Below are 72,089 nucleotides of genomic sequence, written 5' to 3' on the forward strand. Positions count from 1 at the left end.
CAGCTGGAATGGATCCACTCCTATGTACACAGACAAACATACGAAGCGATACAATAGAAACTGAGCCATCGGTCAGCTGCCTAAGCTCAGTTGAGAAGAATTCTATTCAGATTTCAGCAGGACACACGGAAGGTTTGCTCCATGTGCAGCTGTATACTACAAGCTAAAAAAACCTTTCCAGAGCCTACACCACAACTGTTCTCTGACAGAGGAAGAAATCAAGGATATCCAGAGGGAAAATGGACAGATCCTATGAAGTGCTTACTTGCGCCTCAGTTTGGACCTCTGATAGTGACAAAATGACAGGTAAGCTTGCAACAAACTTGAACTTTCTAGGGCAGTGCTAGTTGTCACAGCTGAGACCCACTTATGTGAATGAGGCAGACTCGTGACAACATATCAGAAACTTCGAAAGGATAAACACACTCAGAAATGCCAGTCCCAAAAGTTGCACAAGTTACTAACAGATGTGGAACTGTGAACATTTTGGTCTTGGTATGCATAATATAAATATAGCCATTTATTTATTTTAGCTTTCGTGTTCTTCCTGCCCTTCTGTTCTCAAAGATAGCTTAGATCAAGTCACTTAAGTCCATGTTGAAACAAAATGTACCTCTGTGAATAATACCTATGAAAACTCAGAGTGACATGGTAATAAAACCATGAAGGTTTGGGTTCCTTCAGGGAAATCCAGTTGTACTCACTTTGTTGTCAGAATAATGAGGTCTTTATTTTGTGGTCATGGAGTTAATGCATTTGATGCAGGTAGATGATTTCCAAGTCATAGTGACAAGTCAGAGGGACCTCTTTGGAAGGAGAGAAGAATTAAAACTTTCTAAAAAAGCTGCTGGTTTTTACCTAACCCATGACACACCATTATGGATTAAGTGTCTGTAAAACGTTGATGCTCTGCAGTCCCATACAATGCTGGAGAGAAAACAAACCATTCCCCAGCATAGCCTTAAGCCTGTTGTTCTTAATAATTACCCTGGATAGTGTATACAATTTTCTGTAGCATAGATTCAGACAGCAGTTGAGTGCATACGTCCTTTGAATTGTTGATCCTATAGGGGTTAATAGGTATGTAATTAGTGATGTCATGTTTAGTTTTTATGTATTTGGTGATTTTGGCTTCCGTTTTCATTATCTCTGATGAATATGGGCAGATCCAAATGCTATTTGTAATGAAATATCAGAAGTATTTTGGCCCATGTAGGGGTCAGAGAAAGCTTTCACTGCCCTTATCATTTCAATTTTTGTCTGTACTGAGAATATTACAATATTACATCACCATGCCAGATATGTTGTGTTGGCTGATTCCAGATGGCAAGTTGCTGGAAATGACTTGTTTCTCTGGAAGAGAATGTATTAACAGTTTTGGACAAAGCAGTGATGAACTGGATAAGCACAAATGTACTTAGGGTTGAAGTTTCAGATCAGGTGAAAGATTTTCAGGAAATTCACTGAAGGTTCCTTGTGCTTCAGGGATCCATAGAGGGATAACTTAAGCAAAAAGTGGCAGTCACACTGAGAAACAGATGCCATCTTTTGGAGCAGGGCAAGCAAAGCACAAAATGATGCAGGAAAGAATCTAATGGGCGATGGACAGTTGTTTTCAAGATTTTTGAGTGTGCAATATTTCTAAAGTCATGCTTAGTCACGAGCGATCTCTTCCCATTACTGAACAAAGTGAGCATTAGTGATGCCGTGTTCTTCCATCCAAGGAAGGAGACATGATAATCACCCATCTCAAACAACAAACATGAGATGCATTACGAAATAGGTGAGCTCAAGTCAGATTGCTGAATATGCAGCAACTTACAGTGTAAAGTGAAGTGCTTGTGTATCCCTCTAAATGAGCTGAGGGAAGGTAGGTCCCTATGGCAAAGTTGGGGGCCTTTTATCATGTCCCCACTCTGACCCCCCACTTCCTCCTCTCCTGGGCATTTACTGTGAGATGTGAGCAAATGACGACTTTCCACTGGAGTTAGGAGAGAGATACATCTTATTACAGGCACTATGAGAATCATGGTAGGAACTGCAGAAGGAAGGGAGAAGGGGGTAAGATGTGTGGAGCCCACTGAGGAGAGATTAACAGAATGAAGAGACTGCAGAAACTAAGATTATACTGAAAAACAACTGTGTGAGATTGATCTCATCTCACTTCAGGTATCTAATCATCTGATCTGATTAGATTTTTACTTTAGCATAAAATGAATCATAGTCTAAAAACATTCCTTTCTCTCCACTGACTGTAGTCAGTGTCTAGTGCAGATGAAGTTGTCTGAACTGCAGCTATCTGTGTCTGGTGAGCTGGATCTGGCCCCATATGAGTGAGGGTAAATTTGCCTGTGCAAATCCCAGTTTGAGCATTTGGGTATTGCTTCCTCTTTCAGAACAACCTGCCTGTGTAGCCATTTCTACACTCCCAGCAGACTAATTATTACAAAAATTCTCTGTCATTGCTTTGCAACGGTCCATAGCTTAACTAATTTAAAAATGCAAATGAATGCCAAATTGCAGTTGAATCTGAACCAGTTGAATCCTTCTCTCTCTCCCCCCCCCCCCCTTTTTTTTTCTTTCTTTTCCTCTGAGGGGGAAAGAAAGACACATTAAATACTGATGGAGAAAATCAATCTTTTAGATTTGAGGTAATTTTGAATTAGGTCCCAGTGCCAGGGATAGTGACATCATCAGAGTTGCTCAATTGATCCACGGTTTTAGGAGAAACAGCTTGGACTTGATCCTCCCTTTGTCCTTACAGAGAGAAGTAAATGCTGCAGTCTTCAGCTCTTTTCACTGGCAAACTTTGGTACTCAAATGATCTCAAATGTCAGGCAGATGCATTCAGGAAGAACATAAGCAAATGCATGAGCTAAAACACATCCCCTTGTACTGCCATTGTCCTTAGGCATTAAGCTGGAGCTCTGTTTTGCAGTCATGTGTGTGGTGTGTCCAGGCGGTTCTGAAGAATCAGCTGAAGGGGTGTTGCCTCTTTAGCATCTGTAATTAGCTGGTTAACAGTAGTTAAGCTGTTGGTACATTCAGACTCTATAGCACCAGTCAAGATTGCCTCATCATCTCATGGTCCCCATCTGTCTTTACCTGCTGACATTAACTTTTCTCTGAGACTCATTCCTTTGAGGAAGAGGCTATGCTATAGCTATGTATTTGAGTGGGCATGAACAGTTTCTAGCACCACGATTTGTGGTCTTTAGCTGCAGGATCACATAGACAGAAGTAATAACCATGGACAGCATATGGCATGGAAGTCTGGTAATCTGAACTGCTTACTACCCCCTTGACTGTAGATCCCCTTGGTGTGTAGCTGAGTTAAGTACCCAGAGAAGAATACCTGAAACAGGTCTCTGTGCTGCAGGGTTAAGGATAATAGACCTTCTTAGGGATTCATTCTCAGCTCATACGTTGATAATAACCTTCATGATAAATGACATTTTGCTGAGGGAAGCATAGTGGATTACGTGAATCACCCTAGAGGGCAGCTGTTGGCAGCTGTATATGCAGGACTACATTGGTGTTCACAAAGCATTTTTCCTATTTTGCAAATTGATGCTGAGATGAAATTTCATGAGTTTTTGTTGACACTTGCATACAGCAAACAGATTTCTGAATGGGTTTTGCATAGATGATCGAAATTCTAACTCTAATCCCCACTGTGTTCATCAGTCTTGTACAATCCCGTGATGTTTGCTGGTCTGATGTGTGATGATGTAAACATGAGTCTTTGGAGCTGTAAACCCCCTTGTTGCAAATACTCACCCATCTCTCCTCCTAAATCCCAGACCAGCACAGCGTGTGCGGGAAGGACTGGGTTTCAATTAGGATTCAAACATCATAATGATAGAGTCCTCCTAATCCTTTCACAAAGGTATGCGTAGTTAATCAAACTGTACTGCCTCAGGCTCTGGATAGCTTTGCTTGCCATCTGCTTAGTGCCAGATCTCTTGGGACACATTCACAGGTTAAGGATGTACAGTGTGCTTCCAGCCCTTGATCTTGGCTGCGAGGCAGATGTAGCTGTTGCATTGCCTACTGTGACCTCTTCTGGGAGGAAGTGGAGTCCCTGCCCTTCTGTGCAGAAAAACATTAAGCATATTGATCTGCGTGCAAACATTTTTGTGAGAAAGCACAGACTGTTTTCTACGTGAACCAACTGCATTCAAAGAGGGAGGAACGGGGAAATAGGAGCAAGAAAGAATTTTTCTTGCCTGCATTTGCCCTGAGGGGATTTCTTTTTCTACCCTGGGTTGCCTTGGGGATAGTAGCTAGATGTTGGCTATGTCAGCCCAAGGTTTTCTGGCTGTCTGTTTCCTCTGAGCACGGCAGTCCATGCTCACAAAAACAGTTGTCTAGTGGAGTTATGTTTTAGCGGTGCTCTGTTATCCTGTGCTCCTGAGGGAGAGAAGTCATTGAAAAACCTGGGTCTCTAGCAGCAAGCTGACAGATTTTGTAAACTAAGCAAGAAGTTTTTGAGGTTTTTCTGTGTATGCCTTTTAAAGCCCTCAGGAGCATCTAGGGACTGTAGCGACTGGAGATAACCATCACACAGTGAAGGCATGGCCTTAAGAATTTTCCCAGATAATCCTCTGGCTTCATGTCCAGATGGAAGGTGACAGAGGAGCTATTTTACAGGCTGCAGATATCATAATGGCCTAGTGCTAGTCGCACTAGAGATTTGCATTATCAGTGATGCTTTTGCAGGAGCCTTTATAGGCACATACGGGCAGTCTTAATTTTGGATGTGTATACAAGGCCAAATCCTGATCCTGGTGATACCTGTGTAAAACTGAAATTTATTATTATATTCATTTCAAAGAAACCTCTAGGCTTACTTTGGGCACAGAATTTGACCAAAAATCCTCTTCTAGATGAAAGGAGAAAATATAACCTTTGCAGCGGAAAGGTATGAGAAGGAAAACCTTGTACCTTACCACAGTCCCTACTGTATGGTGCAGAGTGCTCCAGGTCTGTACTTGTCCTCTCTGCTTATGTTTGCATTTGTGAGAGACAGTCTCCATGAGTCACAACATCTCACAACATGCACAGCTCCGCCTCTTCAGTCTAGGTCGATATCTGTGCTGATAGTGCATGAGTGTGCCTGCATGTGTGGATCATGACAACCCGTCAGCACACACTGAATCCATCCCTTGAGCATAAAAGCTTATGCCCCTTATGCCTCAGAGTATGCTGGGGGAGAAAGACTGAAACTGAGCCTCCTGTGTGTGCATGTGTCTGAATCCTATATATAACTATGCGCATAAACACACACATATATATGTATGTGTTTTTGTGCTTCCATGTTATTTGAGCATGCGTTTTCTGTGACTCTGTGCCAGTGAGCACAAAAGTAGTTTTGAAGATTAATGCAATTTAATTTTAGCTGTAAGGAACATTGCAGTCCCAAGAGGTTTGCCATCAATGTTGGAGGACATTAAATATTTGGGTTTTTTTTTTTTTAGTTGCAAGATAATAATGTTCTGGTGTAAATGTTTTATAATTATCTCATGAATTATTCACAGTTAACTTGATAACCCGACTTTTGATGGGTTATGGTCTCTAGAGTGCAAGGAGGGAGGGAAAATTTAAAAATGAATAAATGTGAAGACAGGACCCAGCTGCAACAATGAGAAAGCAGAGGCCTGTGATTCATTCTCTGTCTGCACTGAAGGGTGGTTTCATGCTTTTATTTATATTTTTGTGGTGATAAGCCACAGAATGTAAATGGCTGAGGTTATTTTCTATTTATATAGAAGAAAAAGAAAACTGGGAAAGGAATCAAATTCCCTTCACTGTTTTTTTAATCTGAAAGTGGTGCTTGAATTATATCACCTATTGTTCTAGAGCTCAGAGGTTCTATTTATTGTTGCTACCATTTCCATCTGGTGAAGCGTGTTGTGGTTTAACCCCAGATGACAACTAAGCCCCACGCAGCCACTTGCTCATTCTCCTGTAGTGGGATGGGAGAGAGAATTGGAAGGGTGAAAGTATGAAAACTTGTGGGTTGAGACAAAGATAGTTTAATAGGTAAAGTAAAAGCTGTGTGCACAAGCAAAGCAGAGCAAAACAAGGAATTCATTCACCACTTCCCATTGCAGGCAGGTATTGAGCCATCTCCAGGAAAGCAGGGATCCATCATGCATGATGGTTACTTGGGAAGACAAATGTCATCACTCTGACAGCCCCCCCTTCCTTCTTCTCCAGTGTTATGCTGAACACACTGTCATATGATATGGAATATACCTTGGGTTGGTTGGGGTCAGCTGTCATGGCTGTGTCCTCTCCCAGTTCACTGGTGGGATGAGGAGCAGAAAAGGCTTTGGCTCTGTGTAAGCACTGCTCAGCAGTAATGGAAACAACTCTGCATTGTTGGCACTGTTTTTGGTACAATCCGAAATATCCCCATGCTAGTTACTGTGAAGAAAATTATCCCAGCCAAAACCATGATAAGCATTACTGAATACCAGTGTGGATCTTTCTTTACATATATTTATGGATCTTTTCTCTCTCATTTCATTCTTCATCTTCTTTTTTCTTTCAGTCTTATTCTCATTGCACTTCTTGATTAATTTTTCTTCTTTTTTTCAGTCCTTCCTTTTCTGTTCCTCTGGGCTTGTCTTTTTCTCCCCATTTCTTTCTGATTCTTTCACTCCTTCCCATCTTCCAATGTCTTCTTCTGTCTAGGACTCCCTCTTTGTTTTCTGTATTGCTAACAGGATCTTAATGATATCTGCTGAAGTTTGTGAGTCTTAACCCAATTCAGCTGAAGAAAGAATCAAACCCAAAGAAGATTTCCTGTAATTTAAGAAAACATGTGTCAGCTTCTGGAAGAAGGGTGTTAAAACTCACACCTGGCCATCCAGTCAGAATGTCTATCAGGTCTTGATGACCAAAACGCTCTGGAAAGAAATGGAATAACTTCATTGCCATACCCTGGGCACAAAGTACCCAGCAAGGGACTGGAGAAGTCTTCCAGCTTGCCTGATATCCAGGAATGCAAATGGAAAAGAGAACATGGCAAACAGCACTTAATCCCAATATGAGCAAAGGCTGCCACATACCCAAAGAAACAACTAGCTAAAACTGGACTGAGACCTCCGGGTTGCTGTACAGAAGCAGTCTCCTCTATTAAGATAAAAGGTTAGTGTAGACTCCAAGGTCTTTGTATGGGCAGTGGGAAGTGAGCAGTAGAATGTTTGGGATCACCTGAGCTAGCTGGCATCCAGCTGCTTAGTTGTATTGGAGTTCATTGCGCTGGGGTTTTCATCAATCGGGAATGCATGCGCTTTTTCAAAGAAACTCTGGGGGTCTGCAGAGTCTGATGGATATGCTTATAAATTTCAAAGGGGCAGTTTGGAAAGCGGTTTGGGGGTTGCTGGCAAGACATGAGCTGTGGTAGAAAAATTGACTCCACAGGCAGAACTTTTTAGAGAACGAATTTGAGAATGGAAGACTTATTCCACCAACCCGCTTCATTCATTTATTTAAATTTATGCTATAAAATGAGCAACAGAGGAAAGCCGAAACTTGCACTGATGATTTTCCTTCTTTTTTCCCCTGCCGCCTTTTATTTATTAAACTGCTCTGGATACACCTTTCAAAGGCCTTTTTTTTGGCTCACTGTTTATTATATCTTCATCAGCCTTGAAATGGGAGCTGCAGGCAGCTTGAAAAATGGATCGAAAAGCTGCTTCTGCCGGATTCAAACTAACAACCCCCCTTCAACATCCATAAGCCCTTTTGTTTTAGCATTTCTAAAGTATTCCTTGGTATTTCAGCAAAGGTATGTCTTCATCCAGCTATGCCCAGAGCAGAAGTTCGTCACTGGGTCATGAGCAGGACTCAGCCTGCAGCACTGGAGGGCAAGGGCAGCTGCGGTATGATAGAGGGAGAGACAGACAGTCCTGGGTAGGAAGGCTGAGCAAATCTTGACTCTGAAATGTGCTGGGTAGATCAGTGAAGTAAATGAGCCAAGACATATGAAGCTGGGTCCTGCTCACAGACACCAGCAGCTGTCCTGCTTCCTCACAGCTATTTTTTTACCTGGATAGTTTCTAAATTCTCCCTTTCCTTCCAACCCTGTGTTAAATATGGGCAGCTAAATATATCCCTGCTTCAAACCTTTTGTCTTCAACACACTTACTAAGCTCCACAGTTGGTCCAGCCTGGCAGCAAACCAGGGCTTTAGCTACTGTGATTTATTGATGGAGGTAAATGGTTCAGGCCCATCTGTGAAGTTACAAAATATTAATAAGAAAATGAATACTCCATAAGAAAGTGGTAATGGACAATCAGTTGCAAAGCTCCCAGGCAGCCAGGTGAAGACATGTCACATTTCCTGCTGTAGTAAATAGCACAGCTATTGCAACAAGGAGGGGAGGGTTGGTGTGTGTGTGTGTGTGTGTGTGTGTGTGTGTGTGTGTAATAATAAAAGCCACTCTAAAACAAACAAGAAATGAAAACATATGATGTGTGAGAGGAAGGACGAAAGCTCTAGTGGTGGATCCTGAGGATAAAATGAGAGAGTCTTGTGTTCCTTTCCTCCCTAACCTTGTTTCACCTCTACATGCAAAGCTGATTAATATGCAAACCAAAAGATGTGAATCTCCCCTTGTTCTAAGCTCCTTGGTATGTAATTTGCCACTGTGGATCATACTGAGAACAGTGCATCCTACTCTCCTGGCACGGTTTCCAATATGCAGTGAGATGGCAGCACCCAAGGGCTGCTGCAAGGATGCCTGATGGGCTGTGCCAAAGACAACCGTTGCCTCTGTTCCTACCCATTGCTTGCCTGGTTTCTGACTGTGCTGTTGGTGGGCTGCCAAGGTCCCCAGCTGGTTAGATTCCATCACCCAAGGAATGATTCCAGTGCCACGGACATGCTGTGGGTTTGTTTCCAAATTGTGAAGAGCCAATATTACTGAGTGATGCAGTGTCCCTACCCTGTCTCTTTTATTTCATCTGCTCCAGTCCCTCTTAAGAACTGTCTGACTTCGGAAACAACTTTTCTCTTCTTTGAAGCAGGAGGCAAGTATGAATAGAGAAGGACAGAGAGATGGAGGCTGCCTTTCTCTTGCTGGAAAGATGTGGTGTGCACAAGGCCATGCATACAGGAATACAGATGGGAATAAGAGGTACGAGATCAGAAGGTACCTTGACCCTTGTGATTCTCTGGTTGTTTAGAATGTATAATTTCAGTTTGTTTAACACCAAAGGGTAACTGATCATTCACAGGAAAGAAGCCAGGGTGGGGATCAATATTTCTATTGCTGTGCAAGCAAAAGAACAGAAAAGGAATGTCTCTTTAACTACTACAGCCAAGCAGAAGAAATGCATGCTTAAGGCTTCTTGTAGAAGGGGCAAACAGGTTTGTTCAATGCTGGATGTTATTTCAGTCTTGAGCTTTGGTGAATGTGTATGGACCACAGACTGATACATGGAATAACAACCTGAGGAGGTCCCAGCTGAGCACTTCAATCTCCATTTTCTGTCAGCCAGTACAGATGCATTATTCGTGTATAGACATAAGAGTTACCAAGAGCTGACTTCACTTGGTAGAGCCAGAGCTGAGCTTGCACTGACACCTGTGGGATCCTAGAAGCATACAATTGTTGGGTGTTTTGTTTTTTTTGGAGGGGGGACAAAATCTGGTTTATCAAAATGTTTAGCTAAAGGGTTTTGTTTCTCATCAAATCCTTCTTGAGCCCTTCTTGGAGGGTGTCACAGAAGGGGTACGAGGAAGTGATTCTTTAAATAGGTTTCCTTGGAGAAAGTCTTAATTATAGGCACTGGCGAGGAATATGGATCTGAATTAGGTATATCTGGACTTGTGTTGGTTGTGCTTCAATATCCTGATCTTCACAGGGTGCTATCTGTATATAATTATTATACCACTTCCCTCTGAAACAAAACCAAAAGACTGATAATTGCCCAGAAATAAGAGTATTTGTTAGGTCACCTTGGATGAGCAGGCCAAGCCTGACTCACCAGCTATGTGGTGCCACTGCACATGTTGGTTTGGAGCTGACGAGCATCCTGGATTTCTGTGAGCCTGAACTGTGCTGGTTGAACAGCACATGCATCTCTTGCTGAGCTTATCCAGCAACAAACCACTGGATATTTTTAAGAAGGGAAAAAAGAAATGAAAACATGAAGACTCTATAAATCATAAATCAACATCAAGGGAGCTGGAACATGTTCTTCCTTGGGGTATCCTGTGCACCACGCATGCAGGCTTAGAGTCCACGGCTGCTGGAAATCACAGTTTTGCACTCCCCAGGCAGGTTTTTGTGGCTCAAGCCTGACCTCCAGTGGGCGATGACTGCTGTTGTTGGCCTGTAAATGTGGGGAAAGCGTGCACAAATGCTTTTTAGAGGGCTTGTGTTCAGATTTCAGAGCAGATATTTGCTCCTTGACTTCTTCAGGCCCTCCTGGCCTAACACCAGACCTTAGGAACAGACTCCTGCAGTGCTGATAAATACAACGTGGTTTCATTTGAGATAGGTAATTCTGAAAATGTCTTCACAAAGCAGGGAGGAAATATCCTACCTATGGTGTCTCCCCCTACAGATCAGAGTGATGAGCGAGAAAGGGAAGACCCTGAAGATACTGGGGCAGAGTGAATTACATTCTGAATGAGGCTCTATCCATGAGAAAGTCTAGGGCTAAGGGCAAGGACCTGGCTGCGGTTCATGTGGTACTGTTTTGTCACAGGCATATAGTTTGTATCACTCCCACTAACTGCGTGGGTCAGCCACCAGAGACCCCAGAAGATGTCCTCTAGGTGCACTGCTACCAGTTTCAAGTTAATCAACTCCAACCCTACATGCAAGTTAACCTGTGGTTCCACTTTCCAGGGCAGCAAACACCTAGGAAGAAGATCTGAATAAAGAGGAGCCATCTGCATAAAGAATCACCCAGGCTTTCCTTCCTTTCCAGAAATCACAGATGTCTTTTTCCAGTGATAGGAATGAAGCTCTTTGATTTCTCTTATAACTAGCACAATACCCTCCCTGACTTTTATATGGTGGATGTTTAGTTCACCCTCCATTGTGTGCCATAGACGGCTTTGTAGTATTTCATACGCCCTCAACACAGCTCTGTTGGTGTCTGACCTCTAACTCTTCCCTCATTATGTGAATACAGATCTCTGCTCATTGTTCTCAGAGCATCATCCTGCTTCTACCAGTGAGGACTCACTGACACCATGCAAAACTTGATGGACTTAGGAAGAGGTGGCCTGGCTGGGTAATAGCTGCTTGACCTCCTGCAGAAGGAAGAAGGTATTCCCTCTGCCAGTGGAGTGCTTTTGTGAATGGTAAGCCACAACAATGCAGCCTTACCTACTGGAAGGTGAGAAACCCATCAATTGCTAGAGATAGCTCCTGCTCCTGATTTCCAAAGGAAATCTGTTATCATAGGCTAAGGAGAGGATGAGGTATAACGGGGTGCCATGGACCTAGTCCAGTTGTGTGGTTATGATTCAGAAGGGATTTCCATTATCATCAGTCTATGAATTTTGAACAAAAGTTGCATTAACCAAGAGGGATCTTTATCCTGCCAAACGTGTAAATAATAGGAGGTCATCCTGGACTGAGTACATCCAATGTTCAGATGTGATATGACTTAGGTTTACCTTAGATTTGCACCCAGGGCAGATTCCAATAGGCATAGACTTTGAACCTAGGCACTTTGTACCTATCTGAATATGGCAAGAGGAGGTGGAAAGATGACAGCGTCCTTGGCATCTGCATAAGGGAAGAATTCACCTTGCAATTTATACAGATGTCTTTTGTAGAGCTCAGTGGTTGTGATGAACTTTGACAGGCTGCAAAATGGATAGGTGAAATGGCTCACTTAGAAGCAGCTCAGAGCAAAGGCAGGAGCTATGAGCAACTGGGAGAGGTCTCTGGAAGGAACAAGACAGACACAGCTGAGCTGCCTTTCCCAAAGCCTACTTAGCATAGGACAAGGTCCTCATTTACTATTGACTGGAGGGATGTTTTAGAAGTGCCCCTTCTGGTTTAGAGAGATATGAAATCTGCCTATAATTAAGTTAATTTAGAGTTGAACACAGACAACGATAATGGGCTAGAAATAAAAAGAGTAAGAAAAGGGGGAAGGTGCGGCTAAGAAACAGATCTATTGCATTAAATCCCCCCTCACTTTGAAATAAAACATTTTTAGGAGCTGGGTGGCTGAGTGATGGGGCAGACAGAGCACAGACATGGAAATGATTGCTGTATCAAGAGCTCAAAATAACAGAGGAGATAAGAGGAGGGGTATGACTTGCAGAACTGAGAAAGGGAAAAGGGAGGAGGAAAATAATTTCTTTTGCATGTGACAGCCATGGCCAGTACAGTTTAGTGTCAGAACAGTGGTTTGGGATCAGCAGAGTGGTGTCCAGTGCCTGACTTGCCCCCTGGTTTGAGGGAACTCCTCCAATACCCTGAGCCTCCACTGGGAAATGTTCTGAGACATGTGAAAAAGGACTGGCTACCATCATGTTTTGCTTGTCAAAGATCAGCAAATTGCCCTTCTCGAAGCACAAGGCTTTTACCTTCTCCAGTACTTGACCACAGTGAGAGCTCCCACTGGAGTCAAGCATCAGGATGAAAACTGAAGACTTTCTCCTTGGCTTTTAGAAATGATACAAAACATAGAGTGTTCAAGCCAAAAGGAGGATGGATAAGAGGTCTGCAGAAGGGACCAGAATACTTAGCAGTCAGCAAAGCATAAGTAAATGGACAAGTTATGATCAATGAGTTTGTTTGAATTTGACAGAGCTTTCCTGCAAACATGGGGGAGGGAAAGGGGGGTGAAACATTCGCCGCCAGTGTGAGCTGTAATAAAGGACCTGCTGTTTTCAGATTCTCACTCTCTGTGAAAATTGAAAAGGTTAGCCAGGTAATTGAAATCGGGACTGGAATACAAATATGGTGTGAAAGTCCTACAGCTGGCAGATGAAGTTGCAGGGAACAGACTCAATCCTCAGTGGAATTTCTTAGCAGCAAAAAGACAGGGTGGATGAGGGGGAGAGATGATTCTTCAATATACCTGTTCCTCATGAGAGGGGAGATAAGGGAAGAAATGAGTCCTAAAGCAATCAGATTGAGTCTAACAATCATTTGAGTGCTCCTTGCTGTTAATGCAAGAGACACTGTGAAAAAGTGGAGTGTGCTGAGGTTGAATCATGTATGGCAGTCATTGCTGCCTCTTGGAGTAACATAGTAAGTTTACTGGGAATTGCTAGGCTGCCATGTCAGACCCAACTTAGGGCTACGTCTTGTTACAGGCAGAGAGGGCAAGCTCCAAATGCTTTAGCCCCTCATCTTGAAGCTGAGGTACATAAGCAAACTAAATGCAATTGGACCAATGTCAATTGTCTGTTCATCTTTGTTGCATGAAGAAGCACAAGCTGATTCGCATTGTTTTAAGCTAAGAGCAGGGAGAAAGATGGTTAATGCAAAGCAGCTGAGGAATGGTTCCTTGTTACCCCACTGAGTGCTGTATGTATCTAAGTCCCAGTGGAAGGTCCTGTTGTTGCTACTATAATGTAAATTTATATGTGTTGCTGTTCCCGTGGTCGGATTTTCCTGCACCACCAGGTAACTTGAACTGGGAGGAAACTGGCTCAGGGCTTGGGGGAAGCTGATGTTTGTGGTATTAGCCCGGTTTGTTCACATTCAAAAAACCCTATGCAGGTAATATTTCCCTAGCACCACGCCAACTAACAGGAACTCCAGCCTGTACATGGTTAAATAAGCAACAACTGTATCTCCAAGTTCCTGCATTACTCTTTTATTTCATTACTCTTTTCCTCATGGAAAAGCTGGGCAGTTCTGTTTCCCAAAACCGTGACTCTTGCAGTCTTTTCTGCAGCTGCTCAGTGCAGCCCAACCTACCTGCACTGCAGTCAACAGCAGCATGAAATACTTCCCTTTGGAGCCTTTCCATTGAGTTTAGGCAGCGATTTAGCACACTGTGGCAGGGCTGATATCTTTCCTGCTCCCACAAGCTCCTGTAGAAGCTAGGGAAAGAAAACTGCAAATTAGAAACAAATGCTTTGAACCTTTTAAGTGGTAGAGCCTTGTTTGAGTTTCTCTGCCTTGTGAGATCATGGTCCAGGTGTTCAAGAGGTACCAGCCCCAGATCGGTGAATAAAATGATAGGTGAACCCCCGAGGATGCTGTTCTAGTGTTTTGCAGTGAGTTGGTTGTTAGCCATTTGTTTTGCTCATTTGGAGCATGATTTTCCTGGTGAGTCATTTCTAAGGGAGTCTGTTGGGCTCTAAAGAAACAAAACAAATTGAAAGGGACTGACAAACATATCTGCTCTGCAACAAAGAGCATACAGCATTTCAAGGTGACCTGTACCTGGCTGCCTAGCTTTGTTTTTCAACTGTAGAAGATATACATAAAAAATACCTGTAAAACACCTAAGGCAGGTGACTGAAATACGTCAGATAAATTGATTTTAGCACTGATTTGCTATTCCTTCTTTGACCATAAAAGGGATCCATATTTCCTCTGATGGAGGTCTTAATGTTGTAGACATCTGAGTCTATGGGTCTTTCGGAAAACCTACTTCTAGCCAAAAAAGCAAACAGAAGCCTGTTCCTCTGGGAAGGAATTGTGCTTCATTTCACATCATAGCATAAGCTGAGGATGCATGAGTAGAAAGTTATTTGAGCTTTTGCAATAAAGGCTTCAGTTTTTCATTTGTGAATTAACTATCTTAGCGGGAAGCAAATTATTCCAACAGCTCCCATACTCCTAAAATTAATCCTCCTTTAAAAATTAGGTGGATTTAAGATAATTTGCCTTAAAAACAACAGCTGCGACTTTTCAGGTTTTCAGAAAGCCTAGACAGCAACAGGAATTCTTCCATTTCTGGTGGCAGGTGAACTTAGCTCTCTCCTCTGTGTCTGGGGTATGACCAAAGCAGTGTATTTGACTAGGCAAAATTTTGAAATGGAAGAAACATGGAAGAGAACCAGCAATCCCTGACTCCCCAGGTGAGGATCTTACATTACGGTCCGTGCTTATTTGACATATGGCAAATCCTTTTTCTCAAGTCAGGGAAACCAGTTCTGAATCATGCTCAAGGTGGTCCCTGTCTTTTGGAACATGAGCCCTTATGGCTTGCGATCTACCCCAACAACCTCAAAAGTATTTATTTTCCCAGGCAGAGAAATATACAAGGCCCAAATTGAGCAACTTGCTGCAGTTTGTTTTCAAAATCTTTTGTCCTTCAACTCCCTCCGAAGGACACTTGCCATCATTGGATCAGGTTGGACCAAATTCTAAACCCATCTTTTAATCCTTACAGGAGTTCCTGGTTGTTTGATTTCTTGTCTTTTCCCATTATTCCTTTTCCGTCTATTATAGAAAGAAAAAGTCATGCTTATTATTCTGTTTCATTAGCATATTTTTCCTTACTATAATATGCATTTGATATGGAAATGCTACAGCTCAACAATTTGTTACAGATCACTAGTTTGTGGAACAAGAAACCTCTGGAGACAATCCTAGCAAGTGCCATAATGGACAGCAGAGAAAATGAGGCAAACGGTTGTAGAAAAATGGAGATGGAGAACAGATCTGGCTGTTACACAGCCTGGGAAGCATCAGTCTTTGTTCTGGGGTCTTCCCCTGTCTGACAACCACGCAGCCCAGTTTTTAACTGCAGTCATGTAGAGCACTTGGATGCAACAAACCCCACTGGGTTTAGTGCTGTATTTTCATGCATATATACCAGCAAATAATACAAAATATAGAAATAATATGTTTTTTGTTTTGTTTTTCTTTTCAGTACTGTGATTTGTAGTAAGTCCTCAGTGTCCTTAAATTGATGCTGGCTGAACACCCAGGGGATCTCCATCTTCTGCTACTCATGTGAAATCATGGGGAGAAATACAAGAAGCACAAAGTTTACTGGAGGATGGACCAGGCATACAAAGAGAGACTCTAGTATATTTATTTTCATGTTACATAGATACATAAAACCAGCTCTACAGCTGAAGCGTACGTTACTTTAACTGATAAGCCATGGTTTAAATACTTCAAAACACAGTAGTGTCTAAAAACTCTTCATATAAACTGAATGGAATTGTCCACTTGCTGTCATGATGTTTTTTTTCCACTACTGGACCTGGCATTAGATCTGAGTATCATTCATTGGCACTGCATGCAATTCTGTCCTTTAAGTGCTTCCTTGTAACACATTTCAAACTGTCCAGTTTTGTTCACAGCGCTGGAGCATTGCCCCCACTCTCCACACTTTCTGCTCACACACCTGCAGAGGGAAACAGAAGCAGAGAAATCAATAGACAGTTCTGTCAAGAAAGTCATGCTTGATTTCAAATAAATATATTTTCATCACATGGGACTACTTGAGGGAAAAGGAGTTGTTCTCTGGGATTTTTGCAACAGGAGTTTTTCTCAGACAGTTGCCAACATTTTTCAGCACTCAGCTATGAAAGCTGCTAAATATAAAAATAAAGAAAGGTCATCAGCTTTCATGACATCTCTGTTCATCTTCCTAGTATTTTTATGTTTGGATCCAGCTTCCAAAATTCATCGAGGTAAATATTAGAATGATAAACAACTGATGCATTGACCTTTTAGGAAGAAGAGCCTCCAGTGGGCACCAACTACTTTTTAGGGACAAAGTGTGTTGACTGCTTTCCAGAGATTTCCTCTCAAAAGCGAGGTGGCACTGAGCTGCACTGTCACAGGGAACTTAACTTAGAGCATCCAACCTCAAGCCAGCCCACATTTTTTCACTGCATTTATTTTGATTTTTAGCAGAATTTCAAATAATTTTGACGTCTCCCCCAGTAACATCTTCACAGAAGGTTTGACTTGGCACAAGACTAAATGCTTTCAGCTTTGCTTTTGATGTTTGGTTATGGGTGTCGCTTCTTTTGACTTATGACAAACTAAATGTGATAAAAAATGGTTTTAGGAGAAAAAAAAAAACCAAAAGTGAGTTCCTGGTCATTTGCTTCTCACAATTTCTGTTCTAAAGTTTCCCCATCCATGCACACTTACCCCCTTCACCCTTCCCCCCTTCTCACAAAACCTTCTGTCTTCCCTAGGAATAAAAATTTGGTCATTTTGTTTAAGGTGACACCAAATCTTTATCTTACAGCTTCTCATCCCAACCTTGACTGCAGGTCTGTGGGCTCATCTGCAAGGCAAGAGATGCATTTAACAACAGCCAAGGTTGCAGTTCTCCTGGGAAGAAGACAGCAGCATCACTCATGGATGGCTTTCTGTGCACCAGCACAAGATGCTGTCTGATCCTAAATACAGAAGATGCATTCAAAGAGCCACAAAGTCTTGCAAAGGAATGTCTCCATCATACGGTGGATGTGTGAGTATGTCAAATATACTGTCTCCCCACTGCTTTAGCTGGGTCTTTAGGATAGCAGAGAAGAAGATGCACTTCCAGTGTATAGAGCTAGGATAAGGAGTATAACCCCCTGAGCTCAGCTAGGGAGTTGCACAAATGATACACAGGGTGAGGGAGGAAGTCCCACTCAGTCTCTGCCAAGGTTGTCCCTGGGCAGCTCACAGGCAGCACCAGTGGCATGGCAATTCCAGTGGGAAAACACACTTTAACGTTTGGTGGAGGGAAATAGCATAATACAAAATTGTTTAGAATAGTAAATGTCACTGGTAAAACTGGAGTGTCCACTTGGGGGTGGCAAAGTATTTCAGCTGTGTCTTCAGGGAGCAGGAGCTGCCTTTTCTCTCCAGGGCCTTGTGTGTCTCTGTTACCCTCTCTATAGCCTGTTTCTCAAGATTGCAGCTGGTAAAATGGGTTTGTTAGAAAACACGGGCTAAAATTCCCTTTGTGTTGCAGCAAAAAGTGATTTGCCAGCTGCTATGGCAAGTCTTGCATCGCTCAGGAGTCCTGCAGTGAGAGGCAATAGATTTTGGGGCAAACAAGGTAAGAACCCATTGAGGCAGGAGTACGACTCCTTTCTTCTGTGATGGGAAATGTCATCTGGATCCCCAGTGACTAGACTGCAATAAGCCTTTATGCATACAGTGTATAATTTTTCAGGAACTAATGTTCTTATTCATTATGAAAACTCTGTGTACTCTGTGTAAGTCCCAGCCCCTTGATGACATACATTGGATGATTTGTTGTGGCAGTGCGTGCCAAGCCTCAGCCCAGTCTGGTGGCTAAATCTCTATCCCTGTGTCATGATTCACAAGGGAGGTGTTTCACTGAAACAACAAAAAGGTTTTGAAACTCAGGACACAGAGGTTTGTAAAATTCTTTGCCGTGTACCTGATTCATGCTGGCCCCCCTTTAGAGAACTCTGTAGGGTCCTGACCTGGTCTGCAGTCAGCAGAGCTCAGGAACTCATTAGCTTGGATGAAGTGTACTGTCTTCAGGATCTGTTTGCATGACTGGGATGGGGGAGAGTTTCTCAGACCTTGTGTTATGTTTTACAGCAAAACCTCAATTCAGTAGATGCAATATCACTGCAAAACTCCCCTTTTTTTAATGACCTTTGCTCAGCTTCTCTGAGCCTGAAGGTCTGTCCTGTTTCCATGTATTGTGAATGCTGTCCTGGCCTTTTCTTGGTGGCTGCTATCCTCACATAGATCTGACTTCTGCAATCCATCTGGTATGGGCAGGTGTGAAGTCTGCTGAAGCACTACCATAGGGCTTCACTGGTAGAGACAACATGTAAGTATCTGAAGTTCAAGCAATAAGTTCTTGCAAACTTCAGGACATGGGGGGATAGCAGGGACCTACCACAGTCCATCTGTACATGGTCAGAGTCGGTTTAGGCAGGTGGGCAAGAATAAAACTCTCTGATGTACAGGAGAAGCCTGAAAAAGGCTGCAGACTTTTCACATTCCCTGGACAGATATCCCTCACCAGCTGACTTTTGGGCAAAGGAGCCACAGCAGGAACATCCTCAGCCCCCCGTAGTGGCTATTTCCCAGGTAACGTAGGTGGATTTGGGGCACACATTTGCCATGTGAGCACTGTGTAGATATTGTCAGGCACAGTATGAGGAGATATGGCAGTGACTCTCAGACTTGGAAAAATAACCCACTAGAGGGTAGATTTTTTGACAAAGTGATTCAAGGCTTTAATCATGCCCCCTGCCCCCAAATCTTCACTTAGCTCAGAAAGTGGAAGTTTTCTTTACATTTATTTTACAGTTATTGGCTCCCTGGTTCTTCTAGCCCAGAAATAGCTACTGCTGGTGCTGTTAGCTGATGTTTCTCAGCCCAGCTCAGAGCTGCTCTTGTTCATGCCTACTTGGTTGTTGCCAAGAGATTCTTGCAAAAGCCCCACTCTCAAGAAGGTGGCAGGAGAGAGAGATGAGACTGGCTTGCCTAAAGCTAGAGTCGGGTAGACAAGGCTTGTGCAGCAAGTTGCCCATTTCAAACTAAATAAAACCTGTTTAGGCTAGTGCATAAAAAGCCATTCAGTAAAACATGGATAGGCTGTGTCTACCTCTTGGACTGGCAACATTGTGAGTGTATCTCATTTTTCTAAACCAGCTTTTTGCTGGCATAGCTTGCAGACAGTAAACTGAGATTTCCAGCCCTTCTATTAGCTTGAGGGTAATACAATGCTTCACCTGCTAATTACAGTCTCCTAGTTCATTCATTCAACAAGACACCTCTGTGATCTGCTCTTGCTAAAAGCAGTTGTTTTGGAGGGTGCCTTTTATTTTTCTTTCTTAGAGTAATTTTCTTTAACTTCTCACCTGGATCACAACAGTCACAGTCCAGTGGAGAGCTGAGAACTGCTGACAGATGTCCTGTGTGTGCCAGGGAGACTTGTGTCTTCAGCAGAATCCATGAGATTGTGGTCCTCAACCATGAAGATGTTCTGCTGGGCAGAAGTCTTGCTGGTGGAACGTTTAGGGGCCCAGTGCTTGCAGCAAGGAGAAATCACACTGAGGAAAGCCATCCTGAAGCGCTGGGACAACAGATTGTAAATGATGGGGTTCACAGCAGAGCTCAGATAGAAGAAAACACCTGGGAAATGAAGGCGGGGGGGGGAGAGAGAAAGACCTCATTTGTGTGTGAAATTATCTCAGAAGAGGAAAAGCTTTTAATTGCCTGTACTGCTCCACCAAGCCTGAATGCAAAAGTGGAGGCATTGATGGCAAAGGGATGTCTCACCAAGGCTAATGCAGGCACTGCACACAAAGGGAAAGGGAAATTGGAGAGAGTATTAGCTGGAGCTCACTATCTCCAGCTGTTCAGAAACCAGCTCTTGAGCTGTACTGCCCGGTCTCCAGCACAGCCCTTATGCCCACAGCACATTTGCACAGCTGGTCCCCCCCCATCAAAGCTGTTGGAGGATAACTTCCAGCTGAGAGGAGCTCATTTCTTACAGCACACCAGGACAATTGCAAACACTGGATTTGTCTGAGCTGCCTAATGGCCACATTTGAGTGTTTTCCTATGGCAGACTGAAAATAAGATTTCTTTTTGAAAAAGCCTTCATTTTATGGTTGGCAGGGGCATAAGCATTTGATTTTATCACCCAGTTCTGAGCAGCGTGTACATCTTTTGTCTTGCCATTTGGTAAGGTTTCCCATTTGCCTCAGAGACCCTCTAGAGGATGTTGCCTGCTGCTGTGTATTCATTAAAAGCAGCTGAATGACAGCAGACTTCATTTCTTTGTGAAGAATACAGACAACTGTATTGGAAAACTTGCCCAGACCTTGAAAGCTGCAGAAACTTGCACACAGTTTTTATTTCAGGCATAATTCTTATCACTGTCCCAAACCCCCAGAAGCTTTTCCCTGCATATCTCATGTCACCTGTGGCATAAATGACTACATATTTCAAGTAAACCGTTCACACAGAGGGTTTTTTTTTGCCAGCCCCTGTGCAAGTGGAAGAAGAAAGCTTTACCTGACACCACATGAATTAAGTTGAATATATTAGCCAGAGGCTCAGTCCATTCTACAACAAAGCTGAAGAAAAGTCGGTCTATGTGGAATGGAGCCCAGCAGAGAGCAAAAACCATCACAAGGACAACTAGAAAGAAAACAGGGGTGAAGAAAAACAAGTCAGTTTTGGAAGGATGTGGTTCACCAGCCTGCACAGAGCAGAGAGAATGTTCAGAATGCTGGAAGAAGATCATGTATACAATTTTTATTCTTAATTTGAAATCTTTTGCTATCCTTTCTGTCTTACTATTACCAGCTAAAAGAACAAAGTTTCCACTGATTTCTGCGTTGGATAACTCAGTATATGGACACACAGTGACATTCAAACAGAGCTGGCAACAGCCATGTAGTGCTGCAAACAGAGCCTAATGAAGAAAATGCTAGTGAGACATCAGGATTCATACATGGTACCCGAGACTAACCAACTCCATTGTGCCTTGAATTTAATTTCCTCTGCACACTATTTGTATCTCACATAGCATGATAAGGCCATAGGAACCATGTGCTGATAATGTCTGTCTGGGTGCATTGCTCAAAATGAAAGGAAGAGTTTGTCTCCATACACACCTTGGCCTGTGCTGGCTCTAGTAAGTACTTTTGCAAGTCCACTCCAGACTTGGGTCTTATGAATAACTGTGATTCCAGTCCTGGGGCACAGAAAATCAGGCTGACTTCGAAGTAAAATTTCTTAGTTCAGACAGTGACTTAGGCTGCCTAAAGAATAATGTTGTTGCAGGAAATATTGAAGGTGATTTATGTTTCCTGCATAAACACCCTCTCAGTAGAAAGGTGATCACTGCTTTAAAGGCAGCCCCTAAATCAGTAATTGACGTGAGTGTTTTCAGGGTGGTTGGAGCACAGATTTCTTCTGAATGCTGTACAATGCGCAAGTCTGCTGAGGTCCTACTTTTTCTTGGGAAGGTCTAAGTGGTTAAGGCAGCAGTAGGTGATGTATGTGGCTTGGCAGGACCTTCCTTGCTCAGGAACAGAGCTTGTGGTGTGACGCAAAACAGATGTATGACCTTCTTTAAAAATGAAAAAGATAGACCATTTGCATCCTGAAAAAGAGGGATTTTGCCAGAGGGCTGCAAGAGCCAGTCTTGGAGCGAGGGATATAGGCATCCGCCGCATAGGTTTGCTCAACCTTTTCTTGTGCTGGGGAGGAAAATTGCCTTCCTAGTCTTTTGCTAGCCATGGTGTTTCACTTTCATGCTCTCTAAGTCTAGATAGAACAGTAATAAGACTTTTTTTCTTTGTTAAATCACAGCTACTCATCTCGTAACTCTTGAATCCAGTGAATTTGCTTGCTACACTTCAAGACCTGGTAACCCTCTTGTCCATGGTAAATAAAACACAGAAGGGCTCATTACTTACACAACATCTTGGTAACTGATTTCCTGGATGGTCTCTGGACGTTCACAGCCATTTCTTCCACTTCCAAAGATTCGTCTCCTTTCAACTGGCAAAAGTAGGGAAATCAAAGGAAAGCTTAGACAGGAGACGACATCCCCACCAGGTATAACCTGTTTGATACTTTGATAGCTGTAGTTTGAGAATACAAAATATGGGGCAATTCAGGCCTCACTGAAAACAAAAACAAATCTACATTTAAATTTCAGTTTTAATTTAGGGAAACATTGAAGCTTTAGGTTGATAACAGTCTGCAGATTTTATGCATCTGAGGCTGCATAGTTACAGCAAATTTGTATTTCAGTTCCCCACTTGTCCTCTCAATGAATCAATATTTGGTCTGCAGTTTGTGTTCAGCTTCAACAATATTTTGCTAGGCATTATTTTCTCTTTTACCAAAATATTGTTTATTTTGCTTAAAACGGTTCCCCACAATTAAGCACAAATCAATGATCCAAAAAATACTCAGAAAGGCCTTAGTGAAACACAGCTGTAATCACTGGGAAAATTCCTGTAGCATTCAAAGGAGTTTGTTTCATGCCCTGAGTGTTTGGACTAATAGATATTCAATGCCACTAATGAACAAAGCCTATATATGCTCTCTTGCAGACAGCCGGTGTGTGTGATCTGCATGGATTCAGCCACCTACTGCTCGGTTACAACAAGGTGGGTTTTCTTGGCCAGTAGTTTTTCCTGTACTTCTAAAAAATGGACATAAAGAATAATAATCCAATCCTCCCTGAAATGTTTCCCCAACACACTTGCAGCAAGAGTACTGGTGCTTTGGCAATGAAAAGTCAAGTCTAGATAATCAGGACAATTGCTTTGATTACAAACAAAATCGCCTGTGGAGAGTGCATAATTGGACCCAGATTCCTGAAGTGGGAGCTTCTGATTAGCCAACAGATTTGGAGTGGTGTTTTTTTCAACTGAGAGAAATTGGAAACAAAACTTTCAATTACATGGAAAAGAATATCAGGAATGAGGGAAAACATAGAAATCAATCTGGATTTGTAAAAAGCCTGTGAAAACATAGAATCATAGACTATCTCAAGTAGTAAGGAGCCTGTAAGGATCACCAAGACCCAACTCCTTCTCCTTGCAAGAGCGTAGCTATACCTAACTTTACATAACTGCAAAAGATTTCAGTTGCTTTTAACATGATAGTTGTGCCATTTTCTTTTGCCTTTTACACTGTGACTTTGCTTCTCAGTTTTGATTCACAGTACTTCTCTATAAGGATGATCAAATAAGACCTTCTTTCACTGTCCTACATATTCATAAAACTCATAAAAGGGAAACACATGTAAATCAAATTATACTCAATTATAGTGCAATTCAGCCTCTCATGTTTTACATCATTTCCTTTGTAACTTTTATTCATAGTTGCTTAAGGAAGAGGCTCAGTTGATTTGAAACACATTTAGTGAGAAATGTCTGCTCATATTGATTAAAATCCCTAGCTTTCATTTAGTGGCTTCCAGTCTCAACAGTATTCTATTCCAGGCATATTCCAAAGCCTCATAGGCAGCTTGAACACAGCTGTGAAATACAGAACTCCTAGGGGAGCATCCCTTGTCTGGTACTTGTCTCCTCTGGGATGGGGATTAGGAATATCTGCTGCCACAGACAGAAGCTATTGCAATTTTCGAGACTTTTTTTCTATCAGTTTGGGGACTTCTCTTTTTCTTTTTGTAGCAGCTCTATTTTCAACATTTTTTTCCTCACTTCAGGTCTTATTTTAAGTAATTTTCAGTGAAACTGTGTAAAGATCCCACAAGAACCACTGGGCAGTGGGGATAATTTAGCCTATTCATTGCTTTAAAGATTGGCTGTGTGCTATGGCTTTCTGGCAGTAAATCCTTGTGGCTTTCTTGAGTAAGAAAAAAATGCTTCTGTATAGTTTCAGCCAGTGCAACAAAATGATATGTACACCAGCAGAGTTTTGCTTGAATTTCTTGCACAGCATTCAGTAAGTTTGTTTGTCTCTACTAGAATACTGTATCCCTTTCTTGCTATATGATCAGATACTGCTTTTTAAAGTTACATTCAATGCGATGTGATAGGATTTATATTCTCAAAATACATGTAATATAAGAGAAGAAAAAACTCACCAAGTAGCTATGATCAGCAGTGCATTTTAGTGTGTTGCTACATAGTTTTATAATACTATGATACTGATTGTTTTATTTGTGTATTTAGATAATGAATACTTGGTAAAACTAGTCTGACTTTTTGAAGAGAGAGTGAATATGAACTCTAAGGTAGCCTTAATCGATGGTGAAACTATAGTTATATAAAGAGATGATTGCTGAATTTACTAGTTGCAGCAATAAGGTAGCATTTCCATTTACAGCAGCTTTGTGAGTTATAACAACTGAATATTATCACCCTCTCCTGGGAAGGAGAAAAATAAAGTAATGCAATAGTCACAAGAAGAGAGAAAAGAAATAATACACAAGAATCAATCATTAGCCTGCTCCTTTCTATGCTTTTCAGATTTTCCTTTTGGTCTGTTTCCTTCTAGTCCCTATTGCAAAGGTGCAAATCTCTGGGAGGCTGGAATCAGTGTACTTACTTGAATGTTTAAATAACAGTCAAATGTGAGTAGCAGTGATGGTAAGTATTTTTTAAAAAGATTGGGGTAAATTATTCCCCAACATAGCTGTATTAATTTCAGAGCAGGATTACATCAAAAAAGGAGCTGGATCCACTGTTTTCAGAGGTTTTGAAATACTTTACAGGAGGAAAACAGGTGGACAAGAAAAAGGTGCAATCACTTAAAAGACACGTACAGACACAGACACTCGAGACTGAGCTAAGGAAACACTGAGCACAGTCAGAGTAGAACTTACTCTTAGACACATCAGATAGTACAGCACACTTATTACCCCCATAGGCAGCACATAGAAGAGAAAAGAAGTAATCTGGACAATACAGTTATAGATCCACATGGGCATAACTACAGTGCAGGTAGCAGAGCCAGGGATCAGGGTGCCGTTAGGGAAATACTGCAGCAGGATGCCATGGGTGCCTGTGTTGGGGAGGGCAAAGAGGACAGAGAGAACCCAAAGCACCACGATGGTCCTCAGGGCACGCTTGCGAGTGCTTTCCAGCTTGGCACGGAAAGGATGGAGGATGGCAATATATCTCTCCACGCTGACGGTGGTCACACTGAGGATGGAGGCAAAACACACTGTCTCAAAGAGTGCAGTCTTCAAATAGCAGCCAATGGGCCCAAACAAGAAGGGGTAGTTGCTCCACATCTCGTAGACTTCCAGTGGCATCCCAAAAAGCAGCACAAGCAGATCTGAGATGGCAAGGCTGAAGAGGTAGTAATTGGTTGGGGTCTTCATGTTCCGGTGCTTGAGGATTACCAAGCAAACTAAGAAGTTACCTACCACCCCAACAACAAAGATCAGGGTGTACACCAAAGCCATAGGTAAGAACAGATGGCTCCGTCTGGGCCCACATAGGAAGGCTAAGTAATCCTCTGTGCTGTTTAAGTACCTCCTAAAATGTTCTTCATGTAGAGCAAGGTGATTAAACCAGGAGATATTACTGGTCCAGGCCATTACTTGATCTGATGAAACGTCTCACGGCTGAGATCTGTTCTTCAAGTTTCTCTGTGCTAGTTTGTTCACTTTTTGCAGAGAGGAAAGAGCTGGGGGGGAAGAGTTGTCTTGCCAGACCTAGATGCGCAAAGCCACTGAGAGATGAGAGTGAATGTGTTTGCCTGGCTTCAGTTAAGGTTTTGCTGTTGTAACAGCTGTTCCCCTGCAAGGAGTCCCTTAGCCAGAAAGCCCCTCCTTTCACACATATTCATTGGCTCACTAAGTGCGTTAGATTACAGAGTAAGAAGAGAGGTTCCAGCTACTTGTCTCACTCCTGTAGCAGATGCATTTACAGAATAGGAAATGTAAGGTTTAGAGAGCTGGGAATCTGAAATAATAGGATGTGAGACTAGCTGCAAGTTGTTTGTAGTTCTCAGAGGGCTGGAAACCAGACAAAATAACCCCCAAAACTCCAAAAAGCTTTTACAAAATTATATCGATGCTATATCTAGTTATGAGAAAATCAAAAGAAAAGCACCCCAAAATCTAGCATGATTGTATTTTTCAGATCTCTGCTGATTTTCTGGTTTTTACAGCAGCAAGTACTTGGAAGCAGAGTTTTAATAGAGGAAAGCCAACCTTTTTTTGTAGTTATTCGTGTGGAATTAGGCTGCTACAATATTTCACCTTTTTTTTAAACACTGTATTTTTTTTTTCTCTTGAAGTCTGATTTAGGATTGCATTTGCTTTTATTGATATAAACATATTTTCCCATTTTCCTGGTATGATGGAATCTGATCCCATATTCTTAGTTACCCTTGTTTTGGGATTATTTCTGAGCACTGTATTATTTCAAAGACATATTTATTGCCTCCAGGACTAGAATGACATGCATTTTTATAAAATCTTTATTTTTTTCTGGAATTACAACCATTCTGCAAACGTAACTTCTGAGCCAAGAAAATGTATCCTGCAAGGATGATAGCTGCGTCAAAATACATCATTTAGCTCCTTATGAATGCTTGATTCCTTACTGAATTTCTCTAAACCAAAAAGCTTCCATGTGCATGCATATAATTTTCTGAACATTTTTCATGTCCATGCATATAATTTGACTGTTTGGAATCGAAGAGGTGCAAAAGCTGAGGGCTAGTTTATAGGATTTTTATCAGCTTGATGTGCCAGTTGTCTACCCAATATCTCTCACTGTCACTTTTGAGTACTTTCCCAGTCCCCTCCTTGAAGCCATTTAAGCTTCTTACATCCCTAACAGCAGATTGAAAGGTTTTATTGGATTGGTAAGCAGCAAGCAAGCTCATTTGACCTATTTCTCCCTTCATTAACAATTCATTTTAAAGAATTTCCTTGCATTTGAACAATGTTGAATTTGATTTTGAGCTATTATCTGGGTAAGAGGTAGGAACAGAGGAAACACTAGTAGAGTACCTTGCTGCCACTCAGATTTACTGTTTCAGAGCACAGTAGGAGACAAGTATTTGAGAAACTGTGCAGGACTAAATACTTTCTGTACCTCTGCTTAACTTGCAGTGTTTTTCTCTCTGTAATTTCTCAATATTTCAGTTCTTTCCATTTTTCCTTTTTCTTCCCTGAGTAAGTTCTGCCTTAGTCTGTTTAAGGGACAGCTGCAGTTCTGTCTATACTGCATCATAACTGAAGTGAGTAAACACTTCTAAAGTACCTACCAAATTGGTTTTCACTTTTCTTCTTACACATTAACCTCTGTAAATAAATTTTAAAGGAAACTTGAGGTTTATTCTGCTTTAAATCAATCTTTAAGAAAAGGAAACCAAAATGGATTTATGTACTAAAAAGGCAACAGGGCATCCACACACACCATGATCTCTATGAGAGGAAAGCAATGGGTTGTGTAGAAACACATCAGGTTACTTGAAAGCATGGATGTGCTAGACAACCTATGTCTACTTCCACTTGTTCTTCCTTCCCAGTCCTTTTAGATCCTTTTGGCCTTGTGTGCCAAAAACATGTAAGAATAGATGTCCAGAAGAAAAACAGGTCTGTTTGTCTAACAGGCCACCCCTAGAAGCATGTTGGTATGAGACGATTAAGTGGCAAATGGAGAGCACAAGGACAGTGGAAATTATATTTCACTTCATTTCTTGAAGTTTTATTTGGTGTTCTTTATGATATCTGTCCCAGTAAGGGTAGCAGAGTGTATCTAATCAGAACTAGGTCTTGCTCTGCATGACTGGAAATATTTTATTTTTACAACTGAGACAGAAAATAAAAACAGATTTTCCTTTAGAAAGTTAGCATTAAAGTATTTGCTACTTTTTATTAAAAGGACACTTCATTGGTGCTAGCTGTTATATGCTTGAGGGAAGATGATATGCTGCATGCTAGCCTTAGAATTGTGCAGTTTTATGTAATAGTAATGTAATTAATGTAATGTAATATTTCCATTAATGTAGTCTAATATTTGGTCACATTAATCCAGACAAGTTTTTTTGGCATGGTAAGTGCCCCTACTACTTAGAGTGTGCTGTTATCTCCTTAGACACTGACAATGCCCTTACACTGGTGGCCTCTATTTTACCACATTTACATTGTAGAATCTTTCCCTTAGCTGATGTAATGTGTTACAGCCCATTCCTGTGTTCCATTAAGGGCAGCAAAGTGCACATTCAAGAGGTGGATTCAAGCGCCTCCATATTTGCCAAAGCTCTTGCAAGGGCACCTATTAGCAACTATATATTAGGTCAGTACATGGTGAATAATTTTACATTTTAGGGAAAATTGGACACACTCATCAAAAGAGAACAGTGAAGGTAATCTAGAGTATAGCAAATGGATAAATGTACCACTGATCATGTTCACAGAGGCATGTACTTTGAAGAACTATGGGCTATTATGATGGTGTACTTTGAATACTTGCTTATCTTAGAATATAGCATTTTATTCATGCAGAACAAGCCTTTTTTGATATTTATCTATGTGGTGAGACGAGTTTTCTCATCCAGCTTCTTATGCTCTGGTTGTAGAACTGGAAGTAATATAGCTGTGATAATGCCATGGTGTGCCATGTTGATTAATTCTGTTAATTAGCTGAGACACAATATTTCACTGATGTGTCCACTTGGCACCCAGTACTTGAGCTGACATCTCTTGAGTAACCCTACATGGGATGTGGCTCAGGGCCTGCAAAGAAGTGCTGTAATGCTTACTGTACACACCCTTAGAAAGTCATCCTATTTTGGACTGGTTTGAAGAGGTATCTGGTTTACTTTGCAAGCAGGTCTACTATTTTTCATCTTCAGCAATTACAACTTGGCCTTTCATTTCTAACTTCCTTTTGCAGTCATCAGATGCTGTTGTTTCAGTGGTTTCACCCTTTCCTCAATCTGTAGATACTGAAGGTAGGTGCAAAAGCCTTTTAGAAACTTTATGTGAGGGGACTGCTATCCACCCTGTCAGAACTTGCTTTACCTACTTCTTTCCTGGAGGCTTTAAGATCTGCCCATGGAGCCACACTACTTTCACAATTGCAAGTTCAAACACTGTTTTAAATCTTTGAGAACTTGGCAGTACCAAGTATTTCAGTTCTATTGGGATGCACAGAAAGGGATGCAAATAAAGCACAGAGCTGTTAAGCAGAAATACTAAGCCATGCTATGCTGAAGATGTTATCACAATTGCTAGAACTATATAGCCCTGCTCCCCTTATAAATAACTGACCTACAATTATAGATCATGCATTTGACTTTCTCTTTTCTCCTTTGAAAAGTTTTTTGTTTGCTACAGCAGCTGAAAAGTAAGTCCTTGTTTTTCTAAGTATACTCAGTACAACATTCAATATACCATCAAATGCATAGCTATATTTTGTGTGGTTTCTCTCCCCCCAGGCTGGAGGTGTGAGCTGCACTATAATAAATGTTAGATCTGAAGTAGCCTTTCCATGCCTCATTGTAAGTAATTTTGCAATTATCTAGGCTCTTCACACACAGCTTTTCGACGGCTGTGCATACCTGAAGTCCCCAGGATCTCAATCAACACAGCCAATAAGTGGATTTCATGGCTACGGTACAAAACACCGAAGAGGGCACCTCTGCCTGGAGCAGCTGGCAGCCTATGCAGCCTGTACAGACATGGACCAGTTCAAGAGTGGCTAACTTTAGTCATTAAAATCAACAAATGAGTCCACACAGATTTTCAGGCTCCTACTTTAGTCAATAATGGCAAGAGGAACCTCCAGAAAGGGATTTGCCCTAATCCATAGCACAAAGTAAGAGACAGAAAATGGAGGAGCTTGTTTTTTCCTATTGTCTGCAGAGGAAAAGTGGATAATAAAGTATAACAAGCTTGTTAAACAGCTGAGATGAATTTAGACCTCAATTTTGTGCATTCTTATCCATCTTCCTGCAACTATGACTGGTCTTTAGAGGAGGCCCTGTACAGGCTTTGTCTCCGAGAAGCTGCTGGGACAGCTGAAAACACCCAGGTAGCGAGACAGCAGGTGAAAAGTGAGGACAGCCCAGTGCTAAAATTCACTCCCTATTTCTCTCTCAGTTAGCCAGGTGGATGCACCTATTAACATGTCTTTCAGCAATGGGTTGCTTTGTTAGTGTTGATTCTGGAAATTAGTGGGAATTATGTTCTTTCTCTTCAGTAAGTGTTTTTTGTTGTGTGTGTGTGTGTGTGTGTGCTCATGCTTTGAATAGGAAGTGAGTGGGTGGCAGGTAAAAAAGCAGTTCAAGCTTGATGTGCTGGAGAACAGCAAAAAGGGCTCAAAAAGAACAGTGATATGGAAAAACTTGTCATACTGAATGCATCCATCATGACAAAGTGACTTGGATTTACACAGAGGAAGATGAAAAGATTGTTGTGGCAGAAAATGTATTGAAGTCACAAGCACAGTACAGAATGAGTCAGACTGTCTGAGTCAGGAGGGATCTGGTAGTGCAGGACTCAGATGTACTCAGGAAGAATCAAATTATTCAGCATCTCTCTATGGCTTTTTGCATCTTGTTACAGTATTGATACTTCTCTCCTTGTGGTGCATGTGTTTCTTGGGAGAGCTCAACTCACTTGATTATCTGACACAATAGACACTTAACTTGTTTCCCTGACATGACTTACCAGTATTACTTTTCAGTGCACATCCATTTGGCTTCAGTTCTACACCCTGGGATTTGGGCAAAGATTTTTCTCCATTGGAAAAAATACATCCATATCAAAATGGCTGCATAGTGCCTGGGTATGTATTAGAAATCTATGTGTTCTGATGAGATGGAAGGATTCACAACAACAAGTCCTAACATATTTACAGACAGACAGAGATACACTTTATTATTGGAGGTGGTAGAAAGTTAGCAATTTCTTATAGAACTGAATCCATCAATGAAAATGATAACTGTTACACTTGGAACTTATATGTGACATATATAAAGTCATATATATATATAGCATATATGAAGGAAATGTTAAGAGAATCCTCTTTTCTGAACATTTTTTTTCTTTAAGGGTTGATGTGGAGATAACCTTACTATAAGAATAAAGTTTATTTCAAAAGTTTTCATCCTACTGAAAAAGTAGATACACTCCATTTTTCCCAGAAATTCAGTGTTGTGTTAGTTTGTACTCTTTACATAATAATAATACTATTTAAGAAACTGGATATTACACAGCATTTTTTCCTCTTCTTATTTTAGAGAAGGCTTGTTTAAACTATCTAGGCTTGTTTAAATTTTCTTGGCTCCAGTAAAAGTATCATTTGGCTGCTCATAAGGGTGACTCTTTGGCAAAAACACTTGTTAAGAATTTCCACTTGCTTCTGCCTTTGCTGCTGTTCAGATCGCTTTGTAAGTTGGATTACAGCAATCACCTGCCTTTGTGTCACATTGAGCATCAACATTATTTGACCTGGAATTTAAAAACCCCGTCTTTATGAAGAAGGATGTGCATGAATTGGAACATTAATATTCTGGCAGGTTATGTTCTCTTCTTGCTCTTTTTCCTATTAGACTATCCCCAGGAGTCATATCTTGGTTTAGTTAAATGCAGCAAGAAACTGTTCTTTTGAACGTCTCCTGCTGCAAGGTTAAAGTGAGAAAGAAAACTTTCATCACTGTTGTGTCTAGAAAGATACATCCCAGAGGGATAATTTTGTAGAGTTTTCAAATAACCTAATAGGCCTTACACATGCAAAGCAAACTGAATCAACTTATTAAAAAACTTGTTTCAAATTGGGATGTACATCTCAAAAACATTCTTGTGCTTTGCAGCCCACTCAGCAGTGAGATGATCCCAGGCAGTACTGCAAAATAAGGTAAGATAACCCATCCATGCCCTCTATAGCTGAGGAGCAGAGCAAGGAACAGTCTGCATACAGTGAGAACAGCTCTCCTCTGCAGGATTGATGTGTGGATTAGGTGGCCTGAGTACCCCTATGACCTGGGGATTTTGGATTCAGTGGCTTTACTAGATGAGTTCTTCACCACCAGGATTTAGATCCATCTACCAGTTTAGGAGCCCTATTCCCCTCACTGAAGCTGAAGATGGAGTGTGAGGCTCAGGAGCTTCCCACTCAGACCGCTACAAATAGGCAATAGAATGAATGTTGTGCCCTCTTTATTTCAGATGCACAAAAATGTTATTTGGACATTTCCTTATACCATGGCCACTGAGACCACAGCTGCTGCAATGCATTTCTCCCTATTTTTCCCCAGTGCTAATTTTACAGTGGCTGTACAAATGTGGCTTAGTCAACCTCTCTTTTCTGGGAGACCAGTTTAGCATCCAGACTGATATGTATTTTGCTTAGCCAAGACACCTTCATTATCTGCTCATTTGCAAGCTCTGATCCACAATTAGATCTGAGCTGACCCAGAACTCTATTGATTTGCTCTGCTCATACTAAATGTTAAACATATCTCATCTCAATGAATATCTGAATGTATTCTGCAATACCTTTAATAAAATGAATTTCTGCATCAAAGAGAAATGACTCAAATCTGAGTCAAGTTGTTCTCAGTACAGCAAGCTGTACTTAAATGGGTAGCAATACTAACTTTGAAATGGCATCTGAAATAGATTAGGTAAGGACAACAGAATTAGAAAGTCTGATGTTTTATTTTTCAATTCTATTTAAAGATCAATGGCCAAAAGGTTAATGTTGCTTGAAACAAGCAAAGCTTAGTGATGTCTGGCAGGATAAAGGAGTGACATAAAATGGAGAAGACCCAACAACCTTGAAACTATAACCTGTTAGGAAGATTAACACGGGACTGGAAGTGAAAAAGGACAAAATGAACTTTAGACAAGGAAATTAGCAGAATACACCAAATGAACAACATACATAAAGGTAAAGATGAAGAAGGAAGACACAAAGAAAGGAAGCAACAGGTAACCTGTAAAGAAATAGGATCACTATCTAGCTTTAGTGTGCACTTTCCAAGCAGTTCTCTGTGTGGAAGCTGTTGCCACTCAGCATTGCTATTTCTAAGCTAACACTGTGTATAAACCTGATTAGTCTCACATTGTTATTCATTATTCTGTCTTCTGCTGTTTGAAATGATTCAGCCATCCCAGAAGAGAAAGGAAATGGTACCCATTGTCCAGAATAACGAGGTGTCTGGGAGCCTATGTCTCTTGGTACTCATGAGACTTTGAATCATAAAGGCTGTTCAGAGCCTTGGTTCCTAGCTTATGTTACCAGTAAACAGAAGAGAAATACTATAACATGTTTTCCCTATACTGAGAATATCCTACTTGAATATTTCCTTGCCAATTCTCTGGAGGATATAATGCATGATGAGTTAATACTGGATAGTTTGATAGCACTAATAAATGACCTATAGAAAAAGCTCAGGACTTTTTCTCAAGGCATGAGAGTTGCAAAATTAGAACTGAAGGTTTCCAGGCTCCACAGTCCAAGCTTCTTTGGTTGTCCTTGCATTGCCACAGTGTTGATCAGTAAGTCTCCTAAAACTTTGGGGTGGCCTGTAGCTGCCAAACCCCACAGCACTGCTGTAGTTGCTCTTCATTTCATCAGAAGATGCTATGCTTGTTTTCTTCTGGGTGACTATCACCACAGTTTGAAATACATTGTCTTATACAGCACGCATTTGGCTTGAAGTCTCAGAGCTGATATGGCAGTGATTAACATAGAAATGAAAGGGAAACATGCAGGTAGTACTTTGTGTGATTTTTATATTTTCTAATGGTTTTAGTGGCTCACTCAAAAAGTGAAGGTGACCAGTCAGGCTGACACTATTGTATGTACCTCCAAGCTAATGGACAAACATAGACTTTGGTCATAGTTAGAAAGGTACAAGGTCTAAATGACACCTTATAGATAGAAAAGATGATTATCTATTGTTACTGGCTTGGTGGAATAAAGTTCAAACCAGAATACAGGGCATCTCTGGTCCCTTTGGAGAAACATTTATTCATGGACCTAAATGAGCCTTCCTATGAAAAGTGAGCTGCTCCCACTGGCTCTAAAGAGGTCCTTTTCAGTTCAAGGATACAGGCTGTAATTTTGTCTTCAAGATGCGAGAATCAAGGCCTATGCATTTTGCCAGCGATTCTTTCAAAAGCAGTCTATAATGCACTGCAGATGGTGCTTCACAGTGACAGAAAAACTGTGCTCAGTGGGGAAAAAGCTCATCTTCCTGAGCATATCTACCCTTGCACCGCTATAAAACGTCCCTGAAGATCTTCAGGTGCTTTATAGATATGAATAGCTCAGCCCTGCAAAGCAAGATGGTTCCTCTCTCCCAAATGAAGTACAAAGTTCCACAAAAATTGTAGCAATTTAAACCTTTTAGCATTTGTCCCTGTGCTGTATCAACAACCCACTGGAGGAACATCAGGAGACATTATTACGTCTTTCCAAAAGAAATGCTGTCTTCCCTTCCACCCTTTTGGGAGCATTATGTAGATTCTGCTTGAGAGACGTCACGTCTTTCTCTGACAACAATTGCAATAATGTCAAGAGCCCTGGAGTACTTTAAAGCCCATTTGAGTCTGCTGTATGGTATTTTGAAAATGTCTAGATTGCTACCATACTTTGTACATATTAACTTGAAGACTTTTTCTTCAGATGTTATACATATTTATAGTGAAGTGGGTGCTTTTTCTAACTACCTGCTCTTGACATTGAGGCTGTGGAAGGTGTTCTCTTACTGTATCTTCCATTAAAGAAAAGGGTGAAAAATAGGAAGAGATGTAGTTTCTGTGCAACAGCCATGCTGTTGTAAGAAAAGAAGCTCATGTATTGCTTTGTTGGAACTAGACTTCTGAGATCTCAAGTCAACTGTAAGATGAAAAGTCGGCCCAAAAGATAAGCTGTTTTTATTAAAGAGCATACTTAATTTTAAGCCTTATTTGACTAGAGCTGTATTTCACTGCAAAGTGTTTTACTTTGAGCATGTTGAAGTACACACACAGCATCAAATAGAAAGTGCCCAAATTTGAATCACAAAAAGCTAAGCGTCATGGAAACATGTGAAAGCACCTCCCGAGGAACAGAATGAGAAAAAAGAACAGACACCCAAACCTGAAGAACTGAACAGCTGAATGCACTTTTGAAAACAGGTTATTTTCTGACAGTGCACACAGTAATTCTGTGAATTGCTGTTTACCCAGTTACCTGGGCAAAAAAAAATTGGTTTTGCTTTTCTGCTTTAATTTCAAAGGTTTGCTGCTGAGTTCAGATGTGCTTTAATCTGTGCTGGAACACTCAAAGAAACAAAGCCACCTCAAAGCAGCTCAGCCAAATGAATCTGCAGTGCCACAAAAGAGCAGTAAAGCCTCATTTCCCTTTCCTACTCTTGATGGAGAGGGGTCCCCAGGTGCGGAGCACATTCTGCAGCACATCAGAGCTCCTTCCATTTCTCCCTTTAACGGGACTACAATGAGAGTTTACTGGGCACTGCCCCTTTCTGGTGATAATATGAACCTCACACCTCAGTGAATACAAGTCCAAATTGCTGGTGAAGATGTTGCCTCATGTCTGTGTGAATCTTGAGCAGTATGGTATCAAACACAGGTAACATTTCATCCTTTTCCAATGCAATAAAGACTTTTGCTCCTACCTGATTCCTCTTTGTCTCCTGTTTTCCTGACAAACCTTCCTGGCAGCAGGGAAGCTCTCTGTTCCTTGTCCAATCTGTAGACAATTCATGGTGAACTAGTTGGTCTTGACCCTTGCAACTCCATCTTAAGCTGACAAAGAGATGTATACAAGTTAAAATAATGAAATTCTTGGCAAGATTCAACTTCAGTTATAAGCTAGTGGTTAAAGAGCCTTGGGTGGCATGGTTTAGTGTGAGGTGTCCCTGCCCATGGCAGGGGGGTTGGAACTTGATGATCCTAAGGTCCTTTCCAACCCTAACAATCCTATGATAATGATTCTACAATGATGATTCTGTGATTCTAAACCAGCTTTCTTTTGGAAAATGATGTTCTGATAAAAATCAAGAGTTGTGCCTTGGATGCTACCGGTTTTGATGAAATTAGTCCCATTCAGAAAAATACTGAAAGTAAAATGTGATCTGCTTTGGAAATATCAAAATAAAGGTTTCAATATCAAAATATTGCCATGCCTTTTCATTTATATTAGTTTGAATATTTTTGTATTATTTTCAGGTCTGTCATAAATTTTAGTTGATGGGCTTTGTAAAGAACATGTCAAGTTATAGTGTAAAATATAGCCAGATATAGCACAACATTTACATATTTTCTAACCTTTTAAAATATGTTTTAAGTGCAGTAACTGTTGAATCGAGATTGAACTGGAAAAATAACACTAGCTTTTCAGTGTTCCTCATTTTATCAAGACAAGAGCAGCACCCAAAATATTACCCAGGAGTAGCTGTTTTGAATAGCCCATTGTTAACTTGGAATAATCTATATATATTAAAGTTAAAATTCCAAGAGTATTTATAAAATTTTAAGTATTTTTCACTCGGCAAAAGATCTCAGGATTTCACCTATTTTTCCTAATTCAGAAAGAAAACAAGTCTTCAAGTATTAGTGTTCCCAGTGAACCCAGAATTCTGACAGAGATAAGTTTTTAAACCGTTAACAAGACAAATTTGGGACATTTTGCACTTTTGTGTGTGTGTGTAGTGTTTCTAAATAAAAGGTAGTTATGGAGCTACATATATATATATATATATGGAGAGTTTTCCCTTTGATGTGGTTTATTCTACTTCTAAACATAAGTCTTTAAATAAATGAATAAACATATTGATAACCTGACCACTACAACAAGCTCTATTAGCCTACATTTAAAAACAAGTGTCAGAAACTTACGTTACCTTTTTTTGTTTTTCTAAAGCTTTTGAATTACTTTAAAAAAGTCAAGGTATTGCTGGTGTTTGAAAGCAAATCAGTGCCTCTTACTTACTCTCTGCATTTCCATTGCATTTTTCAAGTGTGTGAGAAGACATTAATTTTTCTGGGGATTTATCTGCCTAGCTTTTGTTAAATACAAGTAATTCTAAGGATTTGGGAAATAGCATTTTAAGCACAGAGTTCATCATATCTACTGCTGAAGATTGCAGTCTTAAACCGATTCAGTGCAGGAAAAAAAGGCAATACTCACACTGCTTGAAGGCAGGTAAATACAAATACTTTCCACTTAATGGAATTTTCCAGCTCAGTGATATCCTGGCTGAACATTCTGGAATAATTCTGCAGCTTTGTGTAGGCAATAACTGGGGAGAGTATATCATTGTACCTCAAAGCAGTGAGCAGAAGGGAAGGGATGCAGGCTGCATTAGGCATAATAAAATAATTTATTCAACTGGTAGATATTTTTCAGTAGGAAGAGAACCATTATCAGAAAATGTCAAGTTGTTGAACTCAAAACCTTTCATGTGAATGCACCCATTTTGAACACTTATTAGGCAAAGACTTCTCTTTTTTTGGGGTGGGTGGATAAAGAACAGTTTGAAGGACTTTTTTCCTTGCAAAAAAATTCAATAGCCCAGTGCTCTGGGTATTACTCCAGCGTGTGTGTCATCAGGTTCAACTCTCCCCTCCTATAGACTGTTAAATTAATTCCAAAGTAACCAAAAGTCTGGCACCTAAACTCTTGCCTGTAGTGAACAGAATCTGATGTCTGATCTGGAGCTGTCAGAGCAGAGGTTTGAGGCTGACCTGGATTTACCATCAGACTGAGTGAGCCCCTACCACTGGGATAGTACTCACATATGCTCAGGTACCACACAGTCTTTATTTTAACTAAAAAATTATCCTAAAATATTAATATTGTTGAGGAGTAACTTCAAGATCTGAAATGTACTTCAGAAGGTAGCTAAAATTCAGTGAGGATACGTACACATCAAGCATAAGAAACACAGAAAACAGAGATAGCTCTGAAATCTTCCCAAAGAAGAAGTGAAAAATATCTTTTCCTCTTTTCTTCTCCCTTATATGACAAGTGAAGGTCATTAATAATGACAAATTAAATATAAAAAAATCTGTGACTTGCCTAGGGCTGGAAAATGGGTCAGTAATTCAACTTCCGTAAGAATGCACTGTTCATGGTTCCCAGCTGCCTCTTTGCCTCCCTAGATTGTGTTATTTGTTTCCCTTACAGCCTGAAAATGCCCTAAAGTAGAAAAAGGAACTTCTGAGAACCACATGTGATTACATAATGACAAAAATGGGATTATTTGGAATAATTTTGAAATTACTGAGCTACAGATAAAAATTATCTCCTAATTTTGTTGATAGGAGTGTGATAGTTCAGAAATATACCTTCAGCAATAACAAGGGAAAATCTAAACATTTTTGCAAAGTTAAATTAGGCAGTTTAAAGCAAATAAAGTGCTGACATCTAATTTACACCTGATTTACATAGAAAAAAACCCAAACTGTTACCTGCATTATTTTTTTTTGTACATTTAGAAATATGTTCTACTAATTTTACTTGGAAATCTAATTGAAGTAATGAAATATTGCACTAATACCTGATATCTACATATTTCTAAGCACAGCTGCTCCCATTTTTAAAACCAATTGTTATCACAGCTTGAACGCACAGGAAAATAAAAATGCCAGTTCATGAACATATCCTTGCATATGTTTCAAGGTGCTAACGTCAAAGTCAGGCTCATATTAAACATCCTCTTTGGACCAGATCTTTTTAATATATAGTTCAGGATGCAGATTTCTAAAAGGAGAAAGAGAAACCTAACCAATGAAGCCCAGCAGAATGAAAGTGATAACCAAACTTCTGCAGACATGACTCGAACTTTTCTTTTGCCTCTAAACTGTATTCAGGAACTGATTACTCCCCTTTTCCTCTGAGATCGATGACAAGTACCTTGTCACTAATGAATCTATTTACCTCCTTATTATAGCAAACCCCAAAACCACACTGGAACGTGTTCATGGAAAAAAAAAATAAAAAAGAAATCACAAATTACTTGATTATGTTTTTAAAATGTGAGCCACAGAACTGTGCATGCAAAAGAGAGATTCACCAAGATGAAGAACGCTGCATAGAATATTAATAAGCATCCTGTTACAGAGATGCACTTAGGACCAATAAGCCTATAAGAATAGGAACAAATGAATGGTGGAAGACAACAGAGATAATAATTTGAAAAGAGTCCTGGCTAATCTACCTAAACCAAAGCATCAGAGGACAAACTTCTGATAGAAGAGCAGGAGGTAATCAGTTAAGAACAAGGATTAAAATCTCAGCTTTATGGTATTTGAAGCAGGCAATACTAATCTGCTATGAAAGCTAGTCATACACAGAGGTTAAGGCAAAAGACACTCTTGTTTTTGTAGCCATGTGCTGATGAGGACAGTAACTGGGATTTTCACTAGCCATGGGTAAGTGGAAATATTATGAGAAACTGCCCTCCTAATGGAGTCATAGACCTGCAAAAATATTATCACATCTTCCTTCTACACTTCCATGCACCTTGAGCATCATTTGGCTCCCTAAGTGAACATACCGACTCCTCCCTGTTCATGTCTTGCTTTCCTTTTCCTGCCACCTTCCTTCTCTGGACCAAACCAGAAACCTTACTAAGGTCATACCAACATAACGTGCATCCATACTTGTGTCTCAGTGCAGGATAGCCAACATCATGCCAAGATAGGGAGGAAATGTATGGAAAGCTTTTTCTTCCTGCACTTCAGGGAGACAAGGATGCCCGAGTTTCACCTGTACTGCTGTAAGTCCTTTGCCAGCATTTCAGATGCTGAAATCTGCAGCAGTGAAGTGTCTCACCACTCTGATCCTATGTAACATCTTCCTGGATGCATACTTGACATATTCACAGCCTTTCTGACTCAGGTGTTGCTAGGAATCAAATAGCACTTGCCATACAAAGTGTGTTAAGTCTATTTGCTATACCAACATTGATATCCATCACCAATTCACCTCGCTAGACAAATGTGTGTGTGTAAATATGCTATAAACCCAAGCAGATTAGAACTAAAAAAAATTATGTATTAGGTTGACACCAAGAAAGTGAAGCTTAATGACTAAAGATGCTGATCCATCATTGTTAAAACACAATATTCCAACCCTTCTACCCCCAGATCTGACCTTCTCCCACCTGAGCATTCATCTCTCGCATGTTTTTGTGCCTGTATCTTCTATGATTTAATACCTTTCACAGGAGAACACATGTAGCACTTATTATCGACATGTCTTAGAGATGCAGATCAGCGTGCCCAGGGCAGAAGTAAGTAGTTTGTTTACTACTTAATGGCAAAGTGGTTGAATTCTTAAAAGGGCACTAATTATGTAAACACAAGCAGCAAAGAGAAACAACCTAATCAAAATTCCACATTGTCTACAAGTACAACACGATCTCCACAATAACCTTCCGCAATGGTAGGGAAATAGAGGTAATTATGCCTTCAAATTCCAGTTAGAAACAGTATCTATTGCCTTCCATTCCTGACCCTAATACCACAAGGCCATATCCAAGCAGGTAGAGTGGCAAGTGCTGGTACAGTTTCCCAGGAAAGGTGGTGGAATTGTGATAAGGAAGTTCTGAAGAGGCAAAACAAATGTCTGTAGCAGCAAAAGGCTAATTGATCCCTAGTCCACACTGGCTAGGTGATTCCTCAGCTTTTTCTGGGGAAAAATATGAATCATGCAACACATATAGAGATGAGGAAATATAAGAACTTTTTTGGAAATTAAATCTTGGTAAATGTTTTACCTGTAATATCTATTGGTTTACTTACTGCAGAAAATACTCTTAGGAGCAGTGCTTCAATTTCATATAATCCCATAAATAAGGGCCATTACAGTCCTGTGACTTTCTCCCTCTGGTGGAGAAAATGAGATAAGCAACTGATGATATTTCAATCAGAGCTTTCTATAGCTTGGAAAATCCCACTGCTCAGGCATGAGTTTCTCTGAATAAGCTACCTACAGTGAAGCTGTATTCTTTTAACTCTGGGGCAGAGAGATCTACAGCCTCTGTGCAAGCAAACATTGCAAGGATTTGTTTTCCTAACAATCTCCAAGAATATAGGTCTTACTTTCCCACCATAATCGACACTAAAAAGAGAATGTCTTTCTTCCCAGGAAAGAAAGGAAAAAAGGAACAAGGCCACAGATCCTCTCTCAAATTTTCTTGACTTTTGTTCTAACAAAGTGATATTTTACTTAGGTTTTGGGGCACAACTTCAATTTTACCTGCAAATTGAACTGCAAGAAGGAGCAATGCATGGACTGATGATAATATGAAGAGGGTAGCACAAAGGCAACCACTCCTGGGAGTTCAGTTAGCCCTAGGAACCACCTGCTTGTTCAGGGCCATCTTCTTTTACATGTAACAAGGGTGCCTGCATCCCTTCATAGGATGTGTTTCAAAGTTGTGAATTGCTTGGCAGGATGCGTAGCTGCTGTTTGGGCCATTTAGCCTACAGCTCATCATCCAGTATTTCAAAATGGGCCCATTTTGTGGAAGGCATTTGTGAAATAGAACATTTGTGCAATCAGAAGGAAATGGGGCTCATTTCAAACATCCTGATGATTCTTAGTACAGCATTCACCAGCAGAGTACGAGAGCAACTCACAGCCACTGAGGCCAGTAGGCAGGCAAATAGATTTTCCTGGTGAGGTATATCAGGGAACAGCATCTCGGATGCCCTTGGCTACCTGTGTTTATGTGCATATACCCACATGTTGGTGTTTCACAGGAATAAAAGTTTTACTGCACATGCATGGATTGAGCAACCTCACAGCACATGCTGCTGACAAAGGATTTGCATTCTGGTGGTACCTCCTCCTACCTTGTAAGGAGCAGGGGTTATATTAAATATATTCATTATTATTTCAATCCCCCCCCCCCAGTTGTGTCTAATTATAGAGGCAAGAAGGGGGGAAACCAACAAAAAAGTAAAGATTACAGTCTGGTAAGAAAAGGAGGAATTTGGAATTTTTGGAACTGGCATCAGAAAAGACTGATAATAAGGATGTTAATTACACACTTTTGCCCTCTTTGAATTTTCTGTCTAGGTAATCAACTCTACATTCATCTTTGGTAAAGAATTTCAGCCTTTTGAATTAGTACTGTGAGAAAAACACCATAAACAACCTCCCAGAATAATTACTGGTTTCCACAGAGGGTCAGATCACGTGGAAATGTCATAAAATGAGATGAAGACAGAACCTGAACTCTTACATGTAGATAATTCTCCCAAACTGACTCTCTGTGCCATCAAACAATAACTTCAGATGCTGTTTAAATACGACAGTATTGATCTGGCCAGTGCTAATCCACTCAAATTCCTTCTTCAATTGTATATTGCTTCACAGCTTAGCAGCTCCAAGTCATTTCTCAGCAAGGAAGGCTCAGCAAATGACTCTTTTATTGCAGCAAGGTAAAAGATATCGAATTATTCGGTGATTAGTTTATCTATCTGAAGCCAGCACTGCTGTGCTGGTCACAGTGCACCTGTGAAGTGTCCTGTCACCTCTATCTCCCTTTTCATGTGCCTCTTCCCCACTTTCAGGCTAATGAGCCAGTTCCTTCCATGACAGGTCTGGGGGATGATTCCATAGTTCACCAGTAAACCTTGTGACTGGTGTGTACCTTAATGTACAAGGGGAGGCGCAGAAAGTTGGGTCTGAGGTTCACCCACCCCTTCCCAGCTGGGTGGGCACAGGGAAGCCTCACATGAGAAGGTTTTTGCACATGCAGAACAAAGAAAGCACTGGGAGGAGGACTTTTTCCTGCCAGCCTAAAGTATAACCAGGAATTGCTACTAGAAATATTCCTTAAAACCTCAAGTGCTGAAGAAACTCCAATACATCTCGACATTGTCTAAACCTTGACTTTCCTTAATCAGACTTTTTCTTCTTTATATCTGAGCTAAATCTCCTCGATATTAACCCCGTATTTACAAACATGGTGCAGAGCAGATCACTGCCCATGTAAAAAAACCCTAAACCGTTAATTGAGCTGAAGGCTTATCAAACTTTCCGTATCACTTTCTTTCTTTCTTTGCAGAAGAAACACATTAATTTCTTTCAACTTTACATTGTAGTTTGTCCTCCCCAGACTCTATCGCTTTCATAGCCTTTAGCTGTTAATAACTCTTCTGTAATTACTGTAATTTAGAAACTACTCCCTGGTAATCACCCCCTGATGTATTAATGAGGGTGGTTATATGCACTCTCAATTAAAATTTGAATAATATTTCAGAAGACCTTCTGTGGACAGCACTATCAGACAAGAAAACAATGTCATTTGAGTCATGGAAGCTTTTTAAATGCTTTGTGAATCTATTTTCATATCAAAATACTAACTATGGTATGGTAGGAATTTGGTATATCACACAGCTAAGTTAAGGGATTCTGAGCTTAACAGCAACACTTTCTGAAATAGAAAAGTTCTAGGAAAATAGTAGGTTTGATCTTGTGCTGAAATGATAATTTCACAAAGCAGCTGATTTACCTTGAAATATCCAGATTGCTGAAAAGACTGGAAAGTGTGGGCTTCAAAAAGAAAAAGAAGTAAAAATGTAGTAGTTCTATTTATTGATCTGATCTAGTTACAACCACCATAACGTTGGGGCTTAAGTATTCTCTCTCACTCGATGGGGAATTCATTTGGTAGGATAGCACACAAAGCACTTCAGTGCCCAGTGATCTGAATCCCCCCTTACCAAACTGATCAGAAGTTTGGGGGTTAGTCTTGTTATCACCTGATTTTTACTCAGTTGGTTGAGGGACTCTTCATTAGAGACTGTAGTGATAGGACAAGGGGTAACAGGTTAAAACTTAAACAGGGGAAGTTTAGATTGGATATAAGGAGGAAATTCTTTCCTGTTAGGGTTGTGAGGCACTGGAATGGGTTGCCCAGGGAGGTTGCGAATGCTCCATCCCTGGTGGTGTTCAAGATCAGGTTGGACGAGGCCTTGGGTGATATGATTTAGCGTAAGGTGTCCCTGCCCACGGCAGGGGGGTTGGAACTAGACAATCTTAAGGTCCTTTCCAACCCTAACTATTCTGTGATTCAGCTCATTAAAACACTATTGAAAATCACGAGGAGTAAAAGACTGTCTCTACAGTCATAACAGAATGGCAAGGACCCTTGTAATGAGCTATAGGTTTTTCTGAACAGCTGATTATTCCCATGGAAAACCCAAGAAGAAAGATCCTCTTGTGACAGCAGTGACAAATGTATACAATTCAGTAGGAAATGGTTGCTTGCACAGGAAATACATAATGCTGTCAAATTTCAGTCTACTCAGGTTGTGGGATGGAGCTGGCACAGAGGATGTCTACCCTCCTGTTCATCCTTTCCCTGGGCAAAAAGCGGACATACCAGTGAGGATATGACATTGTCCCTATTTTCATCTGTGATATAAATGGACAAAGAATTTCTTTCAATCTCTGTATCCAAGCACTACACTCCAGAAAAGCAAGAACTATCTCAAGACCCCTGAGGTCCTGATAGAAGCATTGCCAAATTTTTCTATTAGTTTACAAATAGTTACTTGTTTCCCAAGAGCCTGTCCACCTTCAGAATAAATAAATAAAAACCCCAAACAAACGAACAGAAAAAGACCCCAAAAGAAACCCCTCAAAACCCCGCATGAAAACTCACATAAAATTCAGGGAACACCACCAGCCATCTCGAGACTTGAAAAGACTTGCAAATTCCTGCATAGGTCTGCTATCAAAATCTTTAGGCATCTATCAGATGTTAGACATCTGTCCTGGAGCTATACAGCCTTAGTCTTTAGTTACACTTTACTGACTTTAAACTTATTAAGTTTCCCCAAGAACTGAAGTTCTCTGGAACAAATACCAGAATAAAACCCTATGCTGATGTTCCCGGTCTGCCTTCAGGTGAAAATAAAACTGTGCCTTAAATTGCAGCTAAATTAGTTATTTAAAAAAACAAAATCCAAGCTTGACGCTGGCAAAATCTACAGAAAGTCCAAGCAAGGACTCAACCCTAATGAGCAGAGCTGGGAGGGATGGTGCAGGGGGCCATGGTCCAGTACACTGTTGCACTATCAGCCACACCAGGGACTGACTGCATCACTGTTGCTGGAATTACACCAGAAGAAGCCTTGGGCAAGAGAAGGAGAAATTAAGTGCCAATGAGCAGATTGCCCTGAACCACTCTGGCTCAGACAGACTGTTAATCTGGCCATCTGAGGCCTCCTAGGAGCACGAAGTGATTGCTTGAAGAAGGGGGAGAAAAAGCAAGACTGAGATGCTTGCAGAGCAGAGAAGAGCATGGCAGGAACAGGTTTTAGGGTACCCTTTCCAGTCAGGAGGGCACTGTGTGGTTTAGAAAGTATTGAAACAATTTAAAGAAAGGAAATTGTATTTAAAAAAAAAATAAAATTCAGAGTTATTTGCAGATATATCTGTTAATTGTGTAACTACTCTGAAACGGGTGTTTCCAGATGAGCCAGTGCCCTACAGCCAACACAATGAGTCTGTTTATAGTGCAATAGTGTCTTCAGGAAATATTAGCTGGGCTGCTGCTGTGAAGTTCAGCCTTTTTTATCAGCAAATCATTTTCTCCCAGTAGTTTGCTGTTGTGCCAAATTGCAGTGCTGAATCTGAAGAAAATTTTCTACCAGCATTACATGTATGAATCAGAAACTCAAGGCTACCAGTAATAACTTGATCAATCAGTAGTACTTCTGACAGAACAAAACCTGAATCGCCACAGCTTTGTTATCCAGTTTTGGTACAAAATGAGCACAATTTCTTTTTCAATTAAAACATCCCCAGATTACCCATGCAATATAGGGCAAGTTATTGCCTGTATTGCTATTAAACATTGCCCTACCACAAAGATAAATATCTATCATTAGAGGCAAATCATACAGTGTGTCTCACTGAAAGTGTAATTGTGTTAATCTAGCTACTCTTCTCACCGTTACTGGACATGAAAACTGACAGACTAACAATTATCCAGGGATCACTGCTTTACATGACAGTACAAGTATGATTTTGTTTGATTCAAACAAATACGTATTTCTTTCTCACTGGGGAAAAAAAAAACAACAAAAAGCTTTTCCATAAGTTCTAATTTTAAAGATTCAGAAAACAAACAGTAGAAAATAAAAGCTCGATATTAGCTCAATCTCAAATCCAGTGGGAGCAGCTCTTCACATCAATAGTTCGACGCAGAGGATGTTTTCTTCGCCCACTTCGATTCCTACATCTTCCTGAGACATTCCCACCAGACAGCTCCTCCCACAGCCTGTGAAATATTCCTTAATGAGGCTTTTTCAGTCTGACCTGTTAAAACCCTCCCATTTTCTATAGATTATTGCAACATTATTTATAGCTGGAGCAGGTGCTTTCAACAACATCTCCCAGTTGAGCAGATGTCTCTTTCTTTGTATAGGCAAAAGCACTTTAAAAACGAAACAAAAATCTCTTTAAAGTAATAACATACAGAGCAACTCATGTTTTTCAGATCATCAAAATGAATAAAAGAATCTCAGTTCACCACAAAATAGAGGAAAAAACCTCAAAGAAACAAACAACCAAAAAAAAACAAACCAGCACCACACAATGTTTTACTTTCCAGAAAGAAATAAACTCTGGGGTAAAAGAGGTTGACTTTTTGGCAGATCCAGTTCACTGACAGGAATCTGGTAATAACAGACCCATTCCTGAGTTCTAAGGCCACACATCCTCTTCTCTTTCCCCACTTTCTTCTCACATCCATATAGAAGGTTCATTTACTGCCTTTACAGAGCCTTCAGTCAGGCTGTTATTTTGCTCTCTTAAAGCTGAAAATTGAGGCTGTACAAGTGCTGCATCATAGCCATTTGTACCTGAACACAATCAGACTCTTCCCCTACTCAGAAACCTTACAGGTTTGGAGTTCTTTTCTCCTTGTTTATTTGAGAACAAGTAGATATTTGGCCTTAAAACTAACTTTTCCTAGCTCAGGTCTTTCTTAGCTAGGCAATATTAGCATGTGGTGACAACTCTATTGACAGCAAAGTAAACTCTGTTTCTTAAAAAAGAAATATCTTCTTTTTAAATTTTCCCCAAAGGCTCAAAAGTTGTTGGTGGAGAAACATTTGTAATTTTAATCCTACCTAAGAAAGCGAAAATTGTTCGATGTCTTCTTAAGCCATAAACCCAAGACTGCAGCAGGGATGTTCATTACTTCTCAGCAAACCTCCTACCTACACCTTAGGACTGTAAGTTAATTTCAGGTTACTGCTGAACACGAGAATATAGCTAGGAACAGGGATGCAGAAAGGGAGAGAGGCTGGTGCCCAGCTTTTGTGCAGGAAAGCATTGAGGTCAGGTATTGCACTCAAGAAGCAGCTGAAATAAATGTCAGATTTCACAAAACCTGATTTAGCTGATTGCAGAGGGTGAGTGACCACACCTGGTAGCAAAATTGCTCTAGCCTGGTTCAACATAAGCAAGAAAAAGTGTAAATAAAGTCAACCCACAGAGGAGAAAGCAATTGCCTGGACTGGCTTTTTTTTTTTTCCTCCTGCAGCCTGTGTTATCTGTTTTCTGATTGTTTCTCACCCTTCCTACTAAAATCTTTGATTCCTACGGACTTCTTTTTGGACATCATTTCCAAAGTAGTAGAATGGGGATTAAAAAAATCTATTTCAAGCAGTTGACTTTCTGGAAGGCTGAGAACAGCAAGGCTATTGTGCAATAGTCACACCAGGGAGCAGATGGTGACATCGATGCTAGTTACCAAGAGGGATGAAGCTCTCAGTAACTGATGTCTGTGGAAATGAGTGATTTTGTGTATATATAAAAATCTCCATATACAATCTGTTTCCCTTCTACACATTCATTTAGTCCTAGCCAATATCCAATCCCTTTTCCTGTAACCTCTTGAATCTTTTTGCCATTATAAAAAAAAAAAATGGTCACTCTTATTATCTCATGTCTGTCATTCATACCTGCATGCACCTTGCTGGTGGAAGAAAACAAGCTAGAAGTACAGCACAAAGTATTTCAGTAACACTGTCATAAACAGTGTGCCAGGGTTCCAATTTAGGAAGTCACATCCGCCCTAACACATTGTCAGAAACTGCTGCCCTGGTACAAGGTGGTGCAGACGTGAATACGTGCTAATCCCTGAGCTGCCACAAACCCTCTCCAGAGGTAGGTGGGAGCTGGTATTTCAGCCTGCTAAGCCAAATGTGTGGATGTGACACACATCTGCTTCTGCCACCCCTCCCAGAAAGACTCTGGCAGAGGGAAAGGTAGGCTGCTTGAGGTGGGAAAAGTTGTTATAAGGTGCTAGGGCTGAGCTGTCAGAGCCCTAATCCTGGTCTCAGTCTCATCACACCTCAGGAAATGAAATGATACACGTGAGACACTACCTGTGAGACAAGGGGGACAGACAAACATCACACTTCCCAATCAATTTGGTGTCAAGTCATGCTTCTTTCAAGGGGAGAGAAGGACAAGCAAGTCCAATAAAAGCAATTGCCTTTCAAGAAAAATGAAAACACTCTGATTGAAATTTAGATCAACTCAGAAGTTTTCACTGGACTGGATCTCCTGATTAGGTCAAGTTTGAACAGAGGCACTGCTCTGGAACAAAGGATTTTAAAAAGCACAAGACAACAAAACCAGCTTTTGGTGTTTCAATACACTGGCAATACACTGTGGTATTTGCCAGTGAAACATATCAGTGCTCCACTCTGACCAGCAGACAGCCAGTAGAGCTGGCTTACGGCATCTGATGCATAGTAGTGCAAGATACTCACACATTTAGGGTGTTAAGCCATGAAAGAAATGCTTTCAGATCCTCATACCTCAGTGGCAAGAAACAATTGCAAATAAACAAGATGAAACTTTAAAGTATCTAAAGATTAGAAAGATTTTGTGATGCTAAGCACTGAACCTGCAGGGCATCCCGAATACTCATAGTTCTCAACAGAGATCACAGATGTACTTTCAGTGCTAGTAATGAGAAGAAACAGTAGGTTAAGGAGTGCAAGGATATTAAGGATATTAAGAAATTATTTTTGATGTGTGAGTCAACAAAGCAAAGAGTATTAACCATGTGTGACCCTTATGGGCTGACTCCAGGCTTCATCTCTGGGGAAAGAATAAGAAAGCACACAATTGCTGGTGCTGGCAGGGAAGCAAAGGAGAAAGAGCTGTAGCAGCAGCAGCAGAGCTATGGGGGTCCCAAATGTATGAGCTACTGTGCATATACCTTCTCTGGGGGGAGCCTGAACAATCCTAGAGCATAAACAGCAACAGCTGTTTGTACCCTCATCCTACTCTGGGTAACAGGGGAGGTCTTTCTTATCATTAAGAGAAATATTGAAGAGTATGTATATCAACGTCCCATTTTTTACCCTGAAGTTTCCATGTTTTTAGTAGGCCACAGGGAATAAAACCCACAACAACCAAAACAACAGAATTCTCTTTAGTCTTTTAGAAAAACACTCATTTTACAAAATCCTCCAAATATCTTGTAAAATTTTAAAGTGAAAAAAAAAACCAAGCCACACCCTTTCGTAGCAAACAAAACCAGCACCAATGCTCTTTAGTACTACCCAGCGTTAACCAGTGAGCTTCCAAAGCAAAACCCTCTGAGAATCTAGAGGGAAGATAACACAGTTAAGAATTTAGTTCAAGTTACAAAAAAAATATTCAATTTTAATCATTAATTCTGTGCTTGAATATGCTGTATCACGTATGAATATCAGGCAGGAATCCAGTCCAGAATAGCTGGATCCAGACTTCATGACCTAGACCTTTATAGACCAAACTCGGCAGCTCTGGGCTATTTCCCCCAAGAAGCAATGCAGTATTTGGCACCACAGTTTAATTGCTACCTTGCCCACATTAATTTAAGACAGGCCAAAGTCCATGAAATTAATTCATGCTACTTTTTCCACACTGCAGCCACCACATATTCACAGTTGCTTCTTCAAATGTTTGCTTTGAAGAATTAATTTTAAAGCTCCATGTCTCACTGCTGTCTGCTAATGCTTTCCCTTGGGCAACTCCCCCTTGTGCTACTCACCTGGTGCCTCGTTGAGCAGGACAGCAGTTATCCAGCATAGCTTGTAGAGTATAAGCCAGTCCAAAAGGGTAAAGTCCACACAGGAGTGATGAGTTGCCTGCAGGCTTCTGCAAGGAGCCACTGGCAGTGAGATCTTAAGAGGACAGACATGGCTTGGGTTCCATCTGGTGGCCAGAAAACCACTTGCCATAGCCACAGGCTCCAAAGTGTCCACTTGCACGGCCACAAGGACTTGCACACACATCCAAGCAGCACAGGTCACACTCCGACCATGAGGAACTGAGGAGACAAAGAGCAGCATCTGCCCTGCAGCCTTTCTGGAACTAGCTGAGCGCTGGGAATTGGCAACACCTGAGTGGGCACCTAGCTGCACCTGGGAGCGGAGGTTGGGTTGCCCAGCTGCAAGAAAGAGATATCTGAGGGTCTTTTGTATCTCCTCTGTCTTTTAGGGCTCTTTTTATGAGTTATACGGGGGAGAGAATCAGCCTTTGGAGGTTCCCACCCTCCTGCCATTGCATGGCTCACAAGCTTGGGGATCACTCTTTGCAGAGTGCTCAGCACCCCAACACAGTGATGCTCTGGGGCTGCAACAGAGACACGTGCTCACTCCTGAGTGAGCTCATAACTTCTGCTGCCAAAATGGGTATGTGGGTGCTTTGATCTGTGAGAAATCACAGCACATATTTGGGCAGAACAATAGCTGCTCTCAGAATGAACCAGTAAATCTTCCAGATGCAACAGTGGCCTCTCTGCTTGATGCTTGACCATCAAATCATTCCCAGCAAGATAACTGGCCACAGTGAGTGGCCCCAAGGAGGAACTGTGTGCTGTTTGTTAAGTGTTTGAAAAAGTGCTCATTTTTGTTAATACATTTGCACTTCCTGCCTAAAAGCCTTCACCCCAGTGAATGATTGTCATAGCAATATTCACCCTTTGGCAACTCTTGGCAACACACTTCTGCAAGAACTTTCTGTCAAAGAAAAACAACCACCAGATGTCATTGTAGGATAAATTGTTTAAAGAATCGCTATTCAAAGAGCACACAGCAAGCCCGGATTATTTCACGGGTCCTGCAGCACCCCTATGCTGGGCATCATTGGGGCCATATGTCCTGTTTCCCTTTATTCATAATGAGAGGAACTAGGAAACTGGATCAAAGTTACAGGCTGCATTTCACATTAAGTTAAAGTCAGAACAACTAGCCACACGCTGTACAGTTCAAACTGTATTGTTTCTTCAGCAGTAGATTTCTTCTTACTTTTCCCCACTTGTAACAGTTGCTCTATCAAACATTACCCCTGTGTAGAGACATTTTGATTCCCAGCTTGATACTGCCCTGTTTTCAGCACTACTGTGGCTCTTGGAAAAACATACGCTGGTGAAAATCAACGAATGACATGTATCATCAGTCACTTATTCAATAACAAAATCTTGCCCAAACCTTCATTTCTGCAAGTGAAAGCTGATTTTCTTCTCCCCAGTCATTTTAAGATAAGAGCAACACAATCCCCTTGCCACAGTCAGAGTCATTGTCCTATGCTGGAAATAACCATAAACGTTCACCTACATCATCTAAACAGGCATACCAGAGACAGTCACTGCATAGAGTTTTATAAGCATGAATAAACCTGTATTCATAAGGTCTGTATGGCAGAACAGTCTTTTTTATGACGGCACTATTGCCCTAAAACATGAAACAAGTTGCTGAAATCAACACAGCTGTTCCTTTTTAAGTATTACAGGCTAGCCACCTGGCAATGATCCGTGCCATAAAACACATGGTTCTTCATGTCTCATTCTTCCCCATGCATGAAAGGCAAAATGCTTTTCTCTGCACCACTGAGCCTGAAGAAAGCATTACAGCTTTCATCATATCCAGGCCTGCTCCTACAGCAATATGGGAAAAAAGGCCAATGGGCAGAGAAGGCTAGGTAGCTTTTGGAGATTTGTGTGGTAATGGTGACCTTCAGAGCAGCCTTGCAAAGGGCAACCTTATTAGTTTCTCCATAGTCCTGCAAAACTTCTTTCCTCTGGCCTGGAATTTGGGAAAGATAACCCTAAAAAGGAGCCTCATGTTCACCCGCTACAGTGCCTACTTCAAGAAAACTCCCTACAGAGTTCCAGGGACACAACTGGCATAACATGATTAGAACGCACAAAAGGGGTCCAGACGTAACTCCTGCTCCATCTCCAATAAGGTGTCTTTCCCAGACAGCTCATGGCCCTTTCTAAACAGCTCCAGATATTTATTGCAACCCTCGAGCCACGTACCACAGACTCAGAGATGAGGGACACATACTGGATCTCCCTCCTTCAGGTCCATGTGTGTGATACACTGACATAAAGCAGCCCTGAGTGGCTGATAGGCTCCAGTCCGTTTGGCTCACAGCTGTGCACCTGAGCTTATGCTGATTCCTGCTGACTCCAACCAGATGGACAGCTGAGATAAAAATCGGCTTTCTGCACATGGTGCACCACTGTTCACATCTCAGAGCAGCTCTGCCAAGACCTGTAGTGCTGCACGCTGTTCCTAGGCTATGGTTTCCCCAGTAACACAGAAACCTGTTTTATTGTATGAAGCGAATGAACATGCATAATTATAAGATACAAGTAGGGAGCATCTCTGCTTTGTAAGAGCTTTACTGGTTTTGCTGACAATATTACTGCTCCTAATAGGAGTTTGAATTACTGACCAGCAGAGGTCCCTTCTAGCCAACATTTCTCTGATTCTACTGTTTTTCTGTTTGTTCCTCTCTTTGTTCAAGGCAGGAACTGGGAGGCTAGAAATGTTATTTTTGGTGAATGAGAATTTTAACATTTAGAATTTTATGCACAGTATTTGGGATTCTTTTCCAGGTCAAAACCTCTTAAAAAGCAGATTGTCAGAGAGAGAAATTATCAATATTCGTATCCATTTATGCAAGTGAACAGGAGAGCACAAGTGAAGATGTGCCTGGATGTCATGTCCAACAATTTGCTTTGTGTGTCAGTGGGGAGAGAAGAGGGAAGAAGATTTTTATAATGGTGCTGCAGCCACACAGAGAACAAAGGAACAAAATAATTCTATTACTTATTGGAAAAAAAATACTGACATTGATCTCTGAGCTATTACTATAACTGTGCTGGGGCTTAGGCCAGGTCCTACATGTTCAGGGGGATTTCTGTTAGGTGTCACCAAAACAGATGTCACTTACGCTGCATGTGACAATCCAGTTTGGTTTTGACCTTCAAGACACAAACACAGCACAGGATTACTCTCAAGCCAAGTCTTCCCCAGTGAATAAAAATGTTTTTGTTTTGAAAGTTACAGGATGCATTTACTCCCCCAGAAGATCTCCCACAAACCCTAGGAAGAGCCTGTGGTTCTCTACGGATCACATTCTCACTCAGTGTACATAGAATTCAACAGAGCACTGTGGGTATGAACAGAGCATCTGTCGCCTGAACTCCAAACCTAGACCTAATAGTGACATGTTGTATATGTGTTGATGCATGTTGGTTCCTTTTGTCAAGAGGCAATATGCTGCATGCAAATCCTTCTCGCTGACAGCTGCCTTGCAGCTCATCACATCTACTAGGGACCTAAGATGCTGGAATAGCACCTTTTCAGAAATTTCACAGATGGTAACACACCACGATGTTCAGGGAATAAAAATATGTCCTCTCCATTTGAACTGCCTTGGGTCCATCCCGATCTTATGACATTTGTATTTGCACGCCTAAGGTGGAACCAGCTTAGAAATAAATTGAGTTAAATTTATAATACAGCTGAAATATAGTTACACACAGAGTCAAAGTAAATTATGGTTGCAAAATTAAATGTTGCCGAGTTAGGAAATGTGGCCCTAAATCAGATTTTTTGGATCATACTGATATGTATCATCATTAATTGCATGATCACATATTGTTTCTTCCACTGTCTCATGAGCTTACAGAATGGATGATATTCATTTAGTAAGCAGTTGTTCCATACTGTGTTTTATTTATTGCTTGTGTATTATTTATTGGATGCATTAATGATTTGTTCTAAAATGAGGATGACTCTTTTTTTCAGCTGATACCATACAGGAAAAGGACACCTAGAAATCAAACAACCTTCTTCTTTCCTGCCTTCCCTCTAAAAGTGAATAACCCAACAACTATACCTCCATGCTGAGACTGTACTCTTTTATGTTTCCCAAAATTGTTTCATTATCCTTATCTGCCTGTTTATCTATACATTGTCTCCTGGTTCAGTCTGTAATTGGCTTGGGATCAAATACCCTTATGTTTTCAGCTTGCCAAAACCAAGCAGTTCTTCAGCAATATTTGGTGCTTATAGATTTCCTTGAGAACAAGTGTTCCTTTTTCCAGGACACTTTTGAGCCTTTTCAGTGAGCACAGGAGGAGCATACCATTGTCAGCAGGATATTATAGTGACTGGTGACTCAGAAAACTCCAAGCTGATCAGTTTTAATGGAGTCACTCTAAGGTGCATCAGGCGTGGGGAAGCTGTATCATTCCAGCAGCTGATTTTCTGTCTCTGATTATCGCAGTCATTGTTTATCCAAATGGATAACCCAAACTGCAAACAAATTAAAAGCTAAAACCTCCAAACTCCCCCCAAACCCCTACACCACCACAACAAAAGATACCTTCCTGTGAATAAGGAAGCCTGGGGAACAGACATAAGCAGCTAAACTATCCTGCAGCTCCTGTCTGCAGGGACACATTCACATAAAGTTGCTGCCGCAAACTAATTGCCTGTGCTGACTCATTCACAGAATCATGCAGGCCACAGACTGTAATTATCATGTCATAATTATCACTTCAATAGCACAAAAAGTGCACTCTTATCTGATATGATAAAATAGTTCAATTAATTTTAAACAGAGGGAAACACTAGTACATCCTTACAGCCTGGCTACAGAGACAAAGCAAGCTGTCAGAATTAGATTATTGATTTCATGTTCTCTTCTGGCTTTATTAATTTTTGCTGGTGCATTACAGTCACCATTTTTCATGCATTTAGGAGATTTTAATCCAGCATAATACAGAAGAAGATGACTAAGATTAGATATAAATTCATGAGAGACATAGACAATGGAAAGAGAGGTAAACTGTGGGTAATATTTACAGTGGAGGTACTGGTGATTTCAACAAGCAGGAATCTGTTCCCACTGGGGGCAAAAGGTGGTGAGATGAAAAGAGGAGAGGAATTGCTTATTGTTGTCCACGGTAGGGCTTCTGTTTCTCTTTACAAACCAAAAGAGATTGCTGCAAAATTAAAGCTTGTATCTGAAGCAAGGGAAATCCACAACAAAACAGAACAAAAGTAGCCTGTAATGACGACGCTTCCAATTTTTGCAGCTTGGTAGATTTCATGAGTAATTTCCTTTGGGCTTGTTCCTGTGGTATGCTCCAGGGGCAAACGTTGTGTAGCATGTCAGACGGACTCTCTGCAATGTTACCTGATCAGTCAATGATTTCCATGCTTTTAAACAATGTGGTGAGCCTGGGAATCTTATAGGAAGCCTAATGTTCAAGGTTGTGTTAAACTAATTCTTTTAGTATCAGAAAACTTTTCAATGAGTGCATTGCGTTACCATGGCTGCAAAACATTTCATATTCCAGAACTATCGCCTGTCAGCACTGCTCAAAAAATAATAGAAAGTCTAAAATAAATAGTTCAGAAAGGAATTGGGGTTAAAGAGTTAAGATTAGGGTTGAATTTAGGGTCAGTGATTCTCCTGTTTCCTAATGAGAAAGGCACAAAAAGCCTTGTAAGAGGGAAGCTGTATTTAAGAACCTCAGCACCCAGAAGATCCCAGGATATATCTGCAGTGCAGATCTTGCCAGCTCCAGGAAGGAAAAAGCACACAGCTGCAGAGTGGTCTGCCTGCCTGTGCCGTGCTGACACTGGGCTGCAGTCTCCTTGCTGGGCTCCAGGACTTCTGGCAGCACAGAAAGTGAGATCTTGTGGGAAGGTGACAGAGGACTGCTATCTCCTCAACCTCAGGTGCTACAACTGGGGTTTAATAACAGCATGCATCCACCCTGGGGATCTGCAGCTCTTGGTATAGCGAATTCCAGGAATGTCGGTATTTCTTTCAGTACATAATGAACTTCGCAGTGGCTTGTCTCCCCTCAGCACCCTCAGTCTCCACACAGTGCCTTCCAAGCTTTACTGAAATTAACCTTATAGCATACCTGAAGTGGGCTAAACCTTCTTTTTACAAGCTTCTTTCTATCCACAGGTTGTAGAGAGAGCATACAGCAATTAGGCTCCTCAGATACCCTAGTTAAACATCTGAGGTTTTCTGGGACAGGAGCCAGGTCTGCATGATCTAGCAGAGCGTACCTGAAGTTCTGTGATATCCTTTAACTGAATTGCCCAAAGCTCTAGTAGTTTACTGTCATTTCTGTCCTAGACATCTGGTGCTGTTCAAAACCACATGGGTAAGGTATGTGTTTCCCTTTGAAATCAGAACTAAACTTCAGGAGGATGCAGTCAACAAAGTAAAGATTTATCTGAGGTACCAGTCCCAACTCTTTCTGCTGATGGACACTCATGTCCTGCAATATTACGTATGTTGGCAGCAATTCCTCATTGCTCTTTCCTTGAGGGAGAAGCTGACAAACAGCAAGGCCAAGAGCTGCCTTGAGCTAGAATATATGCCTGCCAAGTGTATAGCCAATGGCACTGAAATTCATCATGGCTGATTCTGGGTTGCCAGAAGGGTAAAAATACCCCAGTGCTTTTTGGTTTTTATTGAGACTTCTCCAAATTTAGACTATAGGTCAATATCTAGTGAGATTCAGGAAAACAAATGATTCCAAAAGCAGGTTAGGAGTTCTGCCCTTTGGTGACCTCAACAGCCAGGCTTTGCATCCAGTAGCTGGTTTCATGTGCAAACCCTTTTCTTGTAATACAAGCTCTGAAAAACTGAGCTTTGCCCTCTATCAGCTGACATGTTTTGCATTGCATGTCCTGTATTAGAGGCAAAACCCAGAAGTTTTATGTTATAGTGCAGCATCATAGGGCTGAATGTAGCTCTTGAAGGTAGAAAGAATCAGTGTTCTCTGTCATCAAGACTGATGTCAAATAGTTACTCTCAAAGATATCCTACAAAGCCTTTGGGCACAGCATGAAGAGGCAGATATTGATTGTATCCTTCTTTGACCAGCTAGAGAAACAGGTGCTACAGAAAAGTGGGGATACATATTCAGGTAAGAGGACACTAGAATTCTCAGTCAATCAGACCATGGAACAATTTGCCCTAGCAAAGTTTCTGAGGAGTCAGTGAGGACCAAGACAGATCCCGGTCCTTCCTAGTGTTCTTCACTGAATAGCAAACTGCTTCTAGGTCCCTTTCACAGGGTGCAACACCTCTGGGATCAGTGATGTCCGCATTTGATACCAGCCAGGCAGTTACCAGTGAATATTCCAATAGGAATCCAAGATGAGGGAAATTCAACACCACAAACAACTTCACCTCAGGTCTTTTCTTGTGCCAACTGCTTGCTCCAAGGGTTAAGAGAAAAGGCATCCTCCATGGAGATGCTCCATTGTTAATGCAGGTACAAGGGAGCACTGTTTGCTGCCCAGGAGGTTACGGCATTCAGTCTACTTGTAATAATTTGTTCAGTGGATGTAACTCAACAATATTAAGTGGGTGTCCTTATTCAAGAGAGAAAGCAATAACCAACTTCTGCTACTCTTCTACTACCTTGTTGTCCAAACAATAGAGAATGTACTGTTTACTTTTGCCACATGAGTCTCTCACACCGTGTAATACCTGATTATCTCATACCCTGCAAAGTGGGAGATTCTTCTGCTGAGATTGCCACTTCTCAAAGATGAGATCAAAACTTAGCAGAAAAATGTAAGCCATGCTGCCAATTTGATCTGAAGCTTTTAGGCAAAACCTAGTAGCTAAAAGCAGCAAGCAGAGATAATAAACATTGTTTCTGCCAGGCGTAAGAGTCCACCCAGTCAATTATTCCTTGATACACTGCAGTTTAAGAGTGAACATCATTTAATTAATGTACTAAGTGCACTTGCAAGGGTATTTATATATTCATAGAAAAATGACATTTTTTTTTCTGGAAGTAGGGATGTAAAATGCATGAATGTATTTATGCACACCTCACATGAAAAGGGCTTAGCATACTAGTTGATGTTAATAGAAAGCTGACACTGACTACATCAATGCATAAATTTTTGACACATATGCACAAGTCAGGTAATGCATTTGCATACTAAGCAGGGAGTTTGAGTTCTAGCTTTCTGGGGCAGAAACTGCTTTTAACTGTGCGTGATGTGTAGCACAGGGAGGCTGACAGGGCTAATCGAGAGTTAACAAGCAGGAAGGATTTGTTCTTTGAAAGCTGGAATTTCCAAGTAATTCTTTATATCTAAACCAACTTGAGCTAAGGAATAGGAGAAGAATTGCAACTGGACTTTTGTGACCTCTTCAAAAGATTATCAGCTGAGTTTCTGCTCTTCGAGAGAGACAGACATAGCTCCAGCCTGGTCAGGGGAATAAGAAAAGGGAAAAAGTATTGTGCAAAATAGCAAACTGGGAAAAAAGTTTAATCTCATTTCTCTAAGTTGACATTTTTTGCTGGGTCTGCCAGATGCATGCCAGTGCTTCTGTGCATATTGTTTGGGATTTGCTGGATTCAGAACTAAAATGAACAGCAATGGAAGCTTTCAGTGTGTTTGAAGATTAATTTCACATAATCGCAACAAAGCTGAAGTCAACAAGCTGAATTTAATTACTACCCTGACAGCTGGGAGGCAATTAATGCCCTTAAACTTTCAAGCACTCTCTCACTTGTATTTTTCCCCTTGCCTTATTCCTACTGATTAGAAGCATGCTTCAGGGTAAAGATGACCATGGTGTTAAACTACTATCATCAGAAACATAGACACTGCCCAGTTAGACATCAGCTCTTTCACCAGAACAAGAATTGAGGGCATCCCTGAATGGGATGAGTAGCAGCATACTGCTAACATGTCTGTTTTACGGTGTCAAGTCCCATGATATTCAATCTCTGGGCTTTATAACTAAAGGAATAACCTACATTGACAGTGGCAGGTATTTTTTATCACCTTATGTCCTTTCAGATTTCTGTATTGGGTAATAAAGTGTAAGACAAGCTTTACAAAAGGACATCAATGTGACAGCAATTTAATTAGGAATTTAAAGAACACCTACTAGGAAACTTAATATACCCCATCCTGCATCTGAAAGGAGTGGGGTTGCATATCTCCAGGGAAAGTAAGCATGAAAAAATTCCCTGTTGTAATGGCATGATTAAAGGTAAGGTCTATACCACAAGCAGTATCAGGACCATTACACTTTCCCCTAAAACTGGAAAAAGCTTCCAATTCAGCAGAGTGCAATCTGGAATTTCATTGTGCTTAGGTTCATTATGAATCGGACAAAAGATGAACTTCTTACAGGATCAGAGATTTTTTCTGGGGGGGGGGGTTCAGCATTTTCACTGTTCCAACATTTAAATGTTTTATTTTGCTTTGAAGGACTTGTGTAAACATCTTTTATTTCTGTCAACATTAAACTGTATTTTTCTTTTCCAGCAGCTTCTCTAATTCACTTAAGCTTGTCTATCTGCTGATGATCAAGGCACCATGTTGCCAATCACAAAGGGTCCACAACATCCAGCTATATATGCACACGGCACTGTCCATTAGGCAGCCCAAAGAGGACTGAAAGCAACTTTATGTACACAATAAATCCCCCATGATACAATACGAAAATGCAGTTTAGCACTTTATTTGAAGAGGTTACTTCAGCCAAATGAGGTATTATCGTTTGTTTTTCCTCTATGGAAAAATGATACTTCCCAGAACAGTTACATTTTTGAAATCCTTGGATAGTGTAAACCATGCATTTGTAAGAGTTCAGATCAGAATACATTTGGCTTTTTTTGAAAATTACTTTAATTTTACTTCAATGTTACCGACTTTTTAGAAATCAGTGGAGTACTGCTGGGCTTGGAAACCTCTGTGGCTTCCTTTCCGGTTGGGTTCGGTGGAGACCTAAGCTTTTCTACTGGCAAAGCACAGCTATTTCTGTGTGTGCTCAGTCTTACTGCTATCAGCAGAACAGAATGTGGAAAAGAAACTCTGCCCAATAGTTTTGCTTTATGTCTACATTTCAGTGAGTACCGGCAATTAATGATCTGTTGGCAAATTAACACTGCACATGGCAATTGGCTGTAGTAATGAAGTTATAGAGTCTTCTTTATGGTTTATTAGTACAATAATAAACCACACTCAGCATGTAATAATGGCACACAGTTAAATTAAAGACTTGCTGATGCCTTATAAACCATTTTGAGAAACATTCTTGTAGCAATCGGTAATAGTCTTCCCTGTGAGCACAGGCAGCCTTTGCTCTGTATTCTGCAGATACGGTTCTGTCAATATATTTTTTCTATTACTGTTGCATTACTAACAAAGCAGATTGGGTAGTGGAAAAACAAATTGACTGGAACATTTACTTCAAGTTGAACTAATTTTTAAGCGCTATGGGTGAAAAATAAGACTTGGCTTCCTCAGACTACATCTATTTCTTCTGTTATGAGGAAATATAACACTAGAGTTGTTCATCACTTTCCTCTCAGATGAAGCTACCAGCTGAATTTTACAGTGTTTCTTAACACCTGGCAACTTGAATTGATTATATAGCTTTTAAAAATTAAGAGAGGGTAAATGTATCCTCCCAAGTCAGACAGGTGAAAGGTACTGTTGTGACCCATGTTTTACATTGAGCTTCCCTCAAACTTTCTACTTCATGTGCAGAACCAAGATCTTCCCTGTTCAGAGACGAGGCCCTATTTCAGACCCCCTGCCCATTCACTATCTGATCCTAAAAGTGGAGAGGCGGTCACACTGAGCCAGGGCTCTGTGCTTGTGCACTCAGAGAAGCCTGTCACCGAAGCACTTTCAGGTCTTCTTTGCAGCCCCTGCTGTAATGTAAGAGCATTATTTCTCTCCTTCTCGCAGAAATGGGAGCTACTTTGCTTTATTGAGTGTTGCAGTACAGGATTCATGCTGTGAATGATCAGCTTCTTAGAAGGGCCCATAATGGTAACTGTGCGCTGAATTTAACAGCAGACAAAAATATCTGGAACTCTCCAGACTTGTCTCTGTAGGAAGCCGAAGCAGGAATCTATTATCTGACTTTCCAGAAAAGCTGCATTTCTTCCCTCCAGCTCCCACCGTCCCGTGCTGGCCACTAGAGGACATTCAAGACCTCACTACCTGCTGGCCCCATGTACAGCAACCACCCTGACACCAACGAACTTGTCTCTAGAGCTGATGGGTTTTTGTGTCAGTCGAGGTATTCCTTTTTCTGTCTGACAGAATAAATATAGCAATATAGGAGGAAAAGCAGACTTCCCTATCCTTTTTCTGTCTTATCTGCTTAAACTGAAAACTCATTAGAGAATGGCTAAGTCTGATGTGAGGTTTGACTGTGGGCCTCGGCATTACCCATGTGTCTGATCTGAGATTTTTTCTTTGTCAAGATAGTGAGACGGTGCTGTAGTCAGTGTATGTAATGCAGTGACTTAACTGGATCAAAAAGTCCATAATAAAGGGGAACTCTAAATCAGCCTTTGAGATGTCTGCAGTTCAATAAGATGCCAGGTCATGCTCCTGAGCTGAACAAGAATAGTCTTCATTGTGCAGATACAGGCATGCTTACTAGGACACCACAGGGAAATCCGCATCTTCCACCTGTGCTTCCAAGATGAGAGGAAAATGGAATGAGTCTGTCAGAAACCCCTGAAACTATAAAATTTCCTTTTGTAAAGGCTAGAGTACAGACAAGAAGGTGACCACTGCCTCCTCCTAACAGCCATCTGAGGAGATAGTCAACCCATAACAATAAAAGATTATTTGGGGGACATGCATAAAACCTCACTTTAGGCAGTGCAAGGGGCTCTGAGGTGCTCTCAGAACTTCTCTCTATTGACTGCAGTGGGATACTCATCTTCCTAAACCAAGGCTGAAGACACACCACTCCCAGCCCAGAGCGATCTTTAGTGCACCTTCCTGTGCCTCCATGGAACTGCCAGAATCTGAAACTTCCTTTGGGATAGACATCTATAAATCCTACATCACAAATGCCCACCAGTATTTGCAGATTCTCCACCAGGGATTAGTGGTTTGCCGTAGGTCCATTTTGTTGCCAGTTCTCCCTTGGTTTCGTTCCTCAGAAAAGCTTACTCAGCATTATGTAAGTTCTGTGCAACAGAGGGCTTTTCTCCTTGAGAGCACTTTTATAATATTATCCTCTTTAAAACTGCTCCCATCAAGGAGCTTAAAATCTTCCTGAGGTCTTCAGGCTAACACAGTCTTAAGACTGACTGTTTTCTAGCCACCTCTGACGCTGTCATTTCCTTGACTTGACAAATTCCCCTCTCTCTGTTCTTACAGGCACCACAGGAATTTTTCAAGCTATTTAAAAAATACCTGACAGATTCTGATGAATATCCTCACAGGGGAATGGAGAAGTCAGTGGGGAAATGCAGAGCATGCAGCTGCATCCTCCTGTTATGAGGTAGCGTGGTTTGATTTTCAGTCATCTGCTCCTAGCTGGTCACTTCCATGCCTAGCTTCAAAATGCTAATCCAGAGCTTCTCATTAATTAATGAGCTTTGCCCAGTGGGAATCTGCTTACTGGGGTATATCTGTGCCTTAGATGAGCAGCTTTTCAGGAAGTCTAATATCCTCAGCAGAAGATGCTCAATAAACTCAAATGCGTGCATGTGCACTAATCGATAAGTAATAAATACACCTAATAATGCCAGTGTTTAAAGACTGGCTCATACATGCTGACTGGACTCAAATTGCTGTAACAATTTGTAATGAGCGATGACTATCTTATCTTTTTTAATGTTTTGGAAAGTGCCAGTGTGAAATAAAGACTTGCAGGAACAAATGCAGCAGCTCAAACTGTGGCTCCTCTCCATCAGCCACTCTAAATGGAATGATTTTTGTTGCAGCCAATTTCACACAGGCTTTTTGTGCCTTGTCCTTGCCCTGGTCCCACTGACACTAATGGGATAGTATTTCATAGGCCTGTTAGTCACTATTGCATAACAACATCCTACCTTCTTTTGCAGTATGGGAGGAATTTCACATGTGTTGTCGTTCAAATCATATTCTCATTACCCTAAGAGGTGGTCCAAGATCTTTATCACTGTAAAAACCATTGTCACATTCCATTCATTTCAGAAGATGAACCCTCACATTAAAACAACCTATAAAGCGCCCGTTTCTCCTTATTCTTAGAGCAGAGCCCTTGAGGTGTTCAGCAGCATCAAATTGGTGAGCCTTGCAACATCTGTTCAGAAGAGGGACTGCAGTCTGTGTTTCAGGAGAGGCAGGTGGGTTAGAGGATCTCTCGAGATCCTGGTAAGTATGAATCAACAGGACCATGTCAAAAGCAGATCTGAGTATCTAGAGGATATGAATTTAAAGAGTGTTTGTGGTCAGGAATGCAGATTGCATATATCTGTAACATTCTGCTTTGGACATGATCTGTAAGGATTAAGTCTGGGACATTCAGATTTCAAAGCACATCTCTTGTTGTAGAATGACATATGTAACTTCTGTTCCTGTTTGAAGGCAGAAGGTAATCAGCCTCACTTTCCTAACGCAAGTAATACAGTGGACTAGAGACAGCTAAATCTGATTTCAGAACTACCCGTATTTTTAGATTAATTTATCTGAGAAGCCACTAAGGTTTTCTGATTATTGATTACCATGTTTAAAATACAGGAGCAGATGCTCAGTGCTAAGACCTATTCCTAGTAATGAGATGGAATGAAAAGAAATATCTGCACGTTAGAAGGGTAACATAAGCAGCATCAGCCCCTCTGAGAGCTCTCAAAACTCAGATTGGAACTGCCTATCACTTTGTAAAACTTTGATCTAAAGTACCTTGGATAATACCCTAAACCACTGGCTTATTTTCATTGATCACATGCCAGTACCTCTCCTGTTATCTATAGACAATTTCATATCCACTGTTCTTTTCTCTTTAAAACTGCTCAGACATCTTTATTACAGCAAAAGAGGGAATGGATGGCATGGTGTGTTTGTGGTTTACCTTTAAGTTCAGACTAATTGGCAGTCTGGTCCATATGATTTCTGAAAGACCAACACACAACTGTATTTTGTTAGTGGTTTTGCAGACTGCAGTAATTTCTCTGAAAAGATAACATAACTAGACAGGAACTTCCTGAAGCTTTACTATAGAATTGGGTGTGGATTTCATAGAATCATAGAATAGTCAGGGTTGGAAAGGACCTTAACACTTTTTACCAATTAAAATATTTGAATGATCTGGCTGTCAAATGAAACCTCATCGGAACTATTATATTACATTGTACTTATTTTATTTTATTTTATTTTATTTTATCTATTTTATATATTATTTATTTTATTTTACTTTATTTTTAGCTCCATTGGAACATGTATTTCCACTCTTCTGGTAGCAGTGTGATCAATAAATAATATATTCTTAATAGTGTCAGCTTCTGGTGTTCTGCCTAACTAAGGATAGTTATTTACTGGTTCACCCCAGAAGCCAGACTATATAAAGCTGTTAGAGCAGAACAGACCCAGACTGAAGTACGACAGAGGAGAAGTGGGAGGAGTGGAGGAATCAGCCATGCTCATGAGAAAGGTGTATGAAGAACTTTAATCTTGGATTCTGCTCCAATTGCATTTAGAAAGAGGGGGCAAAACCTAGCTTCAGGGGATATTTTCATATGCTTTGGCTCTCTTTGCCCAGAGAACTGCTCCATTCTGTTGCTGGCCAGGGGCTATAGTGTAGAAGTGACTGAGATGACAGCTGCTTGGACGAATCTGCTCTTCCCTAATACTGCTAACACCAGCTGCCCAGAAAAGCTTTTCTATTAGAGGAAGAGCGGCTGTAGGCATGTCTAGTGAAATCCAGAAAGCAGAACTACCTCCCATGGTCTCTTATGTTTTCATTACAATTAAACTCTCCTGAGTCCTTTTGCAGAAGGGAATGAAAGCACTTCCACCCAGCTGAATTCATATAGCAGCTCACATTTAATTGGATGCAAATGAATAAAATGCACGCTGTTTTCAAGAGACCAAATATCCATTTCTGCTGGCTACAAAGGAAATATTTGGAAGGACACTTTCTGTTGATCTAACACCAGTTTTCTTTTTTTCCCGTGAAGTCCATTTCTCTTGTCTGACCATAATAGAAACAAAAAGTGTGAATACACAGTGTGAAAGGTTGGGCTTCAAACTTCAGCTGCATCTCCATCAAGAAGGAGAGTACAACATGGCAAAGTAACCTGAAGTCTCTGATGGGCCCAGCAATCAGTCCAGCCACTGGGTTATTTAGACTTTGAGTAACAGTGTGAAGAGATTTGTTTTTCTTCCAGGAAGATGTTTTCCCAGCCCTTGATATCTGCCAGGAGCCACTGACTGGGTCAACTACTTGTAGTCTGACAGCAAATCCTTGTAGACTGGGATTTACATAAGGTTTCATCTCAGAAGCATTACATAGCCTTATTTTGCTGTAAGCAAGTTTCAAGTATGTACTAATGAGGTGATACTGGCCTGTTCCTAACCAGATTTTAAAGAAGAAAGAACAAATGAACAGCTTGGAAGTCACTCCTCATCTCCAACCAGCTGAGACTCCAACAATGGCAGCCAGACTTAGCTGAGACTGCAAATCAATTCTTGATTACTATATCTAGTAGGAGCATTACTATTCAGGTTACTGATGGTGATAAAGTAGGTCATTAACAGTGATCCAGGACAAAGCAAGTAATTTTAATAGTTGAAAAGTTATCCTCTCTAAAGAAGTCATAATGATAATGCAATATTATTGAGCTTTTCTAGACTGAGAGCATCTGTCATCTGTCTGTCTAAAACTGATAGGGTAAAGTGCATTTCAATTTCTTCTGCAGGAAAAAAATGATAAAGCTTTATCACTGCTCTCTTTTTTCCCCCTTCTTTGCTGCCTGAACATTCTAATAACTGCATTTTCCCCCTTTTTCTCTTGCTATTTTGTTTTTAATCTTGCTACACGTGAGAATTTATTACTACACAGGATGATATTGACCTGTTATGCGGATTTACTGGCTAAGCTGACACAGGTGGAAGGTGACCATGATTACACATGGATATTCTTCCATAGGAAGTAACGAAAGAAGTAGTCTTACTGAAGGCAAATCTTTCTATTCCTGCTTTGTGCTTCCTATTCATTTGCCTATGAGAACTCCAGACTAGAAAGTCTTATTCCCAATGTGTATGAAGGTGTTAAGTGTTCCTGCTGACAGCCACTCACAGATGAGTGGTCTGTGATGAAAGTGCTGGAAGCACCTCCTTTCCTTTCCAAGGGTGTAGAAGACATGCAGCTTCCACAGATTTCAGTAGGATTCCTGAATATTCAGCATGTCAAAAACAGTACAGAAAACACTGGCAAATAATACCTATGCATATGGGTTATCTAATAGCACCTGAGCTGACACAATAGGTTTTCATAACTCTGGCACCTGAAATGACACTGCAAGATTTGATAACCCATGCTGTGAAGTGCAGCAGCACTGATATTAATGTATTACTCAGATACACACAGGGTTTGGATGACTTGGGACACCGAACACATCTAATGTCTAGGTTATTTGATTTAGATCTCAGTGACTCCTGAACCTGACAGCAACACAAAATGTAGCTCTAACTGTTCCATGTGTGTTGATTTAGAAGGGACAATCTGCCTGTCAAGTTTTACACCTACCTAATGCATATTTATTCATGACTTTTTAATGTGGTATCATCTCTTTGTAGCCACAGACCTGAGGTATTAGAAATACAAGTGAACAATTCATGTAAAAACATGATTAAAATACTGATTTGGGCTGCACCCAGAAAGATGTTGCCTGCATCTTTACAGAAGAAAGGGCTAGTTAATGTTAATGTGTGCAAATACTTATCCAGCCATCTAATTTGATCTGCTTTGGAACTTAATACAACCTCCATCATCAGAATCCCTGAGTGACTTTTGTTTAATCAGCTCCTACTGCTTAATGAGTAGGGTGATTAACATAGAAGTAGGGGATTTGATGTGCAGTATGTCCAGTGTTAGTGGAGGACACACCTAATAGGATTTCTCCTCTCTACTTTTCTGCCTTTTCCAAAATGTGAGGTTTCTTCATACCCTAAGCATAACTTCTAACCCATTATTAATTAGCTTGCTGTCAGTAAGTTGTTATGGCATAGCTGTACCTACTAACTTACAGGAACAGGCCAATCCTCGAACATGACCACATGTGATTATAAAATATATATATACTCCACCCACCATGATAATAACTGAAGCACCACCATGAGCTCTGCTTATTAACACACACGTGTCTATCCCAATCAAATGCCTCTGCGTATCAGGATCTAAACCAATTCACCTCTCTCTTCTGCAGATGCCTACTTTTCTCTGAATAATTACAGTATAGGAAAGTGCTGCTTAGTAAAACACCAACATGCTTACAGAAGCTACTGCATGTAGCTCACTGCACACAATTACTCACTAATCACCCGCATAATTATGATTATGTGCAGTGAGCAACACAGAGTGACATATATGTGTACTCAGGACAGGGATAGCTGGTTGGGTAGATGATACAGAAGAAGAATGATGTATCAGATGTAGAAGACTGTAAGTGCTGTCTGCTATTCTTGTGGAGCCTAAGTATTATGGAGTAGATGACTGAATTCCAGCATAAATAGTGTCTGGGCAAACAAGCTCCCAGCTCAGGAACCAGTCATCAGATTGTGTTCTTTAAAGATGACTCCTACTTAATGCAACCTTCTGAAACGGTGTTGGTTTTGGAAGATCAAATCCAGAGAGGTGTGAAATCCTACAAACTGCCCCTCATGTCAACTGAAATTGCAAGTGATCAGCAGGTGTTCAGTACATCTCAGCCTTATGTCTAATCTTACTATAAACTCAACTATTAATAACTCTGCCAAAGAAAAGTCCATATCACTTCCTACTCACATCCTCTTAATGTAAATTGGAGTTGGTCTTATGTCTGCTGACAACTGAGGTGCTTCTTGCAAGGACTCATGCTAAGCCAAACCATACCTTTCAAAACCTTCTGTGGCTTCTAATCTGAAATAAAATAATAATTAAAAAAATAAATTTGCTTGCTGGTCTTGTAAGAATTTAGTCTTACTGTGGAGTTCCTCATATGACCTCCTATCTCATTTATACTACATAAGGCCATGAATTCAGTGCCCTCCAAAATCAGTACCTGGCAAATATGAGATCTAGTGGCACAAATAGCTGAGACTTGCTCTCTACTAATGGGAAGCAGGAAGATCAGAGTTGCTGTTTCTCCTCTGCTCATGCAGATTCAAGACCTTTCATGTCTCCTGATGCTGATCCTGAAACTGTAACCCAGAATCCATGGAACCTATTTTAAACTGAAAGTTTTCATCAGGGATATCCTTGATTATTGTTTGATTTTGTTTATACCAGTAATGCCACAACCTTCATCGTTGTTCTTAAATCAAGTGGTGTTCTTTGACCTTTGCATGTCTCCTGTTACTCTAGCATGTCCTAGAACAGCTTTGACTGTAATTGTTGGGTTAGGTTAAAACAAATGCTTTTAAACAAAGGCTCTTTAAAATCCCTTTCCCTATCAGGGAATACCTAAATAACATGCTGTTTCCAAAACCTGGAGGCAGCTGTTTGCATCTGAAGAAAGAGAAATGCTCTCAAAATGAGTTTGACAGCTGCAGTTGTGGAAGAAATCACTCATGCAAAGGTATTCCTGCTCAGGCTCATCTTCCAGGACCTGGACAGAATGGACTGAGATCACCTTTCCTGCCAGGCTTGTGTCGATGCCTCTCCTACCTGACAGCCTTTTTGGAACTGCTTTTAGACTCCTTTAACTGAAAAGCGTATTTGAAAGCTCTGTTTTTGTTCCTCCTCATTTCCCCCTCCTACAAAGCATGAAATCCTAATACGCAACCAAGCAGCTAACCCCAGGACCACTATGTTTAATGTTCTCCTAATGTCTGCCATCAAGAAGTATAAATACTGGAGAGTTGTCTGGGTGCCTTGTAAAAAAAGTGTATCCAACTTTGGTAACGAATGATACCAGCTCCCCAAAAGCAGAAGAGGCTGCACAGCAAGGGCATGCAAAGGGAAACTGTCCAAAGCCAGCAAGATGCTCTGCACTACCTGAAACGCCCATGCAGGACAGCACTTCCATTCTACAGCAGCACTGGAAAAACTCCCATGCAGTGAGCTGCTCAATGCTTCATTTATCTATTGCATCTTGCAAGGATACAGGACTGAGTTAACTCTGCCAAGATTTTCAATACAGGAGGCTAATATAAACCCAACACATTTCTTCCAAGTCCTATTGTACTCTAGAATACAAAACCAGAAATAACAGCTTGCCTTCTTCCTGTAGAGTGGAAGCAAAGAAATAGGGCTTTTAGAAGGGGAGCCTGAATGGAAGCCAGTCATCTTCCTTCTGGCTCCTGCTGGCTCTCATCTCCAATTACAAAGGAATAATTCACTCTCCAAGCTATTTCTACAGCATTTCAAATTGGGCACTGAAGTAACAAAACTTATTGTTAGCCTGCCATGCTCCTGAGAAGGGAAATAAGGAGGAGATAATAGAAAGACAGAAACAACCCAGATCAGCAAGATATTCTTTATGGTTTATCACAAAGGCGTTTCCCGAGAGATCTTCATGTCATGGCCCATGCACACAGACACACACAACCCAGAAAGATAATGAGGAAGGAAAACCTGCAGTTTGCATCAGTATGGACACTGGTTTCATTCAGGACATTTATTCCCATAGAAATATATTCCCATTGCATCTCCGGGTGCATAGCTATACTTTCTCCTCTAGATGACACTGTGTCTGCTTGGAAACCAGAGCTGGAATACCAGGAGTCCTTCAGCACTGTCAAAGTCATGTGGAAGAAAATTGCACCAGCACCTGCACACACTATTCTTGTCTCCAGTGATTTCTGTACAATTCAGAGTTGCTTGCTTAAGGACTCAATGCCACTGAATCTCAATATCTCAGCAGCAGCTAATATTACAGATGTTCAACTCAAGGTGTAAGCAAAGTTGCAGAAATGGTTTGCGTATGTCTATGCCTATGTATATATATATACATTTACCTCTTGAGTTGTCTGTCTCTGTTTACAAATATAATGAGGCCAAAGGCTGCAGAGCAATTTCCATCTTCAAGCAGATCTGTTTACTACTGAGCAAAATTCTGTGCAAGAGTGAACTAGTAGAACTGACAAGCTATAAAAGGAAAACAGACTGGATATAGACATCGCAGAGTCAAATACTTAGATTTTAAGCTGATTGCATGCACTCTCTGGATCCCTCTGAGGGAGAGAAATTCCACTGGGGAGAAAGGCTTTGGAAGTTAGGCTTGCTTCAGAACTCCCCCAGAATGTCTCTGATTTCCCCAGGGTTACCCCTGATTTATTGGGAAGTAATTGGGATCAAATTCAGACTTGTGACAGTTCAAATGTATAAACGGTACAAACAGATTAATTAGCAACAAAGGAGGAAATAAATGCAGACGGCTCTTAAGGGAATTAACAGAAATGCCACTCCTTTTAGTTTGTGCCTCCGAATCTGACAGCAGGACTCAGAAGTTCATAACTCTTTCCTGACAAAATAAAGACTATATTTCTTTCCTGTTTCACCAGTCGTAGGATAATTTTACAACACTCTTCTGTGAAAGATGGCTCCAAATGATCAGGTTAAAATCTGGATAACAGACACCTAATACACTGGTAGCAAGGTTTGAGGATATTTTCCTCTTGGCATTACTCATCCCCTGAGTAGGAATACGTTGAGGACAAGACAGACCACAAGGCTAGTACATGCGGAGAGGAGGGGGTTAGCACACCAACCTGAGCTTGAAGCACAGGAAGAGTTAGCTGTCTTCAGAAATCTGAAAAGAAACTCCACCAGAGGTGGATGGAGCAGGTGAAGTCTGAAGAAGGCTCCTTGATGACTCATCACCCCCCAGAAAAGAAAGAGACACCTTAAAATTGACTCTTCCATTCTTTTTTGTTTGTCTGGAAGATGGAAGAGTGAGATTTCTTAGCTTGCTCTGAACGTGGGCTGCCAGTTTCACATTGCAGTGAAATCAGCATCAGCAGTGTCAGAAGGCTGATACCAACTCAGGCATCTACAAGTTGACTCACACTTTTACTCTGTGTAATGAATAAACAAGCCTTCCCCTGTAAGATTGAATTAATTTGGATTTATTTGTCTAGGTATAGACATTGCAGATGTGTTAATTCAGGAGTTTGCACTGTCAAAGTGGGCTGGCTTAGCCTTCATTTTCTGTCCATGCAGATGGAATACAGAGCAGCTGTTGCAGGTTGTTTGACCACGGGAAGGACAAACCCAGCTGAGCAAAAGAAGTAAGGGAAGTTTGACTAAAGCACATGGAGTGATTACCACAGCAAAAGTGATGCAAGCCTCTCTGCTTTAGCTGTTGAAAGCAGGACTGACAAATGCATGTGATGCTACATCCCAGGAACATTTCCACAGCTGAGATTAATGTCTCCTCTCATTTCCATTTCCTGATCAAGAAATG

General features: G+C 40.9%; 1 protein-coding gene across 1 annotated transcript; it reads right to left on the reverse strand.

The window, feature by feature from the left end:
- Positions 1–18,665: 18,665 nt before the first annotated feature.
- NMUR2 (neuromedin U receptor 2) lies at positions 18,666–26,109 on the reverse strand. Its single transcript, XM_062609951.1, has 4 exons — positions 25,234–26,109; positions 22,343–22,427; positions 20,931–21,056; positions 18,666–20,042 (listed from the first exon to the last, which is right to left on the reverse strand). Exons 1-4 carry the CDS (start codon positions 25,951–25,953, stop codon positions 19,783–19,785), a joined length of 1,191 nt encoding a protein of 396 aa, XP_062465935.1. The 5' UTR covers positions 25,954–26,109; the 3' UTR covers positions 18,666–19,782.
- Positions 26,110–72,089: the final 45,980 nt, after the last annotated feature.

The sequence above is a fragment of the Pezoporus occidentalis genome, unplaced genomic scaffold (genome assembly GCF_034315485.1).
Source record: "Pezoporus occidentalis ecotype Australia unplaced genomic scaffold, CSIRO_AGI_Poc_V1 ctg142, whole genome shotgun sequence".
In the NCBI taxonomy this organism is placed as follows: domain Eukaryota; kingdom Metazoa; phylum Chordata; class Aves; order Psittaciformes; family Psittacidae; genus Pezoporus; species Pezoporus occidentalis.

Excerpts from the sequence above, each read along its gene's own strand:
- NMUR2 (XM_062609951.1), bottom strand. The coding sequence starts at position 25,953 with ATGGCCTGGACCAGTAATATCTCCTGGTTTAATCACCTTGCTCTACAT. Across the intron at positions 22,428-25,233 it reads ACTATCTGATGTGTCTAAGA|TTGAAAGGAGACGAATCTTT; the intron begins GTAAGTTCTACT and ends TACTTTTGCCAG. Across the intron at positions 21,057-22,342 it reads ATCAGTTACCAAGATGTTGT|TTGTCCTTGTGATGGTTTTT; the intron begins GTAAGTAATGAG and ends TTTTCTTTCTAG.